The sequence below is a fragment of the Melanotaenia boesemani genome, chromosome 11 (assembly GCF_017639745.1).
Source record: "Melanotaenia boesemani isolate fMelBoe1 chromosome 11, fMelBoe1.pri, whole genome shotgun sequence".
Classification (NCBI taxonomy): Eukaryota; Metazoa; Chordata; class Actinopteri; order Atheriniformes; family Melanotaeniidae; genus Melanotaenia; species Melanotaenia boesemani.
In genome coordinates this window covers 6,057,188-6,125,557 of record NC_055692.1, presented here as the reverse complement: position 1 = coordinate 6,125,557, position 68,370 = coordinate 6,057,188, and the positions used below count along the sequence as shown (strand labels likewise).

At 37.9% G+C, this 68,370-nt stretch overlaps 1 protein-coding gene across 1 annotated transcript; it reads left to right on the top strand.

Moving 5' to 3' along the window:
* The first annotated feature begins 9,196 nt into the window (after positions 1–9,196).
* smarca2 (SWI/SNF related, matrix associated, actin dependent regulator of chromatin, subfamily a, member 2) lies at positions 9,197–62,734 on the top strand. The gene is made up of 34 exons (XM_041998802.1): positions 9,197–9,304; positions 10,882–11,144; positions 12,392–12,521; positions 14,091–14,489; positions 15,221–15,322; positions 16,281–16,533; positions 16,810–16,936; positions 17,278–17,451; positions 17,610–17,783; positions 18,002–18,172; positions 20,099–20,149; positions 20,782–20,912; positions 21,992–22,049; positions 22,966–23,063; positions 23,424–23,571; positions 27,183–27,346; positions 29,866–29,932; positions 30,061–30,171; positions 33,108–33,350; positions 34,840–34,953; positions 35,869–35,973; positions 36,177–36,263; positions 36,407–36,453; positions 40,650–40,816; positions 41,089–41,252; positions 42,149–42,376; positions 42,716–42,793; positions 43,186–43,404; positions 45,439–45,662; positions 52,358–52,463; positions 53,271–53,372; positions 53,666–53,795; positions 56,305–56,438; positions 60,199–62,734. Exons 2-34 carry the CDS (start codon positions 10,911–10,913, stop codon positions 60,232–60,234), a joined length of 4,776 nt encoding a protein of 1,591 aa, XP_041854736.1. The 5' UTR covers positions 9,197–9,304; positions 10,882–10,910; the 3' UTR covers positions 60,235–62,734.
* The last annotated feature ends 5,636 nt before the right edge of the window (positions 62,735–68,370 follow it).

Genomic DNA, 68,370 nt, shown 5'->3' with positions numbered 1-68,370 from the left:
GTTACCACAGTAACTGAATGGCTTTCTCTACCTGAAATATGTCTGGAAGAATCTGTGAACTGGCATTGGAGGTACAAAAAAAAGTGCAATGAAAGCCAGTAAATCTTTTGGTTCACTTGGTTAATGATGGTTTGAAATGACTTCATGCATTAAAAACTCTTGATTAGGAAAGCATGGCTTGTGTTAAAACAGAACCTGTAAACTTGTGCAACCATTGGCTGATGACACCTAACCCCAAAGCAAAACACTCTATATGTGCATTGTGCTGGATGGTATGAGAAAAAAAGCATTAATTATGTCCATGTATTTAAAGCAGTTTATTCTATTGAGCCTATTTCAAATCTAAAAGAAAAAAAATCAGAAAAAATGAATTAATAACGTCCCTACAGACATTTACCTTAATCTTTATTAAGATACAAATAATACAAATGATAAAATTTTCTTACACCGATATATCATAGGTAAATAAAAACATACAGTCCTCATGACCTGGGATGTTTACAGAGAAGAGGTTTAAACACGAGACAATCCCTGAGTGCGATCAGATGATTCTGTGAAGCCAAAACAAAAGATGAGTCTGACAAATATGACAAGCAATCTGTTTTGTGAGCAAGTCATCACAGGATTCCCGTCCAGGTTTAGAAAGTTACACATTCATCAGCCATGACACAGAGCAGGGAAAATGTCTTCTGAATGGAGAACGGTGGGAGGATTTGTATTGTGAAAGGCCTCGGAGGAGGGAGGTTGGGCACTTTGACAAGCTCTTTGTGAGCAGAGGAATTACATATTAATTGCAGCGCAGGGCGGCTGCCGTCGCTGTCAGTGAGCTTTCCTCTGCAGTGCCCGGTGAAATTCCAAAGGCTTTTTAATGCAACAGATAAGTACTTCTGCCACATATTGTTCTAGCAAAACAAGTGTTGAGTCTCCAGTCAAAGGATGAAAGCTGAAGCATCAGATCCAGTTTGTCAGAAACAAATCTGTCCTCACCTCAGTAATGGCTTAAGCTTCGAAGCCTGTCAAATCGCACAAGGCTGACAAAACATACATCATCTCCTGTTTACACACACTGCTAAGAACGGTGTGCATTACAGCAAGTGATAACCTGCATGCAATAAAACAAGCTCATTTCAAGTGGAAAAAAATGGCAAACCTAATGAAAACTAATTGAAACTGTAAAACATATCTGTTTAAAGAAGAAGAAGAAATGTGGGTGATCAGTATGTAAACAAATGTAGCAGAGTTTGCACAGAGGTTAAAATCCATGAGAAACTGCAAAAATGCATCACTTCTGTCAAGCTGGTCCAACAGATCTTTTGTTGGAATTTCCAGACTGATGTTCTGTTGCTGAAAGACACTTTCTCTGCATGTAATAAAAAAAACATTTCAGCTCTCAAGACAAGAAGCTTTGTCCGCTTTACAAGTAGCAATAAAATGTAATGAATGTATTACATGGTTCCAGCACCTACATATGGCAAATCTTAAACTGACAATGTTTAGCATTATGCATGTATAATTTTCTCTATCTATACAATAAAGAGTCATTTTAGGGTTTTATTAGATGTTTCTGCCAATTTCTGAAATTTGTCATTTTTAAAAAACTAAAATAACCTTATTAGCTTTAGTTATTTAATACACTGTATATATCAATAATAATTTGAAAAACAAGGATTCTTTATTTTGTACATTTGTTTAATTTTCTTTGGGACAACAAAAAAGAATCAATGTTTTTTTTAAACAAATGGTGGAGACAATATAATAATTATATTTAAACTATTACTAGTACTTAAACAGAAACTGAGTAATGCATTTTTAATTATTTTTTAAATAATATTAGTTGTAGTTACTATAAAATTTGTTTTACTAAGCAACAGAACAATACAGAAGCTGAAAGCGGACAAACTTGCCATTATTAAGTTTTGAGATCACTTATTAATAAAGTAAGAAAGCTGCACTTCCACTTGATGACAAGTTTATTTTTCTCAGTATTTCAAGAAAGCTACATCTACTGTAAATGATTATCACAAGCTTTGTAATTTAATCGATAATTAGATAAAAGATTAGATTAGATATAACTTTATTGATCCCTGTGGGCAGGCTCCGTCAGGGAAATTAGGAATTGTCGTAATTGGCTAGAATTTACAACAAAGTAAAGGCATGCTGTTTGTTTCCTGGTAATAGCTTTCCTAATGTTTAACAAACAAAGAGCTCTTTGTTTGATCACAGTTCCTAGAAATGTCTAAAAACTCTTTTTTCAAGATAATATTATGAATTTTTCAGTTATTTCAGAACAGCAATCGATTGTTCAGTTATTATCTCGAGATAATAATTTTACGAGTATCATATTTCATACATACATTCGAGAAACATATTGCAACACCATATAGTAAAAACATTGCTCAAAACCCTGTTCTTTACAGTGTAATACCTGTTTCTGCCCCCTGGTGGACATCTTTTGCACTACAATAATACTGACATGCCACACCAAACATATAAGCATTTTTTTTTTTCTTAATCTTGTTTAAGGTCCAAATAAAGACTTCAGCTTTTAAAAATATTATTTTTGTCCAACTATTTCTTGAATCAGATGTTAAAAGATAAAAAATACAATGAAAGCTTAACAAAGCCAAGTGAGATACACCTTTTGAAACTTAGTTATGAACTGCTTTAAAAAGACAGAAGCCTTTGAAAATACAGGATGTTGTTTTCTCTGATTGAGTGTGTTAAGCTACATATTAAAACTTCAGTAAAACTAGACAAAAAGGCAGTAAAAAATCTCAAATCCAATCGTGAAACCTTCAAATGATGAGAAATATAAAACTAGATCTTTTGCAAAATATTAAATCATTTACTTGGATTTGAAAAATTTACCATACAAATAAGAACACAGTCTTAAGATAAAGGTATTTAATTTAAAGAATAAAATTTCCTGCAACATGTAAATCTTTTTTTCTTTATGTTACAATCCTACAATTCTGCAACATCTACAGTATAATTTATTAAATTGTCTGAGCAACACAAAATATCATGAACCTTTTCCAGGTCCCCTGTACATTTGTGTTATAAAGGAATATAATTGATAATATTCCTGATAAATCCCTTAAGTAAATGGCATTGTGGGTAATTTAAAGTAAGCAACTTAATTCAAGCATAAAACAAAAAAGCTACAGAACAAACTTCACTTTTCATCTGCACTGAACACTGAACAGACACATTCTTCTACAGATGCAGAGAGACATATTGCACCTTTTTACACCTTAACACTGCTAACCCCACTCCTGTGCATGTGGTTAAGATGAAGTGGTCTTAACAGCTCACAGATGCTCACCATGCGCTGATGGTGGGCAGGTATTCAAGACTGACTTCATCCCCCTACCCCTCCCCGAGCTGCATCGATTCACTGTGACAAGCTCAAAACACATGCTGGCTTTGCACTTTAAGCTTCGCTTCTGCTACAAGTTGAAAGGGCTGGAAACACATTGGGATAAAAAGAGCCAAACTATCCAGTCTTGCCCCTTTTCATGTGTTTCATCCAGTTCCAACGGGCGGTGAAAGAAGAGGACACAACTCAATTACAGAAGCCATTAACAGACATGTATCAGAAGCTGTTTCTTTTTTTATTTGCACTTCAAAAAGTTATAGTAAAATGTTTAGTGTTTGGCTTTTGCTGCTGCTGCTGGCAGTTAGTTGGAATTTTGCACATTTTTTGTTTACTTTCCGCTTTGTGCGTTGCATTTTTTGATTTTGCATTTCATATGATTTAATTCTAGGCTTTGGGAAGGGAAAGTTTGTCATCTTCAGTGTAATTCCATTAGTTTAATAAATGTTCCTCAAAGTTAACCTCTAGACTGATGATTTTTTAAGTGTTGTACAGCCATTTAGTCCCTTATAGCACAAAACCCCCAAACCAAAAACAAAAAAACGAAAACAAAACTGTCATATGCTTTGCATTCAATTTGAAAGTCACAATTACGATTTATTTCGTGGTTTGCATTTGAATGACCTGTTAAATCACTGAAAAGCATGGCTGACATCTCAATAGCAGAATGATTACAGACAGTCTGTTGATAATCCACGCTTGTGATTATCTGTCAAAGAATATTATCAGGCTGGGTTATGATTGTGCTTCTGCTTTGGTCTGGCCAGGGCCACCATATGTCACGCAGGTTGTAATATTAAACAGCATGCTTTAACAATGAATGGCAGAACACCTGCAACAAAGGCAACTACAAAGAGGCTTCCTCTGACAGCATTTCCTCTCTTCACAGCCTCTGACATGCCCCCGCACCATCTTGGAAAAAGATCTCAGTGCAGTTGCTCTGTACCAGATGCTGGTCCCTTGAGAGTGCTCAAAAGCAGCTCTTGCAAATTGAGCACCAGCAGGCAGAAATTGTGGGTGGAATGATGAAGAAGGGCACAGTGCACCTGCCCGTAAATCTGGTCAAAGTTCTCCTTTCATGAATGACACTTGAAATAACCACTTGAAAAATAACCAACATTTATCAGAGGGTTGGGGTGAAAACTTAGATAGTTAAGAAAACATTTCTCCTGAAGTGACACAATAGACATCTGAGATGCAAATAAGCCATGCAGTTGCTTAATGTGTTTATTCTTTTGTTTATTTATTTATTTTTTTACACATGTGACTATTAATTGGTACCACAATAATGTTTGGGAACAACAGATAAAGAGGAGTTGTTTGTGGACTTCCTTTGGCAAAAAGTAGTTTATTCAATAAAAATGTTTTTCACTACACACTTTTGCTTTGAGGTATTACTCCTGTTAAAAACTTACATGTTTAAGATCATATAGTGCTGGAGTTTAAGGTTAACAGTACGTGTACTCAACTACATTATCTTTATGTTCCTAAAAGTTTAGTTTTAGTAATTATAAGTTCATAAAGGTATACTTAAAAATTAAAATGTGGACTAGAAGTATTTACTTAGTACACTAGTAGTATATCTTTTACTTGTTTACTTGCAAGTGTACTTTTGTAAACTTAAAATGACCTCATAAAGTGTGCTTAAAGTATTCTTTTATAAATTTAAAATGTTCCAATTTAGTCTGAAGAAGTATTAAGTTAGTATACTTTCTAGTACACTACAAGTACATGATCTGTAGTATACTTGCTACACTAATGCTTATACTCAAGTATACTTAATGAAATAAGCTTCAAGTATACTACTTTTTGGTCGTGTGTTAACAATGGTATTAACTGTGTATTGTTTATCTACTGAATTTAATACCTTTTTTTGTTTCTTCTTTTACCTCAACATAAAAGGCCCATAATGCAAGCAAGGCCAAAATGGTGACAGCTAGCATGTTATTGCTCTTCCCGCTTAAGATTTTTAGCATCCTTTGTGTTTACAAACTGCACCACAAAACAAAGTATTGTACTGTTATGAGTTTGCAGTCAAAATAAAAAAATAAATCCTGAGCTAGTTTTCTATAGTTACTGAGCCAAAAAGCATTCTGTCAGTTAGTTTGCAGTTGACTGCAGGCAAATATAAAACAGTTGCTAACAGCTAGCATAATCAGTTGCTAGCAATAGATCTATTTGTTGTTAGCTTCTAAGGCCAAATTCACAATTATACATTAAGGGTTCAACAGAAAATCTGTTCATTTTGAGTGTTTGCCAACTGTTAAGCAGTACCATTGTGTACAATCTGCCTATCCTGGTAAAAATAAATTAGCTGCTAAATGGTAGTAGCAGTCAGTTTCAGTTTATTCACATTAATACACACAGTCGGTTAGCAACTTGGTGTTGTGTGGTTGCTAGATTTTTAATTCTTATATTTATTATATGAAATGTAGAGGGGATACTGTTTAAAGCAAAAACAAGCTTACTGTTATGGCTAGCTGGATGCTGGACAGATAAACTTTTGTGTTAGTGCTTAGCTAATTACTAAACTATACAATACCACTCAAATGTCTGGACATAGATAATTATGCAATTTAAATGAAACCCACCTTGTCACCTTCTTCTGCTTCGTTTCTTCAGGAAAAGAAACTGAAGAAAAAAATTTAATTGGCAATATAATTTAAAAAAACTTGTGAAATATAAAGCCTTTTGCCATTATTTTATGTTAATAATGACTTGTAATTTATATAGTAATGAAAAGAGTAGACAATTAAATGCAGAAACAGCATGTAGCTCAAATCTAGTTTAAACTGTAACACACTTAACAATCATATTTGCTACACATGACAAATGCTGCCTGTCACTGCTGTTTAAACAGTCCCTCCATTATCGGACCGAGAAATAAAATAAGTACACCACATTGTTAGCATTGGTTATTCAAATGGGATTCTCAGATAACGCAGAAGAAAAGCAAACAGCTCGGTGCCAAATGTGGCTCATGTAAAAGTAATTATAACACACCTTTAGTTTGAGCACACCTGTGGATGACAACACACTGTGTGCATGAATAGTCTACCATCAGTTTAATAGTGTCAAAATTGGATTTTACAATATCATAAAAAATGAATGATGACATCTTTCACCACAATATAAAATATAAAACTAATAGAGAATATCACCATCACTGTGATATAATCAGAATCACAATAGCTCAATTGTCATTTCAGTGTCAAGTAGCTTATACCTAAATTAGGTGGCTTCCTTGTGGTACTATAAAATAAATTTATATATATAAAAAAGAAAAACATTAACATGTAAATATTTACAAGAATAATTAAAATAATAATTTGTGCCATAAATGTCTGCTTATTCAAATTTAAAACTTTTCCTTTATATAATATATAACAATGTAATTTATTTTTTAAATGATATAAAATAATGTATATATTTGAAATGAATTGGAAGGAGATGGTTAATTACGGAACACTAATACCATTTTTATGTATTTGACTGATAGTAAGATAAAACGTTGAAACATCACGTTACCTCACTTTAAATGTCACAGAAATACGCCTGTCTGTGCTCACACAAGATTGTAGTGTTTGGACTATAAAAATAAGGAATGTAATGTGCATATAGCTTAGTAGTATATCTGTAATGTTTTATCCATATGTATTATGTTGTGCACATTTAATAGAACACATACATGTATCATATTTCAACATATAGGTATATCAACATATAGGTATATATATATATATATATATATAAATATATTGCATATGTAGGTGTGTGTGTGTGTGTGTGTAAATATATTGAATATAATATAAAAAATGTAAAATAGCCATACTTAAGTATAAAATTATATAAAATGTACATGTATTTCTTATTATTCTAACATAAAATGACCAAAAACTGCATGCATATTGGAAAACTACATTAAGTAATTTATTTTCTATTTTGTTGAGATCCTCATGCCCAGACACATAGAAAATGTTAAATTCTGTTGGAATTAATTGGAAAAAAATCTAAACAAAAGAACAATAACAAAAACAAACAGCAAATGCAAAGACTTGCTCACAATATTTTTCAGAAAGCTGTTTAATTAATTATTTATTTTAAATTTTACAGACAAAATAAAACAGCATGTTTCAAAGGAATGGATGATAAAATTCAGTTCAAGAGACCTTCTTTGCATCTCTAAAATGAATGTTCTTTTGTTCTGCCTATTTATATACAAACCTGTACACTTTGAATAAAATGTCATGCTAGTGACTCCCCCGGAGCCTTTTTACGGAGGGTTTCAAGGTGAGTGGAAGCCACAACCACTAGTTCCTTTCACTGACAAATGACTGCGGCCAAGCCCTTTCCTGGCTCTATGAATTTGAAGGGGGCGGTGGCTTCAACCACAGCGTTAAGAAGATGTATTTATTTGGGTAAAATTTACATTCAGGATACCTGTGCACATCCTTTTTGAAGATGGATGAGAAAGGCCAGAATTGTTGAGGAGGGGAAGTTAAGATCAAAGATTAAATAAGCAGCTTTGTTGATTGATTTGTGAAGTAGAGACCATTCAAATGATGGGTCAAGACTTTGAATGCCTCACAGGGTCATCACAGATTCATTGGAAATAGATAACACGCACTGAGGGAATTATGTAAATTCTTATTCCATTATTAATTTGATCCATACAAACATTATTAGCTGCCGCAAATGCACATTTTATCTCTTAATAGGTCCACATTACATAATGCATTAATATGACTGTTGGAAGACAAGCCAATAGGATGTAACAGGGTATTTTTTTATTCACATTCAATGTCTGTCTATATCTATCTATTTATCTGTTTATCTAAATAGATAGATAGATAGATAGATAGATAGATAGATAGATAGATAGATAGATAGATAGATAGATAGATGTAAATATAAAGGGGATAAATATAGAATGATGTTAAACAAATTATATCAAATATAAACTGATTTTTCTTTTTATAATGAAAACAAAATACAATTTCTGATGTGAAAATAATGCAAATAGTCTGAATGTTATTTGCATGGCGTGCCTTTGAAACTTCACAATGCTATCATTAGACTTCTAAGTTAGTACATGTAAATATGGCCTATGGTGCTCAATTATTCTACACTCAGCATGTTTGTTTAAAGCTCAGGTGCATGTAATACACAGGTGCCTCAGAATTTCAGACATGCTTGCTGAGGCTTTTATTTATTTATTTAGCCTTTGAGGCAACGCCTGGTCACTGCTTCCATCTTGTGTTCATATTGCAGACTGCAAAAGAAGAACAGATGTGGTCGACCTTTTTGATTCTCTGGGTTGTGTTCCACCACAAAGTAGTCAGACATGTTTAGTTTGCTTCACTACATTAAATGTGACTAAAAATTTGTTTAAAATGCTAGTGGATCATATTCTACTCTATATGAAACACCATATTTGAAAATTAAATTATATTTGAATTTGATCAAATTATTTAAAATATCTCAAATTTGAATTATATATTTAGAGAGCATATTAAATCTCTATAGATAACTAGATTATGGAAAATCAAGATAATGGTGTAAAATAAAGCTTATTAATCATATTTCGTCAAACTTGAGACTTAAACAAAATATCCAACATATTAAGAGAGTTTTGCTTCTGCCTAAACCCCCCCTGTAGTCTAGGCCACTCAGAAAGTTACAGCAATGGTCTCAGAACATATACACTCCTAAAACAAAAGAAAGTGATTGACGGAAAGTGAACCAATCACCGATAAGGTAGGCGGGATTTCCGGTGACGTTGACAAATCAGTAATAGGGAGACAAGCAGAACCAAATATGACAGCAAAACAACACTGAGGGGGAGTGAACTTGTAGACAGCAGTCATATTTTGAAGAAACGTTACAATAATTTCTTCTAATTGTGTGCAGTTGCAGATCAGCCGAAAGGTAAAAGGACTTACGGCGTTTGGTATTCTATAGATAAGTACTTATTATTTGTCTGCGTGCTGCTAACTCTTCAAACTTTTTGACACGGACACAGTTCACTGGTTAGAGTCCGAAGCGAGAACCAGCGCCGCCCGACCTAGCTAGCGGGCTACATTAGCAAACGTCAGCTAGTTAGCTTTTAGCTCAGTTCCCTACCGTTGGAGCGAAACAAATACCCTTTAAAAACGTATGAATGACTTGTTTTGTAAAGCTATGTTTTTCTAAACGTTAAATTGGACTTTAATAGCGTCTCTTTAAACATTGGTATGAACATGACAAGAGTTTGACTTTAATCTACTTTGATTTTGTCTGCACATCCGTGATGGCCACCAGTTTTTAGGGGAAGCCATGATCCAATCAGTCACTGCTACGAGCTTGTAATGAACGAGCTAACCTTAATCTAACTGTACCGTAATAGTCAGAAAAACAACGTAAATGAGTAATATTGTTATGCAGCTAATGATTCGTGATTTTTACGTCTTGTGCTCTATCAGTTTACATAACAGTACATTTGCCGTTACGCTTCAAGTGCCGCCTGCAGTCAAATAATACTCCTTTTTAATGTATGTCTGTCATGCACGTTATGGCTGTTACTGTTGTTACTGCAGACATCTATGTGACACAGAATGGCTATAAGTTTATAAATCACATTACATATTTTAGGTTTCAAGACCTATACAAATCCAAAATTAATATAAAATGTTTAGAATTGTCAGTTGTACCCCTTTCTGAGCACAGTTGAAGAGAAAACTGTTGATCTTAAACATGTCGTCCAATATGATATATATATATATATATATATATATATATATATATATATATATCTTAGTACTCTGTCCATAGGTAATGCAGTTCTGCACAAATATGGCTTAGGCAACTATTTAAAGGATGTTGCTTAAAATGCAAACATAGAATGTCATGCCATTATCATATAAACACCAATATGTTATACACCTGATAATGATTTTAGATTATAATTTATTTTTCCAATAAACTAATTCATTGCTTAGTTTGAAGAAATGGTCGAAATAGATGAAAACACATAACAATTGCTCAGAGAAATAGATACAGAAATCTGTTTATATGTGGGAAACTTGAACCATGAAATGATTTGACATAAAACGACTAATTTGCAGTGTTGCCATTCAGTTTTGGTCACTTGATTATGTTCTATACTGTTTTTGTGTCCTGTAAACATGTATTCACAACCATTCAAAACCACAGAGTGTAAAATTTCTTGCAATACATGTATAAAGTGCCATAAAAGAAAAGATACTCATAGTATCTGAATTTGACAGAGGCTTGAATACTTAATGACTCTTAATTACATTCCTGCACAGTTCAGTGGTTAAGTTTGCATATTTTTCTTAAATGACAAGCATTATTTGCATAATTGTACACCAAATTGAGACCTAAAAGGGGAAAAAAGCACAACTTGCAGACAAAAGTTTGGATTAAAAATGTATTTTTTTTTAAGTAAGTGGCCTTGTGTGGTTCGAATTGATAGAAATAACGCTCTTTTTTTTCCTCTCCCATAGTTGTCTGGTGTCTCCCAGTTCGTTGGTAGATGTCCACCCCGTCAGACACATCAGGTGGTATGTCCCATCCAGGCCCTTCTCCAGGGGCAGGTCTATCCCCGGGGCCCATATTGGGCCCCAGCCCTGGACCAGACCCTTCACCAAGTTCTGTTCACAGTATGATGGGGCCCAGTCCTGGACCTGGAACACCGAATGCCCCGCATGGCATGCAGGGCCAGGGACAGGGGGAATACTCTCAGGAAAGCATGTATCCTATGCACAAGGTATAGTGTGCCAATGTCTGTGTCACTGCTACACAAGGAGTGTTGTGGTAGCTTTACAGAAGTGATGAGAAGTTTTTTATGTTTATTAGCAAGATAAAAAAAGAAAAGCAATGTCTGAACCAGGCGATGTTGTAGTCATCTGTAGTTCCAATTTGCAACCTCTTTTTAGGACAGTGCGGCTACATTTTACTACTAGATGCACTAGTGTGACTTTGGAACATACCCCTCAGTTTGTAATTTTCTCATCTTATGAAACACCCACAGCGGAGCAAGAATTATATGTGACATTAGACAGATTACATAAAGTCTACTGTTACTGCTGGGTTTGGTCAAAGCTGCACAGGTTGTCAATTGTAATAAGCCTACCCTCTATCTCATACCTAAATCCTAAATTTATGACATTAAGATGTGAAATCAGCAGGTGATTGTAGTTTGGAAGAGAGAAAGATCTGCTTTCCTGACATGAAATGTTTGTACGATTATAAATTACGGTTATTCCAAAGAAAAGAGCACTTCTCTCACTTTAGGCTGCTATTATTATGATTGAAGCTCCAGATGGATGTAAACAGATGGAACTGCTGGTGCCACATTTTACGATGGAAATTAATAAAATCAATAAAAAAAACAACAACACATTAACCAGCTTGCAAACTGGGGTCTGCTTTTCACAACGTTCATGGGTCAGTTTTAATTGTTGGAAATATGGAGTTTAGGTGACTGACTAAGGTGACATACAGATCAATATAATGATATTTATTCCATCTTGAAATCCTTACTGATAAATGTTTTGGTAATGGACAGCTTACTTACATAAATACCTAATTGCTCATGTATTAAAGGATAACAGTTTAGAGGTCAGTTCATAAATCTATGTTTAAAAAAACAGTTTATTGATTGTACTTCTCTTAAGCTGCATTCTCCTAATTTCCTCCTCTTGAAATAAATATGAGCTCTTTATAATCTAATCATTTATCAGTATAGAAAGTGTAAAAGTGTTGTGACAAAGTTTGTTTAAGTGGTGCTACTATATTTCATGCTGATGCCTTTAAAATGCTAAGTTAGAACTATCAGTGTTACTTAAGTCAGAAAAGCTGTAAAAAAAAAAAATAAATAAATAAAAATTAGAATAATGTATAAACAATACAGTTGCTTAAAGCAAACATCTCTCTGTATTTTTAAGGTAGCAGTGATGTTTTGGTAATATCATTTGTGAAAGTTAAAACATTGTTTACATATTTTTATTTCAGTCCATGGAGGGGATGAATGACAAGACAATGGCAGAGGCGATGCATTTTGGCCACATGAAAGGGGTGGGGATGAGATCCCTCCATAGTGGAATGGGACCCCCACAAAGTCCCATGGACCAACACAGCCAGGGTAATTCAACACTTTGTTTTAATTTTAGCAAAACTTAGTGTTTTTTACTTTAAAAATGTCAGTTTGCAGGAAAGAAACTTACCTCAGTGTTGAAAGTCAGCTGTTTTCTAATGTTTCTTGCTCCTGACACCTTTAACCCTTAAAAATCAGCTAGATTGCTGACGCCTCCAAGCGTTGTCACTTATATTGCCAATAATTTCTCTGGAACAGTAGTGTTAACTCTGTGGGGTAGATTGGAACTGATAGCTTACACTTTAGTTGATCTACAGATGTTTTCCAGGCATTTATCGGGGGCGGCGTGGCTCAGCAAGGTAGAGCGGTCGTCTTGTAACCCGAGGGTTGCCGGTTCGATCCTCGGCCAAGTTGTGTTCATGTCGAGGTGTCCTTGGGCAAGACACCGAACCCCTAATTGCTCCTGATGGGTCGTGGTCGAGCGCCTTGCATGGCAGCTTCCGCCATCAGTGTGTGAATGTGTGTGTGAATGGGTGAATGTGATGTATAATGTAAAGTGCTTTGGGTATCATTCCAGGTACAGTAAAGCGCTATATAAATACGGACCATTTACCATTTACCATTTATAACAGGTCCAGAAGGTTTACAATCCCGCTACAATGTAGTGTTTATTCAGAGACTCCTAAAAAACAAAAACAGCAACAACGAATATCATTGTTATCACTACTATGTTGCTTAGAGACCTGTATTTTGACCCGGAAATTATGATTAAGCCATTTCCTGTCAAACTCTCAACATATCCGAGAGCTTTAATTGACAGTAATGTCCAATCAGGAAGAGACAAAGATCAACAAGTGAGCAGAAAGTTCTATCTCTGTCTGAAAAGAATGAAAATAATGGTCCTCTATGGCTGGATTTTGACGTATGGTTGCGCCAGGCTGAGTTGGTTTGGTGAGGTAGGTAAATAATAGCATAAATAACTGTAAACAGCAAACAAACACCTGAAGGGAAAAGTGAAAATATGTAAATAGATTTGTTGTGTGTTTGTTTCATTTGCACTATTTTTTCACCTGAAAGCAAAGACTTGAGAGAATGATGTGTAGACGAGAAAAGGCTTGGTCACTGTTCATCTGTGTGTTTTTTCTACAAAGTAGCGTTAGTAATAAATAGTCTTATGTTGTTGTGGTTGGTCTTTATGGTGCTACATCTATTTATACATCCGTTTGACATTATTTGAGCATCATAATCTGACAACTGAGGCTCTGCTTGTCTGCATGTTGACTGCTTAAAAGAGTTGAGCCAAAAATAGCGAAAATGGCTTTGAGTTTTAAGGCTGGGAAAAAAAGAAAAACCTTTTCACATGTGTGTCTGTCTGGAAAATAACCATAACTGGTGATAAAATAGAATGAATCATTGAGTAGAAAAATACATTAATTGTAGTTAAATCTCATTAAATGTCCTGCTCATGGCAGAACAATTAGTGTTTTCTGGTATTCTGTCTTTATTAATAACGTAGCAATAGCTGATTTAGCGTTTTTGACCATGCAGCTTTGAAATGTGTGGATTTAAATTGTGAGTTAGCAAAATCATTAAAACTTCTTCTTATTTTGGGTATAGGATATATGTCTCCACACCCATCTCCTATGGGAGTCCATGAGCATGCTTCCAGCCCCATGTCAGGTGGAGGAGGTGGACCTACTCCACCGCACATGCCTCCCACCCAGTCAGGCCCTATAATGTCCATGGATCCCCAAGGAGGAATGTCCAGCATGAGCCAGCAAGGACGGGGGCCTTCTGCTTTCAGTCCGGTCCAGCTACAGCAGCTCAGAGCTCAGATTCTGGCCTACAAGATTCTGGGCCGTGGTCAACCACTACCTGAAAACCTCCAGCTGGCAGTTCAGGGCAAAAGAAGCCTACCCACAATGCAACAGCAGCAGCCGCCTCAACAGCAGCCACCACAGCAGCAGCAGCAGCAACAGCAGCAGGCCCCTAATGCCAGTCCGTACAGACCTCCAGGTAGGAAGAAGCAGTCTTACTGTAGTATTTTGGGCTGTTGCCTTACAGTACCTTGAGGTTTTCCTTTTTCCTTCTTGTGTTTAACCTCAGTGATAGTCGTGTTTGCATTTTTCAGGGATTTTTGTTGTTCTCTTGCTAATGTTTGGCCACTTGATGAGAGGAAAACATTATGATTGCAGTTATTTTGGTCACTATTTGCAACCAAAGTATTGACCAAAGTCTCATATTTCATCATCTTGGTTTAAGCTGAATTAAATGTTCCACTGCTGAGCAGAAACAGTCTGAATGATACAGAACGAGTCTCTTACTGTCTCTTATTTCCACTTTGTTCTTTTTATAAATGCTCCAAGCCTAAATTTAGGTGGAAAATACTATTTGACTGATGGTACTTTTTAAAATTTTTATTTATTTATTTATTTTTTACAATAAATGAACAATATCTAACTCTATTAAAAGACTTAACACCTATAGAGAACTGTTTAAAAAGCCCATCGCCATTTCATGCAACCTTAATTTGACATATTTAAATAACCCGTAACTTGTTTTGCCTGACAAACAGCTCAACAGCTTTATTCAGTGTATAATTATGTCATAAAGTCAGAAAAGCAAATGGCTATTAATGTGGAGCATTTAAAAATAAAAAAAAGCTACCACATCACATTCTGACATGACTCAAAGATGCAAAAAAATCTCAACAAACTGATAAAGTGATGTGGTTAATTTGTTGAAAGGTATGCCATTGGCACCCATGGGTGGTCCCCAATCAAGCCCCTGCCCAACATCAGCCATGCAAGGACACATTCAAAGTACAGGACCAAAGCCCTGGACTGATGGTAAGCTACTGGTGATAAGTGTGTGAGTAAGTCTGGGCAATTTGAGCACATGTAGAATAACTACAGATAAACCAAATGAGCAGTGAGCAGTCGTTCATATTTTGCTTACAGACTTTTACATTTTTGTGTTTGAGACTCTTGAAATGCACCCACAACACCCACAGAAGTGCCAGTGGAAAAATTGGTTTTTAATCAGATTTGAGGGTTACTTCTCTCTATAGTCACTTAAAGTGGGAAGGATGTTTTTCTGTGGGGGTGGAATAGCTCATAGTTCCTTGATTATAACAAACTAAATGTACTTTTCCAGTTTTGGTTCATCTTGAAATGAACAAATGTGCATTTTTGAGCTGTAGAAATTTACAGCTCACAAAATAGATGATTTGAATAAGCTACTGATTGGTGATGGACTGGTTCTTCTTATGGGGAAAAACAGTCAGTCATGCATATGAGTAAGCAAATGTCCTTCCTCAAGTCACAGCTCCACCGTTTGGACAATCTTAAATTGTTGTGGTTTGTTCTAGTCAATAGTGAGAATGATAAAAGCAAAGATTTTGCCTCTGGCTGAGCAATATCTCCAGATTTTAGTTTATATACTGTAGATATGCTTTTACACAAGATGGTATAGAGTTCATGTTGCTTTAGAATTATACCGAGGGGGACTCGAGATGTCCATTTCTTCTTTTCTTGACTATAACACAGCCTCAGTTCCACCTTCCTCCCTGTTGCTGCTTACTCCTGTAACAGCAACATGGAGACGGACACAGACAGGAGGCAAGTTGCTAATGCCCAGTGATTTCTGCTCTGTGTTTTTTTCACAAACCTGCAAACAGACAAGTTGATAGGCAACACAAAAACATTCTCTTTCTCAGTTTTGCCATTGCAGAAGAAAAAATGCTTAATTTGAAACACTGATACTGTCAACAGGGTCACATGATTTACAGATTCTTTGCTTCTACAGGTCAGGGTGGTGAAAATCAAGCCAATGCACCAAAGCACCTCACTCCTGTTCCCAGCGGCCGCCCATCCCCTGCACCACCTCCGACATCTGCTGCCCCTTCTGGGCCCATGCCAGGCAGTTCAGCAGCCATCCAGCCTCCAGGCCAGCAGGTGTCCCCTATGCTCCAGATGCAGCAGAAGCAAAACCGGATCACACCCATCCAGAAGCCTCAGGGTTTGGACCCAGTGGGAATCTTGCAGGAGAGAGAATACAGGTACTTATCTCACTGTACGAACTGGTCTCACCATACTGGATGGATGCATTCACTACATTTATGATTAATAAACTTTTTTTTTTTTTACACTATTTTTCTCATGTTTATGGGCTTATTTGCAGGAAACATTTTAAAATACTCCCTTTTTAATTTTTATATTAGAAAAACAATCCACAATCTTGTAGCACTGTAACCTCATGACATGCATTATTTCCATTGTAGTTTTTTTATATTTTGTGTCCTACAATTGAATGATTTTTCTGTAATCTCCCTCAGATTGCAGGCTCGGATTGCGCATCGAATACAGGAACTGGAAAGTCTGCCAGGCTCTTTGCCTCCTGACCTCCGGACTAAAGCTACAGTGGAGCTCAAAGCTCTGCGTCTGCTGAACTTCCAGCGGCAGGTACACAACAGCTGCAATGTTCATGTGACTACATTGATGTAAAAAAAAAAACATACTTAGATTAGATTTCCTGTTGTTTTCCATGATACTGGGTCAAGACACAGACTATAAAAGTGTAGTCCACTTACCATGAATCCACATACTTAATTAATGTAATTTATATAAAACTTTGATTTGTTTAGCATTGTTGTTAAACATGTAAATCAACTTGCTTTTTAATTGAACATTTTAATCCATTAAAAAATCCAGCAGTACTTTAAAAGATAGAATTTAGAAAGGGAACTATATGCAATATTTCAAAACCCTAGAAACTGACTTTAATGTGTGATCTGTTTCTCCAGCTGAGGCAGGACGTGGTGGCATGTATGAGGCGAGACACGACCCTGGAGACGGCCCTCAACTCGAAGGCATACAGACGCAGCAAGCGGCAGACTTTGAGAGAGGCTCGGATGACGGAGAAGCTGGAGAAGCAGCAGAAACTGGAGCAGGAGAAGAAGCGCAGGCAGAAACATCAGGTAATGCACCTCAAGGAGGAGCTGAGATGTGCTTTTACATCAAATGCAGCTCTCTCAGCTGAAGTATTTTCTATTGCATTTGTGTTCAGTTTTAGAAATGTGTTCTATATGCCACAGTGTGACAGTAGTAAAGCTAACGCTGTGACCCTTTTTTTCAGGAATATCTCAACAGTATCCTTCAGCATGCTAAGGACTTCAAAGAGTATCATCGCTCAGTGTCTGGAAAAATTCAGAAACTTACCAGAGCCATCGCCACATGGCACACCAACACAGAACGTGAGCAGAAGAAGGAGACTGAGAGAATTGAGAAGGAGAGGATGAGGAGACTTATGGTAAGGACCTACGTGACAGCATCTGTCACATATTTACCAGCTTTTTCTGTGAAATGACATTTATCAGAGTTGTGATCTTTGTCAGTGGCTATTAGATATTATTCAAGTTGTTGATCTTTGTAATAAGTGTGGCTGTACATAATTATAATGAGTAGATAACTGTCCAAAAAATTAGCTATTCTTTCCCTTCATTAACCTCTTGTCTGTCCCTCAATCAGGCAGAAGATGAGGAAGGCTACCGAAAACTAATTGACCAAAAGAAAGACAAACGTCTGGCCTACTTGCTGCAGCAGACGGATGAGTACGTGGCCAACCTGACCACTCTGGTGTATGAGCACAAAGCTGCTCAAGCAGCCAAGGAGAAGAAGAGGAGGAAGAAGAGAAAGAAGGTAAGAAGAGGAAGCTTAGGTGGTGTTTAATCACAGGATGGGGCTTCACACTGGTAAACGTCAGAAGTGAATTCAGCACTTTCCTGAAAAATGCAGCTTTTCCCTGCATCGGATGCATTTAGCCATGACTCCAGCTGTGCCTCATAAACCCCTTAATCCCAAAGTTATTCTGTTTATCTGAAGCGTTACTGATCAGCAGTGTTTACTGGTCAGGATCGCGTAGCGACCTTAGCATTGAAGGGGTTTCCGTCTCAGTGACATGCTGGGCTGAGGTTACATGTTAACCCACCCACATTTTCTGACTTCCGTCAGAGGCTGAGCTGATCAGTGAAAACCAAGCGACACTCATGACGTCATTGACTCTGATGTCAGCTGTTTGACCAGGTTTGTCTGTAGCCGTGAACTGTGGCACTGCAGTTTAGAAAGTGTGATGATGGAAATAAATTTTAATGACTTTTGCTGAGGTTCTTTTCCTCAGCATTTTCTAGTTTTAAAAAGTGTAACTGACCCTGTCTTTCATCAGGGCGACAGTCAAGGCGACACTTGCAAGGCCTTATGCAGACTTTCGTGTGATCCTTCAAAGTGAGCAATAGTTCTCCAAATTTTTTGAAGCAATTTTTTTAAAGTTTTTTTTTTTTGTGCCACTTAACACTAACTCATGAAACATTCAATGAAAGAAAGATCCCTTACCGTGAGCTGAGGGATGAAGCAGCGTTTTTATCTACACATAACAAATAACTTGGTAAAGAAATATTGTGATAGTATCTTAAAGTAAAAAATAGATTGTGTGGGAATGCATTCTGGATTCATCCATGCTTGTCCATGTGCTCTTAGTATGGACAGGGTAGAGAAAAAATTGATGGCACAAAAAACTCCACGGCACTGTCCTTGAAAAACAGCTGCAATGCCTGTATTTCTATGGCATAGTCAAAGTGACTTAAAACACCAACACGTTTCAGCCCACTGGCCTTCGTCAGGGAGTCAAACAGATTTGATGAGGCTTAAGGTGTCTTCATATGTGGACTTCCACCAAAAGGAATTCCCCACATTTAATGGAACTTTCTGCCAACAACACTCGTATCTCAGATATAAGATAATAACTCACTAATTTTAACATTATTAAGCATCAAGTCACATTGCATTTTCAAACCTCAACACAGACTAAATGGCTAAAATGCTGTGAGGAAAAGCACAGAGAGAGAAAGGTTAAACTTTTGAAATGTCCCGATTACATAAATAAAGAAAGTTTTACTAAGTTGAGTCGCTCTAAATATTCTTAAAGAAGCATTACTGAACTGTGGCAGAATTTTTATGTGAGGCATTCATCACGCATCCTACCTGTACTCTGAATCTTTCCAGTCAGTGAAAGTCAATCTGATGATGACCGTTGCTCTGTCCCTGTCACTCTTTCATTTCTTCTCTTTCGCCAATGATCCCCTCTTGCATGTCTTTGCTGAATCAGCCATGGTGCATATTCAAAACAGCCAGATGATGTGTAGGAGGAAATTCAGCTGTAAAATGATGGAGCGTCTTGAAAAGGAAAAAAAGTGAAGTGATGTTTCTCTGGACGCTGTTGGGCAACAATGGCTCCAGGAGTATACATAGTAAATGTCACTGTGCTACGAGGACAGGTCGATTGAGCTTGTTTAGCTGTGTGCATCCCTGTAATGGCATACTGTTATTGGCTCAGTACTGGAGCAGGAGCATTACTCTGGCTGTTCTTTGCTGGAGAACGATTGTTTCCATCTTCACCATAACTTTAAGAATCCTGGAGAACTATTCCTGGAGATCACATAAATAAATTACAAGAAAGCTAGTCTGACCAGTTAGTTGAATAATAAAGGAGCTCATATAAATAAATTAATGGTTGAACTCTAAAAAAGTGTACCACCTGATTTTAATCTCTGTATGATTTGTTGTGTCTAGAAGGTGGATGGAGATGGTGAAGGCACCAGTGCCATTGGACCTGATGGGGAGGTAAGTTGTTATTTCATGTTCCCACATCCTCTAGGCTCCATGGAGCTTTGTAGTGAATGCCTGCTTATTGATTTGCTGTTTCCAGAGAACAATCTTTCAGAAAACACACTTCCTGGCCAACATCAAGCCAGAAGCAGGTGCAGTATGAGGCAAGAAGCTGAAGGTAGTGGTTAGATACTGAAGAGCATTCCTCCTGGAGTCGGCAGAGACTAAAAATGGCTAAAAGCAGAGACAGCTCATCAGCTGGCCAACTCCAAATGAATATAACTGAAAATTAAACAGTTGCATCTCAAGATGTAAATATTCTGGCTTTGGAGAATATTTAACTTTCAAGCTATTCTTTCATGATTTAATCATAGTATTGCGTGCAACAAAAACCTGAGCTTTACCTCAAAACTCTGACAGTATAGAAAAAAATCAGATTAAAAAAAAAATTCAAAAGCAGCAATTTTCTTTACAGAGCCAGAATGACACTGTGGGTGATCACAGATTGTCATTCACAGTATAGATCTGCAGCAAATCTTGCAGATTTCTTCACGAAACATTATATTATTTGTTTTGTTCTTAAAACTTTAAACAAATATTTGATAACTTCAGCTTTATTTATTTGTCTGTCTCCTTGTGTTTTGTAGCCGATGGATGAGAGCAGCCAAATGAGTGAGCTGCCAGTCAAAGTGATTCAGACGGAGACTGGGAAAGTTTTACAGGGGACAGACGCTCCCAAGTCTAGCCAGCTGGAGGCTTGGCTCGAGATGAACCCCGGGTAAGGAGGCTCATGGCCATTATTCTCTGAAATACAGCCGACATCATAGCCAGCTTGTTTATTGTCTTTTGGAAAGCATGAGTGTGTCTCCAGGTATTCTGCTGCTTATTCTCATCAGTCATGGGAACCCTAACATCCATCTTTTTTCATAAATAACAAGCCACTGTCACTAATGCAGAGTTTCCGCTACATGTAAACGATCGTGGCCCACCGTCATGGCAAAAAAAAAGCCGCCATGCCTTCAGAATTATGATCTTTTTTTCCAGATGTTGCAAATGTAATTTATATTCTATGAATGGATCCACATGAACATAAAGTCTATATTTGTGCACAATTACGGACCATAATAAGAGGGTGAAATTGTACTCAGGAAATACGACACTGCCCTTCAAATAGCTTAATTTTGAAAATCTAACTAATCTCGGCTTCCTGTCTGGTTCTACTGCGGCTGGCTCAAGTGCCAGCAAATAGGTGACAGAGCGGAGTAATTATCATATACTCCATGAGAAGTGAGGCATTGTGCATAATGAACTGACTTAGTTATTTCACATTTAACGTGAAACTTCATCTGTAGCAGGTCGGGGTTGTGCATGCAGCTGTGTCAGTGGTTTTCAATGCCAAATGTGATGCATATATTTTCACACTTTCTCAGCACCTCTATCTAACATGTTTTGTGTCCTGTAATTATAAAAAGTACAGTGGTGCATAAAGAAAAAGAAAACAAAAACATTACAAGAGAAAGCCCTCCTCACAGTTTAAAAACATCCCGGAGGAAACCCTGTATAATCAGAAACAAAATGTAGTTTTTTTTATTTACAAGTAATAATCCCATAAAGGTTATTTAAGTTCGCAATGAAACTCTTAACAAACCAAAATTCCCATGTTCTCGGGCGACTATGATGACCCAGATTTTTTTCCTGAATAACTGTATCTATTCTTGAACATAATGACGTGTGACCCAGAGCTTTCCCAACCAAAATCTGTCAGATGCTGGAAAAAAGTATTTTTATTTATCGACAAACTTTAAACTGTTTGGACGTGTGATTCTCTGTTTTTTTGGGTTCTTTTTGTAAAAACAGGTATGAGGTTGCCCCGCGGTCGGACAGTGAGGAAAGCGGCTCAGAGTTTGAGGAGGAGGTCAGTGACTTTCTTACAATCAAAACTTACTTTCTGAGCAGTTTTCAATCCTTCCCCCTCTCATGCAACTCACCAGTTCAACCAATGCTATTAAATGAGATTTTACTGTTAAAACGCTGCTAGATCACAGATGCCTCCCGAAACTATCACTTATATTGTCGCCAATGTCTCAGGAATGGTAGTGTGTAACTCTGGTTTTGTTAGTATGGTAAGTGAATACTAAATAACTGTAAATAACAAAATAAAACAAACACGCCTGGAGGAAAAAGTGTAAATATGTAAATAGTTTCTGTTGTGTTTTTTTTTTTTTTTTCAACAAATACCAATATTTTTTTTCACCTGAAAGCAAAGACTTGAGAGATGAAAAAAGACTTGGTCACTGTTGAGCTGTGTGTTTTTTCTGCAAGGTACTGGTGGTAATAACTTGTGTTATGTTTGGTTTGCCTTTATGCTGCTGTATCTATTGACCTATTGATAATTTTAGCTTCATAGTCTGACAACAGAGGCTGTCCTGAAATAGATGCTGTCTGCATGTTGAGTGTGTAGTAGTACATACATGTAATATGTACTTATGCATTTATTTGTGCATTGTTGTTTTTATGGAAAGTAAATTGTGTTTACATGTAATGAAATGTGCTATATAAATAAAATTAGCCAAAACTGCCATTTCAACAATCAATGTTCTTCATGTGTTTTTACATTAAAAAACCCAAGCAGTCCAAAAATAGCAAGAAATACCAGTTTAAAGAGTTAATGCATATCTTAGTCAGATTCCTTATGCTTGTAAGAACGTATATCCACCAGAGGGCAGTAGCTGCACACACGATCTCCATCCCAGTTGACTTCTTGTTCAGATTGTGCTGTTATGTCATACAAAGTACTCTCTGTCTTATTTTATCACTTTTTGCCTTATAAGGAAGAAGATGAGGTGGCCAAGGGAGAAACGGAGGAAAAGAAAAAGACTGATGCCAGTGGAGATGCAGTGAACGTGAAGGCTGCCAAGCACATCATCGAGTATGTGTTACTTTCCATTTGTTTTAGTGTGTATGGCCTTTTGTTTTGGTGGCGACTTTCTGTTTGGCCAGACAGTGTATTAAATGTTCAAAGTTAAAAATGGATCAGGAATTTCTTGTTATTTTCCCAGCAGGACTTCACATTTAAATAAAAGTAGGATAAAAAAATATATTAAAGCTGAATTTAGACTTCCTGCTGAGACCAGGAGCTCAGTGCCTCAGTCATCCAGCTGAGCTTCAGGCTCCAGATTCTGCCAAGTCTTAAAGGATTGTTGTCAATTTAAAAAGAAGTGCTGTTCAGCCGCAGCTATGACAGTTTCAAATGCTCTTTCTTTTGTTTGTTGAACATAAACACATCCAGGTCAGCCAAACAAGATGTGGATGATGAATACAGCGTTGCCACTGGGCAGACCAGCTCCCAGTCGTACTATGGAGTGGCCCACGCCGTCATTGAGAGGGTGGAGAAACAATCCTCACTGCTGATCAATGGCACTCTCAAACAGTACCAGGTACACATTCAGACACATTATACTTGTGCTCCCTGCTGTTCTGTAGACTTTTGAAATACTTTTTCTCTGATGTTAGCATTTTTATTTGAAACGTGGATGTTGATTTTTCACTTGAGTCTTTCATATCTCTGAATTTGTCTTTCTCCACAGAACTTATCACAGTTTATTGGCCTATTGGATTAGGATGTTGTTAGTTTTTTTGTCACTTCTCTAAATGATCTGTCCTGTTAAGCTGCATCAAGTCCATAAATGACTGGATGGCCAGGCACTTTCTCAAACTCAATGCTGATAAAACCACGGTCCTTCTCTCTGCTCCATCTGCTTTGGCTCCAAGTCTAATAGAGAATCTTGATTTTGGTTTTTTTGTTTTTTGTGTCCTCTGCAGTGCGACCCACTGTGTGTAGTCTCAGTGTGTCTGTGAGTTAGGGTTTGAGTCTCAATCAACATGTTAATAATTTAGTTTGCTCAGAATAAGCTCAGAAATATTGCCAAGTTGGTGTAACTTGTTACAATTGTTTCTTCACTGGAGATGGAAACAATCATCAGTGCTTGTATTTCCTCCCGTTTAGATTACTGCAGTCCTCTTTTTACATGTCTGAGCAGTTCAGCTCTGAACTGCCTTTAGCCACCAGATATGCAGGAGATCTGACATTATTCCAGTTTTGTTTTCCTTACACAGTCTTTCCATCAGCTTTAGAGTTCTGTATAAAATCTTTTATTCGTTCTCATAGAGCCTTGCATGGTCCGTCTCCTGTGTATGTCAAAGCTGTGCTGCAGCCATGCATCCGCAGCAGGACTCTGGGTTTCCTGGTTGCCCCTCTATCAGGACATCGGACTATAAACATTGGCCTTATCTGGCTAATAATACCTTTTTTCTTTTTAATGATTTTTTTCCATTTTTTAAAATCCTCAAATGTATGTGCATCTGGATCTGAATGTAAAGTTTAGTAATGTGGTTGGTGAGAGCATCCAACACGGGGACTGCAACCCCAGTTTCAAAATGAATGTTTCTGCCAACCTTTCTCTTAATTTACATAATTTACATCTTTTTTCAAACACAGTGAAAGCAAAACAACATTTTAAAGCTTTTTTTTATTGTTTTTAAATCGTGGGGGATGAATTGTACCTAAAGTAATCAATCAACATGACAGTTATTCAACAAAACAAAAAACAGGTGACAGTAATGGATTGCCCATTTTCTGGAATTTTAAATGAATTTTAAAAGCATCAGATGAATGGGCATGGGTCCGTTTCCATTTGACATTAATATACAATTCATTCAAGGTTTGAACAAAAGAGAGAACACACAGTGTCTCTGCTTTGTTTATAAAAAAATACTATTCCTCAGACTGTGTTCAAGTCTTTTGGGATCTATGAACATCCAGTTACAAGTGGACAGCACGTCGTACACGTGGTTACACACAGCGTTACAATCCATTCCCACATGGGTCCTCGTTGACCACTTGATCAGATCTCGGTGACCGACTTTGTGTGCAAATAAACATGTAACATCACACCGTCAGCTGAGCGATAAACAGGCCATCAGCAGGTCGGCTGGTGTTTCTGGAACATTTCCAAACACATTAAGTAACTGAGCCGCACCATTATTCAGACATTAACGTCACAGTTTGTCTCCGTCGCATGTGTTGCTGAATGAGTCACAAGAATTTAAATAAGCTCACTTCTGTAACTGGTTATATGAGAGAAGTAAAGGAGCATGAAATGAAATTTGTCATGTTGTATAGCAGGTCATCATTTCACAGTTTGCATGAAAATATTTCCGATACAATGACTTTAAAACTATAAACTATAGGACCTTTGATGTCAATGTACACAGGCTGCAAAAGCCAACTGTACCGCAAGAAAATGCATGGTTCTGTTTTGCTGAACTGGTGTAAACAAGCTTGTTTAGGTAAAAATCTGAAAAACTCTGGAAGGACAGATCCAGAGATTTGGAGCTTTAGCTGCTTTGTTCCGTCTCTGCAGAGGTTAATATGAAGGATGAGCTGGAGGTTTTTTTGTGAGAAACTCCTGTGAGTTTTCATGCTGATTTTATTAATGTATTTTGGGAAAATCCTGGTGGTAGCTCAGCTGCTTGTTTGGAGCCAAATAAGGTCAGCTTGTGGTCCTATAATGGGTCTCCAGAGTGGATAGGGTTCAGGTTATCACAAGGACATGAAATCTGAATGTAGCCGCATCTTAATGATCAGATCTCAGGCCGTCAAATGGAGCACTGTAATCCAGTCACCTTGGTTGGATGTTGGGGCTACATGTGAACAGTTTAAGGTAGAAAATAATCCACTAAATATTTCTGTTGACTGGTCACCATAATGTCCTGCCAGGGGAAAAAGAAAGAGCCAGATTCAACTTTATGTTATTCTTCATCTACCTTTTGATTAGCAGTGTAAAATATGCAAAGTTAAACGAATTCAGTCTTCTCTTTGTTATGATGTCCCATTTGTGACTCGTATCGACTTTACAAAGGTGTTAATAAGTGTTGGTGACAAATAACTTCATCTGTCCTTGTTGGTTCTCACTTAGCAGAGCTTTGGCTGTCACCTAGGTGTGTTTATAGGTAGAGTGTGTGGGATCAAACAGATTTGCTGCTAGCCAAAGGGCTGTTTAATTATGTACCGACAAGCTTAAAGACAACTGTCTACTCATACTGACACAACCACCTTCAATGTGACTCTGAGCTTCTGTGGTGCAGATTGCTGTGTGAGACAGCCTGATTAATAAAGATGGGGAACGCCGTTGGGTGCCATTAACATTTTTTTCCCTTCCAATCAGGTGACCATCTGAGCATCCCTCTGGTTAATTATGCGCCAGACTAAATGAGATCCAGTGCTGCTCCTTTGGACTGTCAGCTGTACAATAATTGGATTACTTGACTAAAGTTTGAGCATCAATCTGTTTAACAAACTGGAATTGTCAAAGAAATGACAGAAGCTCAACTTTTCTGCATGCCAGTATATTTAATTTGGCCACAGTCTGCCATTTTCTTCTGGAAATAACTGGTAACATGTAGAGAAGTAACACGCAGTCCACAGTTGTCTTCCTTCTTCGCTGCCACTGCCCCCCAGTCCTTTTCTGTTCTTTCAACCTCTTATTCGATTCCTTTGCACAGACAAGGTGACAGTTATTTCTGCATTATACTAAAAAAGTCATTGGCAGTAAGATCAAACAACTCAAGCAGCTTGTTTCCATTTAAATTTCTATGAAGGGGAAAAGCAGAAGAAACATATTTAGATTTGACTGATTTTTTTTGTTGTAGCAAGAAGTGAGCAAAGATTTGACCAGAAAGAGCAGATCATGTCACATGCATGTTTTGGCTGCTAATGCTTCCTGAAGAGCTTTGTTATTTTCTTTTCATCTTTTGATTGTCAGGTTTGTTCTTTGAAGCACAGTAAACTTTGTCCACTTCAAGTATTTAGTCTCTTTGATATGGAGTTAGACCTGCAGCATGTAATTCTCCTCTATATGGCAAGTCACTGATCTGAGTTTTCCCTCTCTTGATCTGTTCACGCTGTTCCTCTTTTGTATAAACAGGAGAGGAAGTACAAGCGGCGTCTTCTTTGATAAAATATGTCTTTAATTCTCTTGTGTTGTAGATCCAAGGGTTGGAGTGGATGGTGTCGCTGTACAATAACAATCTGAACGGTATCCTGGCTGATGAAATGGGACTTGGGAAAACCATCCAAACCATCGCCCTCATCACCTACCTGATGGAACATAAGAGGCTCAACGGCCCTTATCTCATCATCGTTCCTCTCTCGTCAGTACTCCTCAGCTGCGCACTCATCATGACTTTTGTAGTGCAGGACAGGCTCACATGTTTTTGGCATGGAGCTTATCAGCAGAGTGTTGAAAATGACTTAAGATGATCAAACTGTAATTCCGGTGAAGTCGGGATATCCTGTTTTGATGTATTTGCAAATGTTTTTTTTTTTTTTTTTTTTTAATTTAATTTTTTTTTAAATTTATTTTGTCATTTTGCTCACAAGCAACGCAACATTTTGGAATCTGAAAAGACGAATTCTTTAAAACCTTTCAAACCTTTAAAACCTAAATTCTTTAAGTCCAAAAGAATAATCGTAAAACGGCACCATGCCATGAAACATTCTGCAACATTCCAACAGCGTAGCATTTAGTGCGTTCCACTTGTCTCGTAATTCTGAGCGCTCGATAGTAGGTGACCTCGTTACCATGGAGATTGCGATCCTGCTCAAGTTCTAGTTTATTTCTGTTGCACATTTACTACAAACCCCAGTTGCCTGAAGAGCTGAACAATAAAACACCTACACAGTAAACAATGAAATCATTAAAAACAAACAAAATAAAGAAAACATTACATTAGGCTGAAATAATTAAAAAAAAACCTTTCAAGCTCAACTATGTTCAAAAGCCAGTGCAAAGAAGTGGACTGAAAACCTACTCAGGAAAAAATAAATTGACGCCTCCAAAGCACCTCATTTCTACAATTATGTTGTATAAAACTAGAAATCCCAAACCAATTGTAAAAATATGCACCATGAGAACACCAGACAATGTTGGTGATAAACATACATATTAACATGACCTTTCACGAATAACCTCACTAGGAACGTAATTACCTGCTGTTCACGCGAGAAACTTACAGGACAGAAAACGCATAGAAACACAATTCATAGTACTAGACTGGCCTACTTGCTGTACACACTCGTCTCTAACTGAAAAAGCGTGGTGAGTTTTGAAGTGCAGAATACGGCGAACATCGAGCAAGATTGGGAAAGAATCCCACTTTCAAAGCTTCAACAATTTGTGTCCTCAGGTCCTAAATGCTTACAGGAAGTCCTGCACCTCTTCCAGCTGTTTCCCAACATTTCACAGACATTAAATTTAAAATGATTTAACAAACTTTATCAGAGTTGTAATATTAAATATTGGCAGTCTTTGTAGTTTATAGTGTAGAGAATATATGTTGACAGCAGTTTGCAGATGATTGGATTTTCTTTTTATTTACGTTTTGAACAGTGCCTCAACTTGATTGGATGTTTGTAGATGAAAATATGCTGACCTTAATAGCCTAAATCACAATGGCTGTAATGGGAACCCGGAGAGTCGTCCCTTTGCTGATTGAGACATTGTTCCACCTGTTTACTGGAATTTTAGTCTTTAATCTTGAGCCACATCACCCACATGTGTGCGACATCCTCATTAGCTTTGTGCACAGGATAAGTGATGCAGTGAGGTTCTCACAAACCAGACCATCAGCATACAAAATCGTTGTTAATCAAGGTTGCCATTCACCTATAGTGCAAAGCACAAAGGCTTCTATATGCTGACATGTAAGAAAAGGCTTTAGACAAATCTTTAGTGAATTAAGCTGTTAGTCGAAAGCATTAGAAGGCATTCATTCATTCAGATTTACATAATGGGATTGTGATTATCCTCACTGGTTTCTCACCATTAATCCCTTCAGATTCTTCAAACACCTTCAGGAACGACTTTTCCAGCCTTCGGTCAAAGCAGCAGGGACATTGTTTCCGAGCTCAGTCAGGACGCAGTTGTTCGGTGGCTGAATTTTAAACCCACTCAAACCCATTTTTCTCAGCTTCTGTAAACACAGAAGATGAAAGCAAACCTGGGCGCTCATACACCGGAGGAGAATTCAGAAAGAAAATGTATCTTGTAATTACACATTTCACCTCATTATTATTCCTTTAAAGTGATGATTTCTAACTGTGGGTGTTAGAAGATCAGGACGAACAGTGGTTTTGTTTTTAGCGGTAAGCATTTTTTTCTGATTACCGAGGGGAGCGGATCTTTTTGAAGTTAAAATGGCACCATGGAGGCTTAAATCTGAGCTCAAGGCCAGACTGTTAAATATGCTTGTCAGTATGCAAAGTGAACAAATGTGGAGCAAAACCTAAAAGTCACTTTTTTTCCAACTTTATGGTAGTCTGTGTGGTGGGGGGATTTTAAATAAAGCCTCCTCTTAGAAACTCTCATTGTCAGCTGCAGTCTTTGGAAAAGCAGCACACTTCAACACTGCAGGGCCTGTTTCCTTCGATGTTTGCTCCGTAGATCATGTCTGAACCTTGATAAAAGACTTCATTAAGTCTTAGGACTCTTAATGCATCTTGAACAGCTCTCCTGTCCATGTGTTTGTGTATAGCAACTTAAAAGGACTACTAGACTAATTAAAGCTGTAGTCTTGGAAGTGTCTTGTATTCTTCTGCCTTTAGTTCACTTTTCTTAGAAGACCCCTTTTTTGTCTAATAACTGCTAATAATTAATTTTTTTGGTTCCCAGGACTTTATCTAATTGGGTCTATGAACTTGACAAGTGGGCACCTTCTGTGGTTAAAATTGCCTACAAGGTATTAAAAGTTTTCTATTTATGTTTATAAATAGTTATGTTTATTTTTGTTTGTTAAATATAAAACATTCAGAGTTCATGTAGTTTGTCACAAAGAAATTGTCTTTCGTCTGTCTCTGCCATTATAAGGGTACTCCTGCTCTGCGTCGCGGCCTTGTGCCTCAGCTCCGCAGCGGGAAGTTCAACGTCCTGCTGACCACCTATGAATACATCATCAAGGACAAGCACATACTGGCTAAGGTAAGAGATCAAAGCTCTGTCCCCCTCTGCAAGGTTCACACTCTCCAACTTGCACCCTATTGCTACATCTCCCTTCACACATCTTCTGTAATTAGGCTTCCTCGTAGTTTTATTACTATTTATTTTTTTATTATTTTTTAAATAAATACAGTTTTTATTTAGGCAGGAGAGCAAAGGTAAGACACGTTTTTTGACTTTTACAAACATAAAGCATAAATTGGGTCTTCTTCTGCCTCTGGTTCGGTGAATCTTGGTCATAGTGAGATGAAACTTCCAGCTGTGGAATCTGTAAAATTTGAGCTTTCAGTAGAGGAGTCGTTTGTCCGTGTTCATGCGTCATATTTTTCGGACTTTGCGTACCTGGTCTTTTAGTTATTGTTGTCTTAACTGTGTTTGGTTGTGATAGAAATGGTTTTGCTGAGCTGGTAGCTGAGATTCTGGACTTTCTGTGGATACCACACATGTTTATAGTTACATTTACAGACCTGATGTTACACCCGAAAACGAGATGTTAACCCCTTAACTCCCGGTAGCGGAGGATAGCAGAGGTGAAGCTAAACAGTCAAGCTAAGAATGAAAGGTTGGAGAAATTATATCCAGAAATCTGGATAATGAAGCAGTGAAGGTGCATGGATGGAAGTTATTGTGCATATTGTGAATATTTCTCTCTCCTCACCATCTAGAAGCTGTGAGATTCTCATCCTGCTTTCTGTCTGTTCACCTGATGCTGATATTCATCACATATTGTTCCTTCTGTGTTTAGAAGGAAGCAGCTTCACAGCTTTAAATTCATCCTGCTGACTTTTTACCTTTTAGTTAGTAAATCCTGAACATTTCATCCTTCTTTCTCATAAATATGTGATTTTATAAATATATATGAAGAAATATTTTAACTGTTGCTGTTTAAAGAGAAAACTGCTGTTAAACCTGTTTATGTGTTTAATGCAGGAGTCTGCAGCCTTTCCAATCCAAAGAGCCATTTTTCCCTCAGCCAGCTAAATAAAAGTCGTTTAGAGACGCAAATGTTACGAGACCTTTTCAAAAAGGCAACTAAATATATATTTTTAATGAAGAGCCACCATAGGATATTTGTTATTTTTAAATATATATATATGTATATATATTAGGGCTGGGCGATTAATCAAATTTTGATCACAATTACAATCTGGGTTTTCAGCGATCATAAAAATCCGATTATTTTTGTCCTTCGCCGTTTCCTCTTGTGCCGTTTCCAGTTGCAAATTGAGCGCCACTGGTATTGTAGTGCTCTGGTGCAGACTCCTCCCACAGCCCCGTCTGCTTTGATTTTATTCAGTGCGATGAGGCGAAAATCGCTGCCCTCCTCCAGCCAAGCGACAGGCGACATTCGTGCATGTGAAATGTTACGCTCGTTCACGCAGACATGCACACGGGGGCTTGTGACACGACACAAGAAAACAGAGAAATGTTAAATTTTTGTGAGTCGTGACTAAATAATCCACCAGCTTCCAGAGACACACAGCAACAACAGATGTTATAAACAAACAGAACTTTTTTCTCAGTTAACACAGTGAACAACCCGCGATTTAAGAAACTCATCAACACGTTGGACAAACGGCGTCACTGTCATCTCGTCTCCATTTTAGTGGAGTGTCTCCCTGCCCTGTATGAGTGTGTGAGGGTGTTGTGAAGTCCAATGTTTCACCACCCCTACGAACCTGTGGTCAAGCCGCACCATAGAGCTGTATATAAATGTTGCGCTTCATTTTATTGGCGCGAATTTCAACGTGAAAACAAAATGTCTCCAGACTCAGTTTTTCCAGATCACACCTGGCAGAACAAAGCTGCTGGTCTGAGACAAACAATAGCTACAGGGACCTGGTGGAAAGAAACTAGTCTGTATTACCACAGACAACACTTCAAATGTCACACTGACCCCCCCATCGCTCTTTTTCTAATCGTGTTAAATAATCGAGATCTCAATTTCAATCAAAATAATTGTGATTATCATTTTTCCCATAATCGTGCAGCCCTAATATATATATATATATATATATATATATATATATATATATATATATATATATATATATATATACACATGTATATATATATATACACATGTATATATATATATATATATATACACATGTATATGTATGTATGGATATATATTACAGTCATGTAATTAAAGTTTGAATGATTCATAATAATCAAATAAACTTTGTCAGATTCAGCAAATAATCATCCGGCTGCCTGTGGTGTGTGTGTGTGTTTTGAGAACATCATGTAAAGAATAAAAGCAGAAAGTGCCTCGGAGTGGTCCGCAGAGCTATTCCAAACAACCGGTAACAGCGGGAGTCACTTTATGCTGAGGACAGCTATTTGAATCCTGACACATTTCCCAGGAGAATGAATTTAGATTTTCCAAGCAATGCTCTTTCGCATGTTTCTTGTAGTGACTGACTATAAGTTGTTGCTGCTACTTTTCCTTATGATTCTCCCTGCAGAAGTTGATTCACGTAGACGTAAAAACAGAAAGTTTTAATATAAGTGAGATTAATTGTGTACTGCTAGAAAACTTTAACTATGTTTATAGCTCTCTGTCTTCTCTGTAGTCACTGGAGTTTGTGAGAAGATGTTTGCTTAGTCTGTTTTTTTTAAATGGTCTCAAAAAGTGGAGCTTTCTGTCTGCCCTACTTTGAACCCATTTAACATTTTCTTAAAAGACAAATTAATTGTCATAGGAAGGTTTTTATGGGAGACATAATGAAAGGCAAAAATAAACAAAAACTCTGGATAAAACTTAGAAAGCCCCTCAGTGCCTTGAGGCTACAAAACAATTAGTATTTTCTATTTCTTTTCTATGCGACAGTTTATGAGCCTATTTCTAGTAATAATATTTTGAATGATAATTTGATCGTGGGGGGTTTTATTTGGTTTTCCTCCACTTACAGATTCGTTGGAAGTATATGATTGTGGATGAAGGCCATCGCATGAAGAACCACCACTGTAAGCTGACCCAGGTTTTGAACACCCACTATGTGGCCCCTCGTCGGCTCCTCCTCACCGGTACCCCGCTGCAGAACAAGCTGCCTGAGCTGTGGGCTCTGCTCAACTTCCTCCTGCCCACCATCTTCAAGAGCTGCAGCACCTTCGAGCAGTGGTTCAATGCACCCTTCGCCATGACAGGAGAGAGGGTAACTACTGGAACAAGAGGAATTTACTAGTCTTATACCAGTATTTACATTTGACTGCATCATTATTTCAGTCTATTAGTGGATTTGGAAATGTTTAATTATCTTATTTAATTAGCTCTAGTTAGCTTTTAGATTAGCCTTGGTATTATTTGTGTGTCTCGTTTTGTTTGAGTACCAGAATCACAGCAACTACAAAAACAACACAAACAACATTTTTTCCTCGAGGTTAATTAGAACAATCACACTAAAGCTTCATTTTATCACCAGAAGCTTCAGAAGGGCGATTGGGGGTCTTGAAAGGGTTTGATCCATGTCTTAGTGGTGAGAGCTCCATCACTGGTTCAGCACAAATCAATCCACTCAATGTTCATAAAGAATAGTTACTCCTGATTAAAGATTAAAGTCACTCATGGTGTGTAACTCCAGCATATGCACATACAGTCAGTGACAGCACCTTCCCTCCACCAAACGTAAGTCTAAAAGTGTGAGCTGGAAGACGCTGATGTGTTGCCAGATCTGTAGCGCTGCCCCATTTCAACTCCACTTTCCACATAATGAATCAGTTTATTCCTTTCAAATTATGTAAATTACTCGAGTTTCCTCAACAAAGGCAGAACAGTTTGCTGCTGCCAGTCTGACGCTAATGCATCACAGCAGGCCTTTTTGTAAGGTTTCTTTGCCCAGAGTGGGCTCACTTTTGCTCGCCTTTTATAGGGAAAGCTCAGCTTACGTCACTGGGGTTTTGGCTGCCATGTTGGAGGAATACTACTATTGTTTCTATCTACTTTCTCACTTGTAAGTTTTATGAAAACCGTGCTAGAAACTTACCACTCTAAGCTCACAAGAGAAGTCCAAAGTCACTGCAATGCAAAAATAGCATTAATTAATAAATTGCATAACAGTGAAGGAAGTTCAAATTTAGACGTGTCTCAGACCTTTCAGACTTATATATTTTTCTGACTCGTTTTGATGGCACAGTAACATTTATTGTAGATGCTTTTGGAGCCGTCGTTGCCCGGAGGCTCCTGAGGCCGAGGAACCGAACTTCACAACGTTTGCTTTGGGGGATGCTGCATCACTTTACTGCTTAGTTTAGTTTTATGCACCACTTCACATGCCAAGAACTGGATATCAGCACACTGGCTGTTTTGAACTCCCATTATGGCTGAATCCTCAGAGAAAAGCTAGATGGCATTATTGGAGGAAAAAAAAAAAGGCATAGAGCAAGAGATGAGACAAGTTAACATCAGACTGACTTTCTTTGACTTTAGAGAGCTCAGAGTACAGATAGCATGCAAGGTTTAGCCGTTATTAGCAGGTGATTCACTGAGAAAACCTGCCAAAGTTCACTAGTGCTTCTTTAATTGGTTCTAAATCAGTGGAAATCTGAGGAACATCTGGCCATCTCATAGCCTTCCTCCGAACCCACCAGTCTTTGAAGGTACCATCACTGTCATCATCATGATCATATGTCCTCTGACTTGTTTAGGTTGACCTCAATGAGGAGGAGACCATCCTGATTATTCGCCGTTTGCATAAGGTGCTCCGGCCTTTCCTGCTTCGCAGACTGAAGAAGGAAGTGGAGTCTCAGCTGCCAGAGAAGGTGAGAATGAAGCCTCATTTTCTTTACTATGGAATGATTACAGGTGCAGAGTTTCCACCATAGTTTTACCAAAATAAATTCTAGGTATGGATGCATGGATGTCTTTTATCCAGCTAATTTTACAATCACGTACCATCAATTCAGGTCTTTATATTGATTTTGGCCTAAAATTTTAAAACAAGTGGAAAAAGCGTATAATTCTTGTCAGGTGACTGGTTCACTGTTTTCATGAGTAAGCCAGTCCCTTTAAAACCATTCAGATCAGTACAACAGAGCAGGGGAAATCAAATGGCAGTTGAAGCCGTTCGAGAGATATGCAGAAACATACTTTTTTGTCTTTATTTCGATGATGAGCTGCTCCCTGAGTGATGCAGCTGTCATTTTTTACTTTTCTCCTATTAAAACTATCTTTAACTTCCGTGTTTTCCCTACAAACTCCTAGCTTGGAGGCTCGCGTGAGCTGACTTACCTTATAAACGCTCTTCAAATGGCACTCTTACCGACCTTGAATACTATTATTCTTCAGAGAGTTGCTGCAGCTGTCAGGCTGTTGCTGCTCAAATGAGCAACATTTCAGCTGTATGTGTTAATTAGGAGCAGTGATGGGGTCACCGAGCCAGAGCGCCACATTTATGTGGAAATAAGAGACGTTTCCCACATGAACAAGAAGTACCCACCACTCTGTAAGACTGGTTTAAATAGAATTGATTTAAGTCCTCAGAGAATGTTTAGAAAGACTTGTATACCATAAGGTTACTTTCTTCTTCACTTGTTTTATATTTTCATTTTAGTGATTTATATTATTTTGTTACCTCAGAGCTGGGACCGTGATATTAAATGTGCTGCCAGCACAGAAAAAAACTCCTACAGAGACACAGACTCCTACAGAAGATTTCTTTCTTGTCATCCTTGCAGGTGGAGTATGTCATAAAATGTGACATGTCTGCAATACAGAAAGTTCTGTACCGCCACATGCAGAAAGGCATCCTCCTAACAGACGGCTCAGAGAAAGACAAGAAGGTAGAAATCACAGAGACTTCTTGGGTCTCGTTGTGTGTATTTGTTTTATCTGTGTGTCAGGCTCTCTGAGCTGTTTGTCTGAGACCATGTTGATATTTGACAGTTTTCTGTCTTCTGTGTCCTCAGAACAAAACATGAATGGAATTGCTCATTTGAGAGGGAATTTTTGTTAATATCTCTAATCTCTATAAAAATTTCCCCAGGGTAAAGGAGGTGCTAAGACTCTAATGAACACCATCATGCAGCTGAAGAAGATATGTAACCATCCATACATGTTCCAGCACATTGAGGTGTGTAGCACTGAGAGAAAAAACATTTTTATCTGTATCTGCTAATGCGCGATTGTCTCATTCGTATATTACTTTCATCAAAAATACCTAGTCTTTGAATTTTTCCAAATATTTTGGACAATTAATTATGGTGTTTAATCCAGGAATCTTTTGCGGAGCACTTGGGCTATCCTAACGGCATCATCAGTGGGTAAGCTGCACGAACACGCCTCATCTCACTGAGCATCTTTAGTCAAGTTACAGTTACTTCTATAGAACATTTATAAAGTTGCCACATTTACTAAAAATCTATAAAAAAATACCAACTGACATCAAGGTGATTAAATATAAAACCAGTAAAAACAACAAATGTAAGCAAAGGGATAAAAGAAAAAAAGACATGGAAGCAAATTCTAAAATTTAGATCCCACCTGATGAAAGCCACAGTCTGGTCAGAAACAGTGTGGGTGGTGCGTAAGTGGACGGGCAGATTTTTTACATAAATTTGAAGCATCCACAGAAAAAACTAGATAATCTTTGAATTTTGGAAGATCTGAGAGAAAATGGTTGGCTGATTGTAGCAGACTGCAGGGGTGTGGATGTTCATAAAATCTGCTAAATAAGGTGAAGCCAGTAACACATATATATCTCATCAGTGTTCCCTTTGCCTCCAGAAGTCTTCAAATAGACCTTGTGGTTGCAGAGATACTCATTTATTTATAGGTTTGCAATTTTTGAGCACTTAAAAAAGATTTGAGACTTAAAAAATACGCACCAGGCTCAAAAGGTTAAAAACTGAGTATCACCACTAATTTTTCTTTCAAAAAGAGCTGATTCAGATTTTGATTAAATTCAATTCGATATTGATTCCTTTACAGATATTGGTGTAAAACCAATTTTTCTGAACAGTAAAAACGTTCTCAGATAACTATTTTTATAAAACACTGAGCTCGTTTACGTGACCATCAAAATGAGATTACTGTTACAGGCTGATCTGCTGCGCTTACACGCACTTCTAAAATATGATAATTAAATAATCGTCTACATTTATGGATCATTATCAGATTTATTTTGGAGTACATTTGTGCGTGATGACGTCACTTTCTGTGATTTTTTTGGTGTTTGTTGATCATAGCATTGGTTCTGATCATAGTTGATCAGTCTTGGCGTTAGCTGTTAATGTGGGAGGTAAAAAACTGCCGAATAGTTTAGAGGTGAATAGTGAAGGGAAAACTCTCAGTTTAGCATTATCTCATTATCTCACCAAGAGAGGATGAATTTTAGCACATACACAGCTGCTTTGGCACAGCTGTGATTAACAATTCTGAATAAATATTGGATTATATAAATATGAGTCACCTTTGCAGTGGACTGACATGTACGACGACCTCCTGGAGAGAAAGTTAGAAGAATGTCAGACATAGTTCTGCCAGTAACCATGACCATCCCATGCATGTATACTGGGACAAAGACAATGGTTCAGTTAACTAGCCAAGTCAAACCATAAGCACTAAGTGACTTTATATCATCCAATCTAACACACACACACACATATATATATAAATATATATATATATATATATATATATATATATATATATATATATAATAGAATATAGAATAGAATAGAAATACTTTATTAATCCCTTTGGAGAGTCCTAAGGGAAATTTGGGTACCAGCAGCAATACAACACCAACAGTAAAGCAGGACAAGCACAAGACACAATATATACAGGTACAAAGCAAAATAGAGGCAACAAGGTACAAGAAAAGCACAAACAGAATGCAATAAATAACAATAAGATAAGTTAAATAAAACAATATAAACAAGCATTGCACACAGTAGAGGTGGTACAGATTCCCAGTTCACTATTGCACGTATAAGTTATTGCAACTGTTTGTATGGGTTATTGTGCATGTGTTGTATCAGGCGGACTGCACACCTCCCTCTCCCCCCTCCTTCTCCCCCTCCTGCCTAATGCAGAGCTGTACAGTTTGATGGCTCGGGGGACAAAGGAGTCTCTGAGCCGGTTGGTCCTACTCTTGGGGAGGAGCAGCCTGTTACTGGTCAGGCTTCTCTGTGCACTGATGACAGTGTGCAGAGGGTGACTGGCATCATTCACAATAGCCAGTAGTTTTTTTAGTGTTCTCCTCTCTGCCACTGTCACCAGGGAGTCCAGCTTCATGCCAACCACAGAGCCTGCCCGCCTGATGAGTTTTTCCAGCCTGTTAGCACACCTTTTGGTCATGTTACCCCCCCAGCAGACAACAGCATAAAAAAGCGTACTAGCCACCACAGACTGATAGAACATCCACAGGAGTTTCCTGCAGATGTTAAAAGATCCCAGTCTTTCGCAGGAAGTACAGGCGGCTTTGGCCCTTCTTGTACAGGTGATCTGTACAGCATGTCCAGTTCACCTTGTTATTCAGCCACAACCCGAGGTACCTGTAGTTGTCTACAATCTCCACCTTGTCGTCCCTGATGGTCACTGGACGTGGTTGTGGGCTGGACTTCCTGAAGTCAATAACCAGCTCCTTAGTCTTTGAGGTGTTAAGCTGGAGATGGTTCATCTGACTCCAGGAGACAAAGTCACTGACCAGATTCCTGTACTCGTCCCCTCCATCATCCCTGATACACCCCACGATGGCTGTGTCATCTGCAAACTTCTGGATGTGACACAGCTCTGAGTTGTAACAGATATATATATATATATATATATATATATATATATATATATATATATATATATATATGTGTGTGTATATATATATATATATGTGTGTGTGTATATATATATATATATATATATATATATATATATGTGTGTGTATATATATATATATATATATATATATATATATATGTGTGTGTATATATATATATATATATATATATATATGTGTGTGTATATATATATATATATATATATATATGTATATGTATACATGTATCAGAAGTGCTGACCTCCACATTCAAAACAGAACTAAAGCAACATCAGTGATTAACATGTACAGCTTACAAAGTCTAGTTACCAGTGATTGAAGCTCACATAAATGATCAGTTCCTACAAGAACCATGTTATTGTAGAGGATATATGAGCTCATTATAGCAGCTCAATTGAGGGCGTTCTTTAATGTTTTTAATGTTTTCTTAGTTTGCTTTTATAAAAAGCTTAAAATAATGTTGTTAATGAGCAGTGATGGGAATAACGGAGTTAAAATAAACGCCGTTACTAACGCCGTTGCCTTTTTTAGTAACGAGTAATCTAATTAATTACTTTTTCTATCGTTACAACGCCGTTACCATTACCAAAATGCCGTTACTACAAGTTACTGAGTGAAGCTACGAAGTGGTCGTCCCACTTGGTTTAACGCTAGCTTGGCTCACAGACACAGGAGCTCCAAATGTGTGTGTGTTTTCCCCTGTAGTGAAAACAGGGGTAAGCGATTAAGTAATGATGATTGGAGGAAAATTTTATAAGCCAATCAGAGACACCAGGTGGGCGGATGTTTACACACAAACCCAGCACATAGAAGCACACACACAAAAAATCAGAGATGGCGAGTCCGGAGTCTCAGGGAAAGACGGCGTTTTCGAGGTGGAAATGATGAAGAAAATTCTTGAAGTACAGTTGTACCAGTTGTGGTCTTTTGAGGTGCAATAAATATTAAAACCTCTGTTCAGGTACCAGTCTTTGCTGTTCTACTCTATGCACCTGGCCTGTGAAACCTGTTCTGAAAAAAATCAAACTTCTTTGACATTTTTAAACTTCAAAAAAGTAATGAAATAGTTACTTTCCCTGGTAACTAGTTATTTTTATAGTGGAGTAACTCAGTTACTAACTCAGTTACTTTTTGGGAGAAGTAACTAGTAACTGTAACTAATTACTTTTTCAAAGTAACGTGCCCAACACTGTTAATGAGTAACAGACATGTGATTTGTAGATGGTGGCTTTAAGTATCAGAGCAGCAAAAGACAAAGAGTTAAATAAATTATTATGCTGGATACTTTCTGAAATTAAATTGTCTATATCAAAGGGAAAAGTAACCCGCACAAAAACATGTTTCACATTAGTTGTTTGGGTACATTTCCTCCTGCTGAGCAAATGGAGCGATTAGAGCGGAGATGCAGGACTGAATAAACATTAATACATACACTGTTCTAATAGCTTCTTCTTATTAAGCTGTTCCATACTGCAGACACAAAGTTTCACATAAGTAATATAAAAAGAGCTACATCTACCAGAATCAGTGTTGAATATAAAAATGAAGACATGGCATCATGATGTTATTTCTCCCTCCAGGCTGATTCGCTCCTGTCAGTTTAAGATTCCACAGAGGCTGTAATTAATACCAGTTGTCAAGGAGAATTTACAATGAATTTTAAACATCTTCATCTCCACTTAGGCCTGATCTGTATCGAGCCTCTGGGAAGTTTGAGCTCCTGGATCGCATCCTGCCCAAGCTCCAGGCCACCAGCCACAGAGTCCTGCTGTTCTGCCAGATGACCACGCTCATGACAATCATGGAGGACTACTTCGGCTACCGCAACTTTCAGTATTTACGTCTCGATGGTAAGATGGTTGGAAATGGATTATTATTGGAGCTGGTGTCTATTGGGGAAAGAAGCTCCTTTTTTTTCTCTAATGGTTGGAATTGTTTGTTCGAACATTGGACCATAGTCATTCAGAATTTGACTGAATTCCTCTTATTTCCATTTTGAAAGTCAAATAATAAAAATTCAGTCCTGTTATTGATGTAGCTGAGCTCAGTTTGACAAATAATAATGTACGATTTAATATTGCTTGTGTTATATGGTAAACAATTAGAGGATTTATTGTTTCAGGAACCACCAAGTCTGAGGATCGAGCTGCGCTGTTGAAGAAATTTAATGAGGAGGGATCTCAGTACTTTATCTTCCTCCTCAGTACCAGAGCCGGTGGCCTCGGCCTCAACCTGCAGGCTGCCGACACCGTCGTCATCTTTGACAGTGACTGGAACCCGCACCAGGTACATCCATCATTTTTTCTTATTCATAACCTGTGAGGACAATGTCCTTTATAATAATCTAGCACACAATTTCCTTTCATGTAAAGGTTTCTTTCCAAGTAAGCCTTGCTGACAGCCTAAAAAAAGGATTTCAACACTCAGCTTGATGTTAAATATCTCATTTTCCCTGTGCTGATGATGTCATACCATATGGTCCAGTACCACGTGCATCTACTCATACTCTGTATTCATAAAAGTGTTCCGATACTACAGAACCCGATACCAATGTGAAAAAACCTAGGCCTGTCAAACTTAGCACGTTAACGTGAAGAGATTAATCTGTGGAGTTAACGAGTTAAATCATAACGCATTAACACACTCATGCTATACTAGAATCTAAATTTGGGATTATCTTGGCGACAGCAGCAGGTTTTGAGTGTCTTTTCACAGCTGTGAAAATAATCCACCGAAGATCATTTAATCTTTCCTATTATTGAAGATTCTCACATGTAAGTACCTGGTTTGACAAAAATGAGGTGTCAGGAGGGAAGCAGAGTATTATAACTGCATGTTTAGTCTCAAAACTTGCAAATTTATTCTATTTAAACAGTCTGCTGTGCAGGGTGGTATATTCAATTTAATTTAATATTTAATTTAGGTAAATAGCTAAATAACAAAAATATACGTAATATATCTCATATATATCTTTTTTAATAGCTGTTCTCTGCTGAGGAAATAAAAATATCCCATGTTTAAAGTTACTGAGGTGCAGACCCTCAGGTGACAGCTTGAGTTGGTAGTTTGGGCGTCGTAGCTGGTTTTACTGGGTTGTTGTCTGCTGGCTGTGGCTGACGCTCAGGTTCAACACAGCTGGCTGTTGTATCACTGAAGCGTTCCCCTCCATGTGCTGATTGCAGGACCTTCAGGCTCAGGATCGGGCTCACCGCATCGGCCAGCAAAATGAGGTGCGAGTGCTTCGTCTCTGCAGCGTCAACAGCGTAGAAGAGAAGATCTTGGCAGCTGCCAAATACAAACTGAACGTAGATCAGAAGGTCATCCAGGCAGGCATGTTTGACCAGAAGTCCTCGAGCCATGAGCGCCGGGCCTTCCTCCAGGCCATTTTAGAGCACGAGGAGCAGAACGAGGTTCGTAAGATCCGTTTGATAATTTAATGTTTATCTGTAAAATAAAAATATTTCAGGTCTTTTTGTGATTTATATGAATTAATGTGTTTTTATTCCCTCAAGTTAAATAATGTTTTATGTATTGAGACAGTTTTAAGGTTGAGAGAGGGGTTTTAATATATTTAAGATAACTTTGTAGTACAGTCTCAGCTATTAATTACTTCATAAAAAGAAAAAATTGATGATTTTTTCATTGAACTAAGTAGAAGAAACGCGTTTGGCTGCAGTTAAAACTGAGAACAAAAGGATTGTATGAAAATGTGGACGTTGTGTTCATAATTTCATCCTTTGAAATTTAAGGAGGAAGATGAGGTACCTGATGATGAAACCCTTAACCAGATGATAGCCCGCAATGAAGATGAGTTTGAGCTCTTCATGGTAAGAAGATGTTTGTAAAATCTGAACTCTGTTCACATTTTGGAAAAAAAACAGTTTCAATGAAAAGTCTTTGTATGCTGATCTGCTGAAAGAGGAGTGAATGAAGCTGACCTTCATGCTCTTCAGCCAAAACAACTGTAGGTTGTTTATGTTCAGGGACTTTGTTGGAGTTTTGCCATGGTTACAAGTACAGTACTTTTAATTGTTATTCTACCAGTTTCAAACTAGCTGAGCTTCAAAGTCCTTTTTTTCACCTAAAAACTTTTCAAACTGCACTTGGTCCCTCTGTATTTCCATCTATCTATAATTTATGAATATAAATCTATCTTATGGGATCTAACAAGAAACACAATTGTGTCACAGTTGTGGTTTTCCTCTCTTTTCTTCTCAAGCGCATGGACATGGATCGGCGGCGAGAGGACGCCAGGAACCCAAAACGTAAGCCTCGTCTGATGGAGGAGGACGAGCTGCCCTCTTGGATCATCAAAGATGACGCTGAGGTGGAAAGGCTCACCTATGAGGAGGAAGAGGAGAAGATGTTTGGTCGAGGCTCACGCTGTCGTCGGGACGTGGACTACAGCGACACACTGACAGAAAAACAGTGGCTAAGGGTAAAGACTGATTCGATATGTGCCTCATTTATTTACAGTCGTTCAAAAGTTGTATTCAGGTCCCTCTTTCATAAATTTTCCAGAGTTGGTCATGTAACCCCATTTGTTCATAAGCATAGAGTAATAACGGGATGTCCAGGGCTCAAATACGTTTGTAAGCAAAGGTGCGCTGGTGCACATGGCAACAAATGGCTTGCAGTGTGAAGGTGCACAACCCCCTAATAATGAAATATTAATCTTAATCTTACAAAATCTTATATAGAAAAATCTTACAAAAACGAAAACACATATAAAACTGTTTTTTTTCTTTTTTGTTTCTATAGTCTTTTTATTTTTATCATTAATAAAATTATTACATACAAAATTCAGTGATTATTCAAAACTGGTGTCTTGCAGACTTTTATATTAAAAGTATGTTTATATCAACAAAAGTGCAACAACTTTGCTTGAAAGCACTGATTTGTAAAAACAAGCTGCTCTTCAACAGCAGTTTTCAGAAGGTAAAATATTTCCTGTAAATCTCAATTTAAATGTTGATTTAATAAAATCAAATATTTATAACCAAGAAGGATGGAAATTTCAGGATTTATCAATTAAAAGGTAACAAGTCAGCTGGATGAATTTCAAGCTGTGTGAAGCTGCTTTCCTCTAATCACAGAGGGAACTATATCTGTATATATAACCTTTATTTAACCGGATGGAACCCACTGAGGTAAAAATCTCTTTCATAACGGTGACCTGGCCAAGAGGCCGCAGCACAAGTCAGTATAAAAAAAACTTTCAATTTTAAATTCTATACACAGACATATACATATGGCATATCGACTTTCAGTCCTTTGTAAATATGTTCCCAAATGTAAAGGGGACAGGCCAATAACAGTTTTATACACATTACAGTCGTTTTATCCAAAGCGACTTACAGTGGGTAGGCAGTAGCCTTAAGGGTCTTGTCTAAGGACCCAATTGCAAGGTGTTCATTTTTGTCCCCCGGGGGAACTGAACTTGGGTCTCCCGCATGGAGGATGCTCTGACCCAACAGGGTCTGATTAAAACTGTAAACAAGTCTGCTTCATCCTACATACAACCCTGTACCTGAAATGGTTTCTACTTATGCATTTATTGTTAATGTTGTTATTCTGACTGTATTATCTGCTCCCAGTAGTTTCAACTATGTTTACTGTCCAAAAATGGAATTATTCTAAGGTGGTGTTTCTTCTATCCCATAGATAGTACAGAAAAAACATAAAATATTAACACATCATTAAATTTTATTCTTTTTTTTCCATACAATTATTTTGATACTTGTCTCAAATTCAACTGAGATCAGGACACCCACATGTTTACTTCTATGCTGCAAAGTCTAATCATTTTATTTCCATAATTCTTTTTTATTAAATATTTTCATGCCCCATGCAGTCATTACCCACCATCTGCAAGTCTTACTTATAATTTGAAGCCACAGCATCGCTTGGTGTAATGTTGGTGGCATTCAGTCACCCACACCAAATAGACTGTGACGCAGTCCCCTGGGGAGACATCTGAAGCCTGGCAGATCCATTTTATTGACCAGCTCAGAGGTTTCAGGGGAAACTAAAATAGAACAAAGACACTTTGAGGCCAAGGTGACAGTATGTTGAAACCACTGTTGGCTGAAGTTTAAACAAGCTCTCATTAAAACAAGAAAGAATTGTGCAGACTTGTTGGCTGTCCAATAAACACCATGACAAGGCTGAATACACACTGTACATGAAACATGCTTTGATTAAGCAATAATTTTTTTTCAGGGTGGCAAAAGACATGAATTTCAGCACCTTTTTTTCAGTTTAAAATGGCATAAGCTGTCACATGGAGGGTAAAATAATATACCAGCAGCCCTCTTGGGAATGCAGTTAATTTTATGTTTAAATATAATTCCTAATGAGCAATTAAATGCCATAAATTAAACAATTATTTTTCATCTGGTGACACTACAGCTCTGCATCATACTGCACAGATTGAAGTGACTGAAGCTTTAACCCTGTGTTGAACCTCCAGGCCATCGAGGATGGAAACTTGGAGGAGATGGAGGAAGAGATCAGGCTAAAAAAGCGCAAACGCAAAAGACGTCAAGACAAAGACTCCTCCAGCAGAGACGATGGAGGCACAAAGGCTAAGAAGAGACGTGGGCGACCGCCAGCAGAGAAGTTTTCTCCCAACCCCCCCAAACTCACCAAGCAAATGAACACCATCATCGACACAGTGATCAACTACAGAGATGGGTAAGACTGATTTAAGTCTTCCTCGTGTGGTTCTGGTGGCCTGATTCACACGGGAATTACACCCCTGGTGCTTTTCTGTAACTTATGAGATGGCAAGACCAAAAGAGTTCAGATTTCACGTTGAGGTAAAGCAAATGGAGCGTGACTTTAAACGGTGGATGGAGATACAGCTTGATAATTTTGGTTCCAAGCAATGAGACAGGTTGTATAACCAGCTGTGTTAGCTGTAAAGAAGCTTGTTTGACAGCTGCCTTAATCTGCCTGTCCAACTTAAGGTCAGTATCCACTACTACCCCCAGGGTCATAATGGCTGGCTCAACACATTGCAACACATTGCACCAAAGAACCAAGCTTATTATCACTAAATCAAAAAGTTGAAGGACATCCAAGCCCTAATATCATCAAAACATCTACATAACATTCAGAGTCAATGTTGTGCTTCCTAAAAAAAATAGATCCAAGTAGAAGAACAAAGAAAACAGTGGGGAGCCTAAAACTGAGCCCTTAGAAACACCAAAATGAAGATAAGCAGCAGAGAAAAGAAGGTCTCCCAAGCCAACCGAGAAGGTGTGCTCCATTAAATATGAGCTGAACCACTGCATCCTCAATGCCCACACATTGCTCCAAGAGAGAAGTTATCATGATTCACTGTATGAAATGCAGCTGTCAAATCTAAAAGCACAAGCGCAACATCATCACCAGAATTAGTAAATAAAAATATGTTGTTAAAAATTTTCCAAATTTTGATTCAGTACTGTCAAAACACATAAAACCAAACTGGAAAACCTCTAAACTTCTCATCCAAAAAGACTTCATTGAGACAGAAAGACTTAATCAGAACTTGGCCTATAATTAACTAAAGATGTGGGGTTTAAGGCCTTTTTTCCAGAGGTTTAAAAACGTCATAGACGGCAATCAACAAGATGGCCCCAAAGTGGGAAAATCTTCTTTAAATAACTGAAGAGGGATAGCATCATTAGGAGAACCTACAGGTTTCAGCTGACCATGTTCAGTAAATAGAGGAGAGTCGCAGGCTCAAACCTGTCAAAGGCTGCAGAATGGGGGACGTAGACTAAAGAGTCATTAAAATAATGGAGGTGGTTTTCACAAGCAAGAGGATAAGGCTAATAGTCTATCTGCAGAGAATAAAGAACAGAGTCTGTAGTTGTAAATAAAAGATGAGGGTTTTGACAATTTAGAGAATAATGCCAGAGAAGTGTTTTCTTTTGGCGTGTTTTACACTTGAAATAGCCTCAGTCAAAAGAGGACCTTAACTTCAGAGCAGTAGTCAGACTTTTGTTATAGTTTTAACAGTTCATCTAACTTCCTATGTAAGAATGCTTTAGTGCTTAAACTGTGACGGCAGGGACACGAGCGAGAGCAGTGTAGCAACTCAAGCTTCATTTATCTAAGCACAGCAGTGTCAATCAATGTCTTTACAATGCACCGCCTAATTAGCCTGATTGTGCATCCGGCTGTTTGGGTGGGCAACATGTTTCTGACAGAACAGCAGTGAACCCGTCATGAGCAGATATTAATGGAGGACTGAACTTTTGACGGTGACGTGTCTCTGCTGAGTACAGATGATGAGTAGCTTTCACATTTGACAAGCTTCCATTGTTGCAGTCATTTAGAGCTGCCTGCCTTACTGTGATGCATCTAAAGCATTTTTACTAATAAGAGCAAGCAGATCTTTGGTCATTTCTCTAATTTTATAAATTAAATCCTCAGCTACTAAATTCCTATTAAATAATCTTTTTATTATATTTTGAGATGCATGCAGTAGTAGAGAGGGATCAAACTTTTTCTACTGCGCCCCATTTGGAGGAATAAACATTCCCATACCCTGCCCTTTTATATACAGAGCAAGGGGTCTAAAACTTACTATAACTTATAACTATTTAACTTGCTATACTCATAACATCACAGACGTGAGGAAGGTGTAATAACAAACACATTTACTGTTAAACCAAGAGCAAGATATCTGCCCTCTTTCATCCCAGTTACCTGTTTCTCCGTATCTTTCTTTCTACTCTCCCTTCACTGTGCGTTCAGTAAACCCTGACGTCTTTCTGCAGTTCTTCTTCTTCTTTATATTTTTGAGCGGTTGGCAAAATCAAATTGGTGCATTACTGCCGCCCAGTGGTCTGGAGTGTGGACCAGAATGTTTCCAAGGGCCCAAGTTGTCAAAACATTTGTTTGTCTGCTACATTTTCCCAATCCCATGCACCCACCTTGTCATGTTGCTGCGCCCTCCAGTTTGACAACCACTGGTGTAACCCCAACAACTCTGCTTTCACTGTGTTCAGGGGGATTTTTCTACTGCAATAATAGAAGCAGAGCATGTGACCTCAACTCAATTCTCATATATGCATCAGGAAACTAGAGAAACCTGCCAAAGGGAGCCTCTCTGCTCTGAAGGGCAAAGTATTTTCCAATTTTTACTCCTACAAAAAAATCAGTCTGTACATGAAATGACTTCTGAGTGCTACCTTCATAGCACACATTCATAGGATGTAGGCATGTGTATTTCCGCCAAATTACTGTTGGAAATCACTATTTATTACTACTATTATTAGACTATTATTAGCCTATTCTTCAAATGTCCTCTACCACGAGTTTGGTTTTGGCTAACACATGCTGCTAGCTAGCATTGTCATTTACATTTGCTTTGCCATTTAGTCCCCAGTGTTCAGTAGTCATAGAAAGCACATTGGCAAAGTTTTCAGCAGTATGTCTGTCATGCACAGAGTTGACTTCATACATGACGGCTGCATACGACTTTATTGTAAGCTTTGTCCATAAATCTGTGGCGAGAGACAGTTTTTTTTTTTTAAACATTCACCAACTGTGTACTAAGCTCGTCTTTAGTGTCATTACTGTAGACTGTATATATAAGATGGACGGAGCCTCCGTGACGTCACCCATAGGTTTCTGAAGAGCAAAAGTGAAGCTCGTTGGGTGTTCCCACTGTCGCCATCTTGGTAGCATCACTCGTGTCGTTAGTCCTGGAAAATCCGAAAGTGGGCAAAGCGGTTGAGCTGAGAAGAGGACTGTCAAGGTCGGGGTGGATGATTGACAACCATCAAACTCCGAGCTGCCTGTAGCTAAGAGCTAACCGCGCTAAGCCTGAGCAACGGTAGCTAAATAGCTAACGGAGGCCGGCGGGCTAAAGCTAAGGCACTCTGTTAGCCGGCTAAAAACCCCGGCTGTGCTGCACTCTCCCTTCTTTCCACGGATATTACATACCTGTCAATCAAAAGGACACGCCCCTAATTATGCCGAATTTCAAGATTAAATAACATCCAAACGGATGAGTTAGAAAAAAATTCACCCCCCTCACATTTGTCATGAAGGTAAACTTGACCTATTAATCCCAAAATGGATTTTTGTACCAGGCTTTAAACACATTTATTTCTACTGTGAAGTTGGTCTTTTTAACATGGGAGTCTATGGAGATTTGCTCTGTTTTGGACCCAGCCCCTAGTGGATGAGGCGTGAACTGCAGTTTTTTTTGCATATCTTCATAGGCTTCACATTTTACAGGCGGAGGTTGCCGCTTGGTCATTACAGTTTCTTCAGTCTTGTACTGATGGGACTATAAGCTCAGGATTAGCCCTTGATTGCTGCTTTGTAGATGGCCCTTCTAATGGATGCTTCACTCTCAAATGACTGTACATAGTAGGGATGATCATGGCTGATCAACTAGTTGAAACAGTGCACATAGACTAGCACTATTTTATAAGAATAGCGTAGAGTGAGCATTGATGGGTGGTGAAGGGAGAGAGAGAGGACGCTGTGAGTATGTGAATGTCTGAGTGAGAACAGAGCAGAAAAAGTTAGCTGTAACAAACTGCCTGTTCTTGCTGTGAATGTCCAGTTTTTGCTACAGGCTTCAGTAATAAATGCCTGTGCCTCTAGAGATAGAAGCAGGAAAGGTAAACAGCTATTTCTGCCAGGGTTTGCACATATAACCAAGCACAATTACTTAACCATCTCCAAAATATTGCGCTTCAGGACCAAGAAAACAAGATGAAAAGACAACGAAAAGTTGCTGGTTTTGTTGTAGCTGAACACTTGTGACGGGCAGTTTAGCTCACCTGATAGAGCAGCTGTTCTATAGGCAGCTACAGCTTGACACACCAGGTTTGCATCCCAGCCTAGGACCCTTTGCTGCGTGTTGCCCCCCTTTTCTCTGACAACTGTTCCTGCCTGCCTACTATACTGCCATACCAGAGCCCACAAAATTATGTTAGTTTATGTTATGCTAGCTCTACCTGGCAGAGGTTGCACTGGACCTCATTTGATTGACTGCACACAACTTTTTCCTGGTTGTCTTCGGTTCTGTATTATTTGTGTTGTACTTCAGCGCTACACACTTTATACCAGAGCCTGGCAACAGTGAAGCAGTCTCTTGTCTATTTTCTGGTGGTTGGTAAACAGTTTGGTAAATTGACGCAACCTTGGGGTGATTCTAACACATTACTACCAGGTGATGGTTAGCAAAAAAAAAACAAAAAAACTGTAGCATATCGAGACAATAATCTCAAACTATTGGATTACGTTAAATGATTATTAAAAATTGAAAAGATCATTATCCATTCCATCTTGAATTTTAAAACATAGAAAAGAAATACTTTGTGATGCTATCGGAGTACAATTGGGGCATGTCTTGATTATCCAGTGGAAAGTACCAGGTTCTTTTTGGTCACCAGCCTAGAAGTGAACAGACCTGAAGTCATGTACTTGTACTCAGTTTAGCACTGCAGTGAGATTAAATGTCTGGTCTGTTTTGTCTAGATTTTCTTTTTTAAACTCACATAAAAAATGTCTCTCAGTGACATGCATTTATGCACAGAAGAACATTGTTCATTTTTCTTCCTGTTGCTCATATATGCTGTGGCTGTGCTGAAACTTTTCCAGGAAAGTGATATCTGCTCGTACAGAAGTAATTTCCCCCCTGTTTCAGTTCCTGGTTGCTCTTCCCTGATCCTCTCCACCATACGTCTGGCATTCCTCTCACTTGAGCAAATTGGAAGAGACTTTAAAATTCCCTCTCCAGAACTTTGGGTTACTGGCTTACAATACTGTTTCCTCACAAAACAAACAGCATCTTCAGACTGCATGAAGCAAATGTGATTTTAGCTTAAATGCGACTGAGCTTTAATAAACTTTTATCTCCTCAGTGTAGCTGGACAACAGTCCAGGCTTAATTTCCTCCTCATGACCAGTTAATGTGAACCAGTGTGGAGATCTCATGCCCAAGCATACTGTGATCTACAGATAAATTATGTTACACGATTGTTTTGATATTAGTTGTTATTTTACTGTTTTCCTGTCACAAGCTTTGCTTGAAGTCTTCATGGTTTCCAGGAAATCCAGGGTGTTAGCTGTGTTCCCAGAGGTGGCTCTATGCTAAGAGACATCACAAATATCAGTGTAATCTGCTGGCAAGTGCTCTGATATCTGCCTGAAATACGGATATGTCCAGGACTTTCTCTTTTACAAAACAGTCACAAAGTAAAAACATAATTACAGCATCTCACGTTTTTCACAATTTTATTTCTCAAAGATAAATAAAAAAATTCCATTTTTATTTTTAAAAATGCTTTAAACCTGGTAAAACTGTATACATTGTGCTCTCAGAGATTTTGTTTACATGGACTGGGAAAGACAAAAGATGTGTAATGAGGCAGATGGATTAGTAGTGGTATAGAAAACGTGTTTTCCACAAGAGCAGACAAAAGCCTTGGTTTACAAGGTTGATATAAAAGGAATGAAACACAAACAATCTCTCCCATTTCCTCAGCTCTGTGGGGAAATGAACTGGGGAGAAAATGCAGTTCAAGAGAAACCTGTCAATATTTGCTTGGAGCAAAATGATAAATGTTCTGTTTTTTGTGGGTTGTTTGTCTGGGCTCATTTGCAGCTGTATTTTATGCATTATCTAAGGGAAACTTTGAAATTGGATAAAACACTGAACATGTTTAATGTATAAATATAATCATGGATGTATTGGAATTAAATGGATGAATAACATTTGAAATTTGTCTTTTTTGCAGCATAAAATCAGTTCTGCAAATAATTTGGATTTTATTCTCCTAATATGAGCTCCTCTTCATTCCTTAGTTATAGCTGTATTAATGCAGCTCTTTCTTAGTGTTTACTAGCTTGTTGTTGACCTTCCTAATCTCGAAATGGCCATCTCAAGCATCTCAAGCATAACACTAAATTAATTGTGCTGCCTTCTATATATATGTGTGTGTGTGTATATGTGTGTGTGTGTGTGTGTGTGTGTGTGTGTGTGTGTGTGTATGTATATATATATATATATATATATATATATGTATATTTTATATCATCATTAGTCCACAATTGTCTGAAAATGATAATCATTGTATTTTTATTACTTATATCCAAACACACTGCAGGTCACCCACCTTCCCCTCTTCCATGTTGCACTGACATTTTATCACAGTAGTCCATAAGGAACAAAAAATTACTGACTTTTCATGGGAAGTGTGGTTGGGAGAATTCATCTGGCTGGAATATGCAGTTTGTCCTGCTAAATGTCTCTACATCCTGCACACTAGAGCTTTAAAAGAAAGTTTAAATCTATTCTCTGCAACTTCATGGCATAAAGTGTGAATGCATTATTCAAAAACTGGATTCATGAAGAAATGTTGTATTTGCAGGTCTGGAAGACAACTGAGCGAAGTCTTTGTCCAGCTTCCATCCAGAAAGGAGCTCCCTGAATATTATGAGCTGATAAGAAAACCAGTGGATTTCAAGAAGATCAAGGTTTGTTAACCACGATGACCCAGACAGGAATGTAAATGAGGGATAAGATTATGATAATAATGAACACTATGACGAATCTTCTCTATGGAACAGTTAAGCTCTTTTTATAATAAATCCAAAGCAGTTATGTTTATTTCTGATCCACGCTATGAGAACTTATATGATGAAACTAACATTTGTTGAACTTTTTACTGCCCTTTTTCAGCAGTAATTTAAGTTTTAACTCATTGCACTTTAATCAGTAAATTCTTTCTTACAACATAATTTTCTGATCTTATAACTTTGTTTCTGTCTCGTTTTAATGGCACAGTGACATTTATTATGTACATTCATGGAGCTGTTGTAATCATGCAGCAATACAAGGCTGAGAAACTACTTTTCATCTACTTGTTTTCATCATTTCATGGCTGTGTGTTTTTCTTTAGGCCATTGTGTCACACACCAGCAGCCAGGATATAAACACACTGGCCATTTTTGTTTTTAAGTTGGGTCCTGTAGAGTCAGCATCTTGATCTGGAGTAGACGTAAACAGAACTTCGTTGTTGTGCTGATGATGCAAAACCTTTGTACAAATGTTGTAGAGTTTGTTTAAGCTGATGTAAGTTTTAAGTAGTTTTAAATGGTGAAAATTTGCTCTTCATCTGCCTTTATGGTGCTATGATTTAAGTTTACTGCAGTACTTCACAGAGCCCTACTTAAAATAAAATGACCAGAATACCAAATTCACTCAAAAAAAAAAAAAAGTCAGTGGTATTTTAAAGAGCATGATTCAGGCTGTTGCTCAAGGCCACTGTTTGTCTTTTTCAGGAACGTGTGAGAAACCATAAATACAGGAATGTGGGAGACCTGGAGAAGGACGTGATGCTGCTTTGTCAAAATGCACAGACGTTCAACCTGGAGGGCTCCCAGGTTAGAGACTCGGCTTTGGAGCTTTACTTTCTCATTTGCTGCCTTTAATTAATCCCAAACACTTTTTTTTAATATACCTGCTCGTGTGTTCGAACAGAAGTCTGCAGGTTTCTCAAGTTCTGTAGTTAAGCCATCTTATTTGAAATGCAAATCCTACATATTATTTGTTGCATGCATCATTTCTGTCTTTGACCCTTTGCCTACATTCATTTTAATTTATTTATTCTATGTCTGTTTCTTTATTCCTGCTTCACGCCCAGTGTAACTAACAGTCTTTCATTATTTCCTCAAAGATATATGAGGACTCCATTGTTCTTCAGTCTGTATTCAAGAGTGCCAGACAGAAGATTGCCAAGGATGAAGACAGCGAAGATGACAGTGATGATGATGATGATGATGATGACTATGAGTCAGAGGCTGAGGGTAAGATGCACACACTCTCACACACTTTCAACTTTGTGTCATCTCGTTAAAATTCTACACTGGAGCCCAGTCGGTGCTGCTCTGGTGTTTTTTTATTCACTTCCATCCCACTCGGAGCACTGTGGACCTTGTTGCCTTCAAACTGTAACACGGGCAAAAAATAAACTGTAAACAGACGGGAGCGGAAGATAAAAACTTCCCTGCATATTGGAGGTCAAACAATTTACTGCAAGTGGGGAATCTGGTTAAATGGAACTGGGAGGGAACTGTCACTAAGGGCAACCTCAGGCTTGGTTTGTTATATTTATTTATATATATTCTTTTTGTTTGTCCATAATAGCATTTTAGAAAAGGGCTGGCAGGGCAGTCAGGAGCCCTCGTAAAAATGTAAGGGTTGACAACAGGGCAGACAAAAGGCTGGCGGACATGCATGATGATAAAAGGGCAGCGCTCGCTGAACTATCTGCTCCACCTAATGGGCTTTTCCTTCTTTCTTCTGATCATTTCTGTCTGACATGGCATAAGAGTAAAGCTCTAGTAAACAAAGCCAGAACTGCTTCTCCTCTATTTTCTTGGTTACCAAGGAGATGTTCTCTTCGTGTTGGGAACATCTTAGAATCTAAATCAGAATAGCTTTACTGCCATTTTACACAGAACAATGAAAGCATAAAAACCATGAACAAGATATATACAACACTAATAAAAAAGAACCTGATGAATAATTAATGATCTGAGGGAACGGATAAGGTGGATTAGATTTAGATACAGCTTTTCAGGGCACCCAAAGCCATGAAATCATCAAGACTTTACTTCAAGATACAGATGCCCCTTGTAATGGAAGTGACCACACATTGCGAAACGACACATTGCACCTTTCTTTGCACGGGTTTGTTTTCATACTTCACGAAAAGCTAGCAGACCAAGCCACCATGAAAATGTTGAGCAGTTACAGCAACTGCTTGTTAGGGGCAGTATTCCCCAAATGACCGTTTACAAAGAAGAAATAAAGAAGGTGGAAGAAGAAAATCTGGCTAATTGATTGAACAGAACAAACGAAAATCCTTTCCCTTTAGCTGGCTTGTAAACAATGGAGCAAAACCGGTTTTATGCAGTCTTCCCTTTTTTTCTTTGGGGTTTAAATTTAATTCGCTTTTCTCAAGAATCTGTCGAGTATGAGCATCAGGAGAGGCGGCGAGCCATCCACAGTGTTGCACTATGATGTTCTACGTCGCTTCCTCTCTTTGATTCACTGGATGCTCCTTTTGCTTTCATATCACAAAGTCACATTTCCACCACTGAGTCCAGGTTGGTTTTGGATGACAGAGTATGATTTTTTTTTTTTTTTTTGCAGAGATTGGAAAGTGTGCCAGAATATCCGATCTGACTCGTCCTACTTTTCTGGGATAGGACGTTGTGGTCCCAATCTTACTAATCCAACCCTGGAGCTTAACATGCTACAAATCACTGATTAATCAAAAGAACGAACACTCATCTTGCAACTCTGCACTAGTGCTGGAACTGATGACTATTCCGATTGTCGATTAGTCATCGACCAATAAAACAACTTTTTTTTTTTTTTTTTTTGCTGACAATAGTTGACGGCAAAATTCGTTGTCGACTATTTTTATTGTCGATAACGTCGACTAATTGTTGCAACCCTACTCTGCACTAATAACAAAGCCATGTTTAAATATAGTTTTAAAGCCACATGTCATGAAAAAACAACACAAAACACTGGATGTCCACCATTCTCCTCTTTTGTTTCTGTCACAATCTTCATTAAATGTCCAGGAAGGCGTTGCACCTGGCTGTTATGTAGCTTACGCTTCTATCGCTGTCCAGCCTATACCGCACCTACCTGGTAAGAGTACGGTTGGCTGAGGAAATGCAACAGAGATCAGGGTTTCCCTGCCCCCTGGTGAAAATGGGACTTAAGCAAACTGCATCAGAGTTGATCTGCAAGTGGACCAAGATCCTCCATTTTCAATCAGACCAGAGTTAGCATCTTTGGTCTGCACCAAAGTGCAAATGAGTGTTCACACTACTCCAGACAAACTGTACTATCCTTGGAAATGGACCAGGGTTCCTTTAAAGTCGACCAAACAGCACCAGTGTGAATGCGCCCTTAATCTTTGTTTTTCTGAAATCATTCATACTTTATCTAAAAAGATGCCATTGGCTTTTATTTCAGTGTTTTGGTTGTCAGAAAAGAAAAGTCTTTGTGTAACGGGGAAACTATTAGATGTTCATTCTTATTAATCGACAGTGTTTGAGTATCAGCTGCAACAGATTATCTGTTATACTGATAACAAAGTTTTAAAATAATTTGCAATTTAGCTTCACAAGATTATTCAGCTAAATCTCAACATTATAAAAGGCTAATTTTCTATCCAATTAGTGATTAAACTTAGTTTTTCTTCTGGTAGGCATTGATCTATAAATTAAGAAATTCTGCACGTATGTGGGAGGATAAACACCAGTGCTCCTGTTTCCTGCTTGTTTCATTCAGCCAAGTTTGTACGGGTGAAGATCAAATTGGGCAGGGAAGCACGCAGCCACGACAAAGGCAAGAAGAGGCAGAGCCGAGGTAAAGCCAAGCCGGTGGTCAGCGACGACGACAGTGACGAGGACCAGGATGATAACGTAGGTCTACGTAATAACCAGCTTTCTCCTGCCTTTAGCACATTGAAGGTTTCATCCAAATAAGTGATCATCTTCTCGTTAAATTCAGCTCAACACCCTTTCCTCTTAAATTGATTTATTTTGGGGAGGATGTGAACTTCTCCCTCATCAATAATTTATTACTGACATAATACCCCAGTGTCCAGCATCATTTCAAGTAGACAAAAATGTGTAGCCATGACAACATAGCTGTTTTGAATGGATTTTAGGACTGGAGGAGGGAAGAAAAAGCAGCTGTATTTGCTGGTGCCTCAGGAGTTCCACAGCTTGAGGCACAGTTTGAACATATCGTTAGTCCCACCCATGGTGTTAAAAGAATAGTTGTGAACCCCAGGAAACTGCTGATTTGTGTGTGTGAATGGGATAGTTTGTTGAAGTGGATGTATTTAAAGGTCTCAACTGAGTCATATATGTTCTGCAAAATATATATATATGTATATATTTTTTTTTTTCAGAGAAGCAAAAAAAAAATAGACTTTTCCAGAAGCAGCAGGTTTTCTTTCATGTCGATATATTTCTGAAGGGTGAACTTTATTAGTACTTTTGAAGAAACTTCAACTTATCTGAAGGAAATGAAACAAAAAGCAGCTTTTATTGTCCGCTTTTAACGGCGTCTGGAGAAATATCACTACATTTCAGCCATGGTCACTGCAGTCATTCTTATTTTTGATCCTGTTGTCCAATCAGCAGGTCTGTCACAGCTGAGATGCCAAGAGCTGGATGTTATTGCTTTTAAATTGTCTGCAGAGGAAGAAGTAATTGTGAAGCCCATAATTTCTCAGAAAATACCAAAAGACACTGAGGACAAGTTTCAGAAACGATGGGCGATGTTATCAAAATGTTCATTCAGTCCTAACAGGGAACAGGCCACATATATCCCAGGTAGTCTGAAATCAAAGAATCTAATTTAAGAGAATTGATCCAGAAAGATGAGCAAAAGAATTGATGAAATAGTTTTTACGCTTTATATTGACAGCAAAATGAGTTCAAGTGGTGTCAGGGAAACGAAAATCAATCTGTTTGCTGATGGTGAAAACCGAAGGAATCTCCACGGTAACGTTAATCAGCTCAGCGTGCCAGCTCAATCCACTAACACACATTTTCTCCAGCTAAAAACGGTTCACATGCCAGCAAATAGTCATGGCCTGAATAAAAATGTTCAAAAATTAAAACAAAGTAAAAAGTATATATGTTACTGGTGAAGAATAAACAGCATGACAGCATAAATCAAATAAGCTCTGAGCTTTAAAAAAAAAAACACTTTCAGGATGGTTATGAATGTTTTTGTGGAACGATCCAGCTACAGCTCTAAGCCTCTAATAAACGATAGAACAATATCTAAACGTTGTCTCTGCTCAGGTAAGCTCTGATGAAGTGACTCAGAGAAGTTTTCTGCAGAAGGTTTAGACAAAGTTTCCAAAACAACCATTTTTGGACCATATGCTCTCCTGAGGTTTTAAAAACCTGATTTATTTTATTTTCTCTGTTCGATGCAAAAAAATAACAAAAATGATGTTCTTTTATTAAATAAGGTTAAATCAAAGCAAGTAAATCATGTGCTCTGTTCAAAATGGAAGTCACACAGCTCTGCAAGATTGGAAGCACAGAATCAAAGCATATTACACAAGGACAGAAAAAACATCCACATGTGTCTTTATATAACACATGTGCATGCTGAAATAAATGCAATACAGATCCATTCACAACAACCAACGAATGAATGGAAACAGTAGCCTCTCTGCAGTACACACAGTATACAGCACACTCATCATCAGCGGTTACTGGCATTCAGCAGACACTTTTCTCCACAGCGACTTACAGTGGTTAGGCAGTGGCGTTAAGGGTCTTGCCAAATGACCCAGCTGGGCTTCCAACTGGTAATATTCGTCCCTTGTGGGATTCTAACTCGGGTCTCCCACATGGGAGGCAGATGTCCAGCCAACTGAGCTAAACAGCCACATCGTAGGGCTAAATTTATTTAAAATGACTATATATATAAATATATATATATATATATAAAAATATATATGACTCTGCTATTGCAGGTCATATATAACTTAAATTAACTAAAATGATTTAAGACATTAGTCTCTGTCCAGTCGACCACCTTGATGGCCTCATTGTCCCAGTCCATGTACGGTGGCACCCTGGGGGTCTTCTGCTTCCTTAGGCAGGCGTCATAAGACTGTTAAGTTTTGTTTTTTGTGAATAGTGCAGTTATAAATATAGAGGACAGAGAACTTTGAATGACTTCTCTTGTGACTTGGTGCTGTATAGAAAACCAGACTTGAACAGGTGTACCTGATAAAGTGGCTGGTGAGTGTGAGGAACCTTCCCCAACAGCCTCCGCTTTCCAAATGTGGCCTAATGATTATTCTGATAGTGTTAGTGAGCAGAATCAGCATTGACCTGTCTAGGTTTGCTGTTCGGTGTTCTTGCCCATCGCTGCAGAGCTGGTGCAGTTAAGAGACAACAATCACATATTAAAACAGAGAAACAGACACATTGATTCCAGTCAAATGTTTGAGAGACTCCTGAGCTGAAATTTCAGAGCAAAGAGTCTGAATATGTTTCCCACCAGGACATTTCAGCTTTTTCCTCTGTTGATCAGAATGGAGAAAAAACTTTTATTGCCTTGGGTATCGAACGACTGATCATCTGACAGTGGAAATGATTTTTTTTGCACAAGCTTGAAAGAAAGCAAAACATGAAAAAGCAAGTAACAGTATATTCCCCACAGTGACTAAATCACTTTAATACAAGCATCTGGAAGATGTCTCTTTCTTAACCAAAAATCTAACTTTTATCATTTATTTTTTACTGTCATCATATTGACCTTGTCTCACGTCTCAGATGGACAACAAGGGTTGGATCCGAATCTAAAACCTTCAGAGTTGAAAAGCTCTGCTTTAGAGTATCTACTTAGATTTCTTTTAAAAAGTAGTAAAAGTCTTTATTTGTATTGGGGTGTCTTTAAGACAACCATATGCCAACACGTGTGTGTACTTAATTTTGAATTGAGAAAAATTCCTGCAACATGACCTGAGATGCTCCAATTACACGACCACCAGCTGTAAACTCATGTCAGAGGATGACATTGTGTTTTGATTCAGTAGAAACCTTTTAAAAACATTTTATTACTCCAGCTAATGTTCCTAACAGGTATTTTTGTCCCAGTAACAGCTGGACACAGCGTTGTTTTTATGTAAAACTGCAATAAGTCTGGCTTAAGAACAAAACAAATATATTTTAGTCTAATTTAAAACATTAACTGCAGTGATGATAAATCTTTCCTCTTGTTCTCAGTGTGAGTGGTCATCCTGTGGTCCGTACCTCACTGTGGTGGTGCATGAGTGTTGCGTCATGTTAGCAGTGATGCTGAACTGCAAGATGTGTGAAGGCCAGTTTGGCTGAGCTGTTTATATTAACCTTCCAAGTGGCCAGAAGCCTCGTAACTGAATATAAATGCTGGGAGTGTTTAGCTCTGTCTGACCTTGTGGGGTGTCTCCTGCTCTCTGGGACTCCTCTACACTCCTCTTTAGCCTTTTTCCAGATGTGCAATTAAAACAGGAAGATATATTGATATACTGGGTTTTTGAAGACCTGCGAGACCTTTGTTAGTGCATTTTAGGCAAAATAAACCTTAATCACACACCTCCCTCCTCTACATCTTTGTCTTTAAATCTTCCTTTTTGATGTTTTTCCGTCTCTCCTCTTACAGGATCAGTCAGACAAGAGCAAAAGTGATGACGACTGAGGAAGGAGAAGCAAGGAAACGAGGACAGTATCTTCCATCGCTGCTGTTCTGGTTCATATTCTGTATATAAATATTTTTTTTTGGCTTCTTTGTTAGTCTGTAGTGCACCATCTTCTCTCACCAGCTTTGAAACATATTGCTAATAAATCAATAACATACAGCAATATCAGTCAGCTGATATTCCTGTTTTTAAGACAGTTTTGTAGAATATTTTTAACTCTGTGCTTAAAGTGAAAAAAAAACGACAAAAAAAATCTTTTAAAAATACATTTGTCATTTAATACATGCTTTTTTCTTTTTTAGTATTTTCTTGCTTGCACTTTTAAAAATTCTTAATACTTTTTTAATATAAACAAAAACTATCTAAGCAAAGACATTCATGTTAATTCGGAGTCACTGGTTAAAAAAAGGCAGTAAAGTTTTTATTTTTTGCTTCAATGTTTAACTTTGTGCTGTGCCAAATGTTTGAATGTTTAAATAAAATAAATAAAAAAGTGATGTTAACCCCTCCCATATGCAGCAACTGGCCAAGCAAAAGATGGCACAACTAAAAATAAAATATAAAAAAGCAATTATTTGAATAACTGTTTATATGATGTAACCAGTGCCAAATGAACCGATAATCATTTTTATGGATAATAATATTAATAATATAACCCGTATAGTTGTAATTAGACTTTAGTGTTACTCCAGTTAGCTGACAGTTAGCCCGTCACAATTTTTACGTAATCACCTGCTCGCCGAAATTTAATACAATCATAATTATTTAGCTAAATTGTTCCAGTAGTTTCCATTAACAGCCGGAACAAACCACCAACTGGAAAAAACCAACATAACCTTTGCAACAGTTCAGATTCAGAAGGTGCGATTTTAATTTTATTTGATTACGTGCTGCTGCTGAGTTTTGGACATTCTGTACCTAAAGATTCTTGTCTTTTCTCGTATAGATTTATCCGTTAAACAGAACAACTCAGCAGCAGTCTAGAAGTGTTTTAGTATCTATTGAAAGAGAAAAGAACCACATTTCGAACTAACCAGGTCATGTTTCTCCGCTGAGCTACGACCTCAGCTCTGGTCTCCACATTTCAAACAGGAAAAACTGACAGTTTAGTGGTAAATTCATGTCTTTGGGCAGTTTTACTGCTCTACATTTTGTACACTTTAGTGATTGTAGACATTAGAAGGACACTGTCTCTGATAGGTTTTCTGTTACCGTCTTCTTTTGGTATTTCTGTGTCCACAAATAAATACGGATTAATTCAACTTCTAACCAGATTATCTAGGCCTGTTAGCCCAACAATTTTAATTAGACTAACATGGCATCACAATGTGAGATTAACATTAACAATAACATAACAATCTGACTTTTAAACGTCTGATTTTTTTTTTTTTGTAATGTTTTGTTCATGAAGTGGACTGAATGGAACCAGAGTAGAAACTTGCTTTTCAACGGTTAATTAGAGTCGACACTCCCTTAACACTAACTAACCTTCATTTATGTCATTTTGGTTCAATATTCTGATTTATTTTCTGTAATAAAACAACAGACTGCTCTCATAAAATTCATAAAAAGTATAAGCTCTACATTCCCAGGCTTCTGTATTTAGATGTAGCGTATCAGATGCTGAAGCTACATGAATACTTAACATGTTTTTATAAGTAGCTGATGAAGTTGGACAAAGCTTCATCAGTAACTAGCAATGGCCATGAAATTAAATTTTTTTATGAAACGTAAAATAAGATTTAGCCATCAGTTACCAAACAAGAAGATCGTGACAGCCTACACAGGAAATATCTAAAGTTGAATAAGTTGCTGTTTAATTTGAGACGGCCATAAATGCTGAATGAACTGTAAACTCTTTTAATGAAAATATAATCGTATATCACTCAGTTGGCACATCGTTTTCAAGACGTTACTGTCTGTGTTGTTTCTTCTAATGTTTTTATTTTCTTTTTTTAAAGTTGTATATTTGTTGAAATGATTTTCTCATTTACAAAACAAGTGCTTAGATTATTTTAACTAAGGAACTGGCCTTGAGCCCACCGGCGGGGAAACATCTTGATTTGAGTCAAACCAGCATCAATCGTAGCAGGAAATGCGGCGCTTGTGTAGATGCTGTACTGGTGCTAACAATTTGTAGCTGGTTTTGAAGACTTTTGAAGATGGTTGATAAATATTACAAAGTAAACAGTATTATGAGATTAAAATCTGATTCGAATGATATTAAATGTAACTGTATGTTTTTACCAGTGCATTGATTTATTCATAAAGATTGAGGTGTTTGTGTTCTTTGTGAATTAGTTTCCTTTTATTGATTTTTGTGTTATCTGTAGCATGAACTCTTTTTGACAGTACCCTGTGCACATGCAGATATATCATTTTTGTTTGCGTAACGTGCTTGCCGACTCTCCACAAGTCTGATTTTACCTTGCTTTCTTTGCACAGTGTCTTTGTGGTTGTATTTCATAGCCCGAGGCAAATAAACATCACTGATTTTCAGCACAGAAATGGTTTATTTATTACTTGGTCTTCTACCATCTGTTGTGTTTGTTCACGTCATTGCTTATTGATTAAATGTGCATGCAATTTTAATCAGGAAACCCTCAAAGAATTGGATTCTATTCAGTTTTTCTGCTGTTAAAAACCAGTTTTTTTTTTAACAATTGTTTGAGAGACTCGTGAGAAAAACTCTTGGCAGTTTTTCAAGTATTGCTTCCAGACATTTTTGCTTAATTTGGTTTCATTTCATTTGTTTCTTTTTTAATTTAACATTTTGTCATTTTTAGTCTCACTTTTTTTAATCTCACACACAGATATATATGAAGTTTACTTTTGTTTTAGGTCCCGCCTTCCTCGAAGCCACTCGTGTTTTCTTAGCTCTACACTGCAGATGGTTGTTTTTTTTTTTTTTTGTTAACCTGAGCACACTGCAAGAGGTTGGAAAATGTTAAAGCAGCATTCATATTTTGCTCTGTCCAAATTCGTTTCATCATCCCTTAAAAAAATAATCCCGTAGAATGAAGCTGTTTCTATCATGATTGTCTGAAAGGGTGGCACAAAGGAGCTGACGCTCAGCACCTGCACCATACACTCGTCATTTTAGATGTGTAAATCACAAGTTTGATCAAATTAAGTTCAATAGACTGATTCAATGTGCCAGTACCAGTGATTCTGTCACAATAAACATCAACTGATGATAAACTGATTCGGTAGCAAGTGAACAATAGGAAACGATTTAACACAAATTTAGTGGCGGGTAGATCTAAATATCAACTATATCAATACCAGCGTTGGTATCGATATCGGTCGATACTAATGAGATAACACAGAAACTTTCAGTTCCTCTCCTCTATGCAGTCTGTGCTGCTGCATTTTACCAAAGAAGCAACCTGCATGGCTGTGTTTGTCTACTGGGGCGGCGTGGTTCAGTGGGTAGAGTGGTCGTTTTGTAGCCTGAGGTTTGATCCTCGAAATGTCAAGGTGTCCCTGAGCAAGACAAATCGCTTCTGATGGGTCGTGATTAGCGCCTTGCATGGCAACTTCTGCCATCAGTGTGTGAATGGGTGAATGTGATGAATAATATAAAGCGCTTTGGGTATCATTCTAGGTACAGTAAAGTGCTACATAAATATAGACCATTTACCATTTTACCTTTTACATGCCTCTCCATCACATCAGGGAACAGTCACACTTTTCTCCTCCTCCCCTTCTTAATGTAAGGAGGCGGTTTGATAATCCTGCGGTCATCCTGCAGCCTTACATCTAAATGTAAGGCTTGAAAACAGTCATTTACCCAAGGGAAGGTCAGTTAACAGCAAATATTTGTAGCATTGGCTCATTCTGTGATACAATACAGCAAAAACGGGCAAATTTCAGGCATAATCACGAATGGTGATTAATCATGTTTAATTTGTAAGATGTGATTAATCATGATTATTTAATTTGAAAACTGTGATTAATCTAATTAAAAAATTTTATCATTTGACAGCCCTAGTTATATAAATGGATGTAAACCGTTTGCCCCTAAGTGTACCTGGATACAAGTAAAAAAAGAATACAAGAAAAAAATTCCTCTATACTGTTTATAGGTATTGCCATAGGCTCACCGCCAAAGGGTATATCTATTTCAGGTGACCTTTTTTGCAGTTAGTGAAACTGTATCTTGATGAGCCTCGTTGGTTTGTAGCCAGGGAAATGAATGAAGCTGCACAGGAACCGCTTCAGGGCACGGCACACTTTGCGCACAGATTGAAAAACGGTGGCTTTGCCAAATCCCTCTATGTCTCCAACTTGTACAAGAAGCTCCCATTGACAAAATATCGGAGAGCAAGACAAAGTCTTTGTAGAGACGTGAGTGCAGCACTGCAGTGCGTAATGTTGGAGATATATGGATCCAGAAGGTTTGTAAGGTACAGTAATCACTCTATAATGTCTTGCAGATATTCATCTGGGTAGGACAGGATGTCAAGTCATGGTCTTATAACCCTCTCACAGCGTAGAGCGCGTATATTCTGGGCCACTCTATCAACAGGACCTTCCTCAAATGGCAACGCCACTGACTAGCGTCAAAGGCGCTGCTTTCTGGAACGTGCACTTAAATACAAAGCCAGATAAGATGGGCATAACCTAACCAAACCTACTAGATTAGTCATTTTGGAACAGAAAACCCACGATTAGCATTTAGTCTTGGTCAACATAGCCAGCTAAACCAGTAAATCTGCTTTTTGGAATTCCCTCCCTGTTGAGATCTTAAGCAAAATATGTGTATAAACTTAGTAATAATAACCAAAACAGTAGAGTCTAACTTTATTACAGCTCCAAAAAAGCAGTGAAAGACTGCATCTTATAAGTTATTTATGTATTAATGTTTGACCCATGTTTTGATATTGGATTTCTAGAATTGTTTATTATTGACTCAACAATCACTTAAGATCAATATATTATATTTCACCTAATAGAAATTTAAAATGGAGTTTTTTTCCATTTTATTTGTACCATCAACCAGAAGGTCTGATTTCAGTTTAATAAGAAAAATATCAATATCCAAAGGTGTGGTGTAACTATGATAATGTCAGACTGTACAACCTTATTTATTGCAACTTATGTTAAAAAATATTTGGTCTGAGTCTCTAAATAGGAGTGAAGTTTACATTATGTCCTGCTTTAATGTCTACACATATAAATGTATTTCTTCATTTCTCTACTACATGATGTTAACATCTTAAGGCTCAATAAACAGAATGCGGTTCATTCAGTTCACGTTTTGATCAAAAATCAGATATTTTTTTTTTCATTTAAATGTCTGAGCTCAAAAGTAAAATTAGATTTAAAAATTTTAGTTTCTTTAAGCACTTTTCACAGTCACAAAGTGTTGTACATAAAATGAGTAAAATAAATAATAAAACTAAACTAATGTTATAATGACCAATAAAATATTGTGGTCTCTGGGGTGCTTCACCGGGGGGCACTGGGGAAGGCAAAGATCCATGAAGGGTGGCTGTCAGGGCTGAGCTTTCCCTGTGGTGGTTCTTAACTCTCCGGCTTGCAAGGCCCTGGGTCCTGCTCCCAACTCATGCTCAGTGGGGCCAGTATGGAGTAAAAAAAAAGAAAGAAAACTAATTACCAACGTGGGATAAACAGTGGACTAGGATGGACCGCCTATCCAGCAGATGAGGCTTAAAAGACAAGTACATCTGAATATCATTGGTATAGAAATGATAATAAATGTCATTGTCAGAATGAATGCCAGCTAAAGAGAGCATGTAAAAAGAAAACAATAATGGACCGAGAACTAAACCTTGTAGAACCTTCACTCCAAGCCACTAAAAGATCATTTTAAAAAAATGGTTATTTGCACAGTAAAGCTCTGAACTGACTTTCTACAACAAATGGCAATTTGGACATGCCAATAATTTCCAGTAGAGCTGGCATCAAGATTAGATTTTTTTAGTAGAGGAGTTACTTCAGCATAGATAGGGTGGAATGCAACCTTCCCTCAGTGAGCGGTTAATGATACAGCAATGAAAGACCAAAGATGGCAAAACTACCAGGAAAGAGAGAATGAGGTAATATTTGTAAGAGGCAGCGTGAGGGTTTATTTTAGCCTATTATTGAAGTTAAGTCTTAGGTGTAATTGTCAAAAAACAACAAAAAAAAAAACTTAGGCTCCATTTACACTGCAGGCAAAAATGACTCAAATCCTTTTTTTTTTTCCTTTTTTTTTTTTTTGCCCATATGTGACCCATATTGGATCTTTTTATTACAGTCTGAGCAGCACAAATACAAAACAGATAACATTTTTTTTAATCTGATCCAGGCCACCTTATCATGTGGTTCTAAATCAAATACATGCATATCTGATCTTTTCCAAAGCCACCTCAGTCTATGGTGCATTTACCATGCAAAAGTATTTGATCTGAGCAGTAAGACCTGCAGTGTGAACTTAGTCTTATTTACAAACTGATTAAGAAATGTTACAGTCATCAGTAACCAAGTCATTGGCTTCTCATATCGTTGTTGAATTTGTGATAAAGGAAAACATCAGATAGTTGTTTGCAGAATCAGCATATTGTGTCGTGACCCAACGTGTGATTGGGTCTGAAAAATAGAAGTTATCATCAAATCAGAGATTTTGCTTTTCTTTTTCAGTGTGCTCTTTAATGTTTCTAATGGTGGTTATATTGTGAACTGTACAACTAAATAATTTCTCCTTAGTGGATTTAAACAAAATACTAATACACCACCACAGACATTAACAGATGAGGTCAAGTCACGGATCATCTTCCAGTGCATACACTTAATGCACTGCTCATATCCAAAAGGGAAAGCAGTGTTTTCTCCCACCATGCTAAAGTGGCTGATTGGGGGAAAAACAATCAGCAACTTTGTTTGAATGAAGTCAGAGAATCTGCTGCATATTTTGTATTTCAGGTTTTCCTTTAACCAGCAGATGAATGCTGATAAATTCACCATGTTTGCCCTTTGCCTAGTGACAATTCTTCAGTCTTCAGTGAGTCAAGGGGAAAGAATTGTGGGAAAAAAATAAATGCCAGCTTTCCCACTATGTTATCATAGTAATAGCATAACAAAGCTGGTGACAGTTTATGCCCCAAACTGAAGAACTTCAACTAAAACTGAACTACCTCTATGATTAAAGCTGCTGCACATGGTCCATGTTCAATAGGCTAACCTGAAGAAGATGAGTGGCTTCACTGTCGGTTTCACCCTGTGTGTCATGTCATCAGTCTGTACTGTGAAGCTCAAACACCGGAGGGCAGAAGGCCCATCATACTGTACAGCTTGTCGGACCATCACACTCCACAGCACATCAAAACAAGCCTCCTTTTTGTATCCCTGCCATTTTAAACAGAGCTTCACTAAGCCAATTCCCCCTGAAGAATGACCATCCATTGCTCCCTTTTTATCTGCCTCTTTGAAGTGCCGAGCTGTTGGGATAGACTTGAGCCCAGGAAGAGAGGGACAAATTGGATGTTAATCCTCGTCTGAGCACCAGAGATGTCAGCTGGAAAAAGTCAGGTGCCAGTGCCATTCCTGCTATTCCTCTGTAGCTTTTGTCCATGGCTCCACCATCATCACATTCTCCAAGCGGCGCATGCACGTCCCTCCGAGCTCATGCTAAAACAGGGAATTTTCCCTCCCAATGACTCATGGATTGTGATCTGAAAGGGCCAGGTGCTCTCTATTATTGGAGAGTCCGGTTTATCTGGTGTTGTATCCCATCTGCATTCATCTCATCAGGCCTATCGATGCTAACTCTTGCACAACTTAAAAGGAAGTGCAGAAAAAGGCTTTGTCTCCCTTCGGATTCCGGGGTTCACTATCAGTTTAACGCATGATTGAGAAAAAGGCTCATTTTTCTTTGCAGTATTGAGGCCTTTTAATCACAGACAGCAGGATAGCCATGGGTTCATGTATAAACACTGAAATTGTCATATCTGATTAATCAAAGCTCACATTAAGAATCCAACTGTTTGCAAAGTGTTTAAATATCATAAAATCTGTGCTTTTTGGAAGATATATCATCCCATTTGATGATGATATGTTATGATTTCGTTGCACTTTTGTTGCAATGACAATAAAGTTCTATTCAATTGTTTGTTCAACCTGAAAAGAGC

Coding starts and splice junctions, on each gene's coding strand:
- smarca2 (XM_041998802.1), top strand. CDS start 10,911: ATGTCCACCCCGTCAGACACATCAGGTGGTATGTCCCATCCAGGCCCT. Junction 17,452..17,609: donor AGCGCAGGCAGAAACATCAG/GTAATGCACCTC, acceptor CCTTTTTTTCAG/GAATATCTCAACAGTATCCT. Junction 33,351..34,839: donor TCGCCATGACAGGAGAGAGG/GTAACTACTGGA, acceptor TGACTTGTTTAG/GTTGACCTCAATGAGGAGGA.